Consider the following 72,089-nt stretch of genomic DNA (forward strand, 5'->3'; position numbering starts at 1 on the left):
GCTAGATCAGGAAGAGGGAGAAGGGAATAGTGGGTTATGCTGATAGAGTTAGATGAGAAGAATGGGAGGAGGCTCAATTGTAGCATTAACGCCAGCATGGACTGGTTGGGCCAAATGGCTGTTTCTGTGCTGTATATGCTATGTAATTCTATGTAATAACTTCAATGGACTGAATTAATGTGATAAACAGTGCAAATTACACTTGAGCAGTTTATTAATATCATCCCAACCTTGAGAAGCATTTACTATCTTGGAAAAGCTACTCCTTATGATATATACAACCATTTTTTGTCAACACGTTACTGAAGTCCTTGAACGTGTTATCGTCTCCCAACTCTGTGCCCATCTTTCCCACACCTCTGTGTTTGAATCTCTTCAAACAGGTTTCTGCCCTGCCACAGCACTGAGACAGCACTAACCAAATTTATAGATGGCATCCTCTGTGACTGTGACCGTGGGGCATTATCCCTCCACATCCTCCTCAATCTCTTGGCAGCCTTTGACACGATCGATCACACTATCCTCCTCCAACGTCTCTCCTCCTTTGTCCAGCTCACTGGGACTACACTCACTTGCTTCCAGTCTTAACTATCCGCTTGTAGCCAGAGTATCTCCAGCAATGTCTTCTCTTTCTGCCCCAATTCCCTCCGGGCTCTCCCAAGCATCCTTGGCTCCCTCCTCGTCATCATTTACATGCTGGCCCCTTGGTGACATCATCTGCAGATATGGGGTCACCTTCCACATGTATGCTGACGACATCCAGTTGTAAGTTTCCACCATCGCGCTTGACTCCTCCACTACCTCGGTATTGTCAGACTGCTTGTCCAACATCCAGTCTTGGATGAGGCACAATTTCCTCCAGCTAAATAGTCAACAGACTGAAGCATCATATTCAGCTTTGCCTTCCCTTCTCTAACCTCCCCCAGCCCAACAAACACACTTCCTGAACTTTGTTCCTCAGACTCTGGCTTCTTGTGAATCCCCTCCCACTTTGCTCCACCATTGGCAGTCTTGCCTTCAGCTGCCTAGGCTCCACACTCTGGAATTGGCTAATCCAAACCTCTCCACCTCCCCTTCCCCCTTTTAAGATCCTCCCTAAAACCCACCTCTTCGAGCAAACTTTTGGTCACCTCTACTAATATCTCTTTCTTTGGCTCGCTGTTCATTTTTTCTTTAAGCCTCTGGAAAGATCCTTGCGATGTTTTATTCTACATTAACGGCACTATATAAATGGAGAAGAAAACCCCTCTATCATCCTACAAGTAGAATTTGCAAAAGAAATTGGTTGTTTGATTGGAGATGTCAACCTACCCATGGGTTATAATATATATAAAGTGAACATTAGTTACCATTATTTACTTTCTGGGGGCCTTTTTTATCAGAATGAGTATTATGGTGAGCAGCAATGAGTAGCAGGCTGCTTGGATTAAAACGTGTGAACAGATGTGGAATTGTACCACATGATTTGAACAGTGGTGATATTCAGATTTATTTTATTGCTCGTTGCAGGGGAATATCATACCTAGGTATTAGATCACTGCTTTATTTATAGGTCCACTATATTACAGCAATTTTAAAGTATGAACTTTTTAAATCTTCCATTACCGTTAAATCTATTGATTATTTCTGTGGAAGAAATTGAACAGCATACAATCCATTTAAGTTTATTATTCTGAATTACTGCAGCAACTCGCCAAGGCTTCTTTAGCAGCACCTCTACCACCTAGAAGGACAAGGGCAGCAGGTGCATGGGAACACCACCACCTCCAAGTTCCCCTCCAAGTCACACACCATCCTGACTTGGAAATATATCGCCGATTCTTCATCGGCGCTGGGGCAAAATCCTGGAATTCCCTCCGTAACAGCACTGTGGGATTACCTTCACCTCACGGAATGCAGCGGTTCAAGAAGGCGGCTTGCCACCACCTTCTCGAGGACAATTAGGGATGGGCAATATGCGCACATCTCATGAACGAATTAAAAAAAATTACCAACAAATAATATTTCTGACCGCTGAATGTAATGGAAAATAAAAGATCAAGGAATGGCCTGTGGTGCATGGGGCATTGAAGAGGATGATAAATAATGAAAGGAGGAAAATATTAATAAATTAAATATAACAATGTATTTTTTTTGACAGTCTTTGATGCTGCCTGTTGAACTGAATATCGGCAATACAGTGGATTTAAGTTGGATTAAAGGCACCTCACCACTTTCAGAAATTAAAGATCTTTTACCATTGACAACGGAAGATGTAACGAGTATTGATTCACATAAAGCAATCGTAAACAATGGTAAGTTATATGGGGGCCAATTTTGGTCTTGTTAATGCTTGCAGTAGCGTGCCCAAAATCATTGTGCGGTACTTACTGCCCCAATCCCACCAATGTCGAGGCCTTCTCGCTTTTGAAGCAGGCCAGAAAGTAGTGGTCCAGCGCTTCAGCCCACAACAGATGGGAGCCTCGTTAATCTAAGCAAAGGGTCTATGACGCATATTGGATCCCAGTGCAATTTTAGTATTTCAGTGGGAGGTGCTGCACTGCACAAGCTCAGTCCAGTGGAACTCAACATTGGGTGGCCGAACCAGGGGTTCATAAAGGGACCCCTGGAGGCTGCTCAAACCCTCCAGGTAAATTCTTTTAACAGTTTTCTGCGGGGCCAGGAGAAGCATGAATGCTCAGCGTGGCCCCACAAAAATCATACCGCCTGCTGTCGGACCCTCTGCTCCCTCCCCTTAATTAAATACTGTCGATTCAGCTCCATAGCAATGAGGCTACCATAAATGATCTTAACGCACCTGGGTTATAAAGAGGTAAATTGTCCATGATTCCTGCTCCTGATCTGCAATCTGACCCTTGTTGGCGGTATGAGTGTGTGGATGTTGGCTGAGGACAGGATTAGGCTCAGTCATGATTTCCCTTGCAGTCGAATAGCCTGCTGGTGCTCTGTCAAGGCTCGGGCAAAAATAATGGTCACTTGAGCAAGGTACCGCAAGGCACCCTGAACCTTTGTAACACCATCCTAGAGGTCAACATGTTCTGGAGAAGAAGGGAGAACATTGGGAGAGAAAAACTGGCAAGAAAAGATTGATTTATCTGATCAAAGAAGTGTTACCTGTTTTTAGTTTGACATGGCAGAAATGAACACTGAAATATCAAGGAGGCAGCCAAGCCTGACACAGCTATTCCTGTTTCCACAAATCGCAAGTCATAGTGAACAATCAGAGCTGCTGTACTACTTTTTCTTGATGGCTTAAAGAGAAGTGTGTTGATGGGAAGTAATCATGTGGCACCTTTTTTTTAAGAAGCCAGACATTTAGATGGTTTAAAAAAAACTGTAGTGTAAAAATTGCATCTGGCAAAATATTGTACCCCCAGATTAACATATCACAAAAACAAGCTGCAGGTCCATCCTTTATCAATTAGGAAAAACAGACTGACTTATGATTAAGAAATGGTTTTAAATGTCATTCAAATTTCCTTTTTTTCCATAGATTTTAAAGCTAAGTTTATGCTGGAATTAGAAATATTTGAATTCTGTGGAACTTTGAATTATTTGTTGAACAAAAATAACGAAGATGCTAATGAATCCACAGTGGAAGTTAGTGAACCGGGTAATGTTGTCTTGCACTGCGTTTATGTAAAACTACATCATTTTATAAGTTGAGAGTATATGGTAGCTGACAACAAATATTTTAGGAGTTTCCACAGGTAGGCTGATTTGATGTCATTTATCACTTACTGAGTTAACAGAGAAGATTGATTGTACTTTCACAGTAGATTAAAGATTAAGGGCCTAGAAATTCAGTTGGCTGCGCCAGCCGTTAGCGCCTTAGGAGGAGCAGATCTCGAGCGCTAGGCGCTTAGCGCCCGGGCGCTGCGCGATCTGCGCCTCGCCCCAACTTCAGCAGACATTTAGCGCCGGCGCAAAGTCTTTGCGCGCGCTCAGCTGCGCGCGCAGATCATGACGTCATTTCGTCGTGCAACGCCCTTTGTGCGCCCGGAACCGGAACTTCACTCACGCCGCCCCATTGTGCGCCGGGCGGCCCTAACGACTGTGAAGTGGAACGGTACACAGCCGAGGCGGGCCGCGGGGAGTGCAAATTAAAGGGCACTTACCCTGCACTATAAAGGGCAGCCATTTTGCAGCATTCACTCTTGTGCAACGGATTTTTGGAGAGAGACCAAGGAAGAGAGCTTACTGCTTTGGCCCAACACTAGGACAGGTCTTTTTGGCTTCAGGCCAGAGCTTTGCAATTATCTTTGCCTTCATTGAGATCTCAGTGTTTGCCAGCATATTATGGGGGCTGCATTGGGTGCCAACGCTGAGTTTCAGCCTTATGTCGGAAGGGCTTACAGACGCCGTGAGAGAGTGGCAGCCCTGGCTAGGCGCAGAGGGGGCAACAGGCGTCGCCAAGTGAGGCCTTACCCACCCAGGGTATACCGCCAGCAGTTCTCCTATCTCAACATGTCTGCCGCGCAGTGTGTTAGGAGGCTGCGATTCAGAAGGGAGGTGGTTGCAGACATCTGCCAGCTGCTTCACAGAGATCTGCGTCCACAGCTGATGCGCAGGACGTCTCTGTCGGTGGCAGTGAAGGTGACGGTGGCTCTCAACTTCTATGCCACCGGCTCCTTCCAATCCGCTGCTGGGGACATCGCTAACATCTCCCAGTTCGCCGTGCATTGCTGCATCCGCCAGGTGACCAATGCCCTTTTCAGAAGGAGACGTCAATTCATCTCCTTCCCCATGACCCTGGACAAGCAGCAGCAGCGTGCAGTGGGATTTGCAAGAATAGCAGGCTTCCCCATGGTGCAGGGCACCATTGACTGCACGCATGTGGCTTTGCGGGCACCTCTGGAGCATGCCGAGGATTACCGCAACCGGAAGGGCTACCATTCCCTCAACGTACAGCTGGTGTGTGACCACAGGCAGCGCATCCTAGCTGTCAATGCCCGCTTTCCAGGCAGCAGCCACGATGCCTTTATCCTGCGACAGACAACTGTGGCTGACATGTTCCAGGCACAGCCTCACCCAAGAGGATGGCTTATCGGGGACAAAGGCTATCCTTTGTGTACCTGGCTCATGACCCTGCTCCGCGCGCCCACGACCCCTGCTGAAGAGGCATACAACGAGAGCCATCAAGCGACCAGGAACCTCATCGAACAAACAATCGGCATCCTGAAGCAACGGTTCCGCTGTCTGGATCGCTCCGGGGGAGCCCTCCAGTATTCGCAGGAGCGAGTCTCCCAATTCGTCGTCGTTTGCTGCATGCTGCACAACCTGGCTATCCGCAGGACTCAGGCACTGCCACCTCACGTTGGACCACCACCTCAGGAGGAGGAGCAGGAGGAGCATGAGGAGGAGGAGGACGAGGAGTACCAGCCCAGGAGGGAGGCAGAAGGTCCAAGGGCCGCCCGTCGGCGGCTTATTGAACGTCACTTCTAGGCCCCCTGTCAGGGAATGGCTTGTGCCAATGAAAGAACATGATTGCAGCCGCTGCGCAAGCCCTCAGCCGGTTAAGGCAACAAACACTTCAAAGATCAAACATGGACAATGTGAATAAATAAAATGGTTTATTGTACAAACTCAGGGCCCTTCCCACATGAAAACCAAGAACACACGAAACCCCCAAAAAACACTCACACACATGACTCACTCCCACAACCTGGGGAGGATTAACAAAAGATGTAAACAAAAATGGCCTCATCCTCGGCCTTCAAAAAACAACCATTCCAAAAAAAACAACATTTGGACACACCCTCTACTTTGTGTCCCGCAAGGGCGATGCCTTCTGCAAACTTTGCCGGCCCCTGGACACCCTGCTGCTCCTCCTCAAAGTGAGGCCAGTGGCTGCTGCAAGGCTGGGGGAAGGCTCCTGAGGGGCACATGTCGTGACGGCAGATGCCCTTGGGGGTCGGCCTAGACGAGGTCTGGCCCTCGAGGGGCCGGCTGGTGAATGCTGCAGCTGTGGCTGGCCAGCATCAGTCGCTGCAGCAGCTCGTGGCAGCTCCACTGGGGGAGTGGCAGTGGCGGCTGGAGGAATGGGGGCAAGCTGGCGGATGGCAGGCGGTCGCTGGTCGCCTGAGACACTGGCACTCGGCCGGGCCAGCACTGCAGCATGCGCAGCAATCTGCCGAGGGACAGACCGCTGTGCTGCTGCAGCGCGCCGGGTGCCCTGGCGATGCCGGGCTGACACAGCGAGTGTGGCAGCAGTGAGTGCCCGTGTTGCCCTGTTCTATGACCGCATCAGAGCAGCCAGTGACTGCACGGCACCACTGATCACCTGGCCAGTCGCTGCCAGAGAGGCCCTGAATTCGGTGACACTCCGAGACAGGGACTGGATGGCCTCAGGCATCCATCCCACTACCCTCATGAGCTCCGTGTGCCGGCGCTCCGAGTCCGCGGACATGTCCTCGAGGCGGCGCATCTCCTCGGCGTTGACCATCTCCGGACTGGAGGCTGGACTCTCCCTCTGGGGAGAAGGCCGCCGAACTGGCCGACCCTTCCTGCGTTGCTGGACGCCGCTGGGCCCAGCAATTGGACTCCCCTCCGATCCTTCCCCCCTCTGGGGAGAAGGCCGCTGAGCTTCCAACCCCTCCCGCGTTTCTGCAGGCCGCTGGTCCCAGGAGCTACACTCCCCTCCGACACTTCCCCCACGCTCCCCTCCAGGGAAGACATCTCCCCTACAGTGGCATGGCTTGCCGCGGCTGAGGGTTCCCCTGATGGGCCGCCTTCCTCTTGCTCCTCCTCCTCCTCCTCTTCTGAGGGGCTGTCACTGGCAACTTCAGGGACCTCCTCCTCACCATCTGAAAGCAGGAAGGCACAAGAGTAGCTTTAGAGTGAGGAGAGGGCATCAGCGAGGGATGCATGAGTGGTGGCATTCAGCGCATTGGTCAGACAGTGGCAAAGGATGTAGATCTGATGTGCTAGTGGGACGAGAGAGGTCCAAAAGGTGATGTCCTTACCATTGGTGCCCAGAACAGGGTCGGCATCTCCAGATGCAACGGGGCCAACTACCCGGGCACCCATGATGCGCTCCACGCGCTGTTGCAGCTCGGTGAGCGGTTGGATCTGGGGTCCGCCTCCCCCGGTCACAGTCCGGCTCCTCTTATTATTGGCCAGCTTGGCCTGCAAGAGAAAGGACGGCCTCTAAGTACAGTGTGTAGCCCTGATCTGGTGTGCACTGCCTCCCATGGTGGAATAGCCTGGCCAGTGTGTTAAGTGCACAATGTGCAATTGATGTTCATGACTGTCCCATAGCTGCTGCATGAGGGCTGGCCATTAGGGCTTTGAGGTCCCTTTGCCCATAATGTGAGGTGCACATGCAAGGATGAGGAGGACACTGGAAAGGGTACTCACCCTGACAATCCTGGCGAGGTCATTTAGCTTCTTGCGGCATTGTACCGCGCTCCTGGGGACCTCACTGTTGGATGTCACCCTGGTGGCGACATGCCTCCAGGCTCTCCGGTAGACGCGGGACGGCGGCTTCCTCCCATTGTCTGGGAACAAAATATGGCGTCTCTTCTCCACAGCGCTAACCAGCACCCTCAGATCATGCTCTGAGAAGCGCTGCGCTCGTTCACGGGCCTTCTCCATACTTTGAGGCGCTATTTGGGTCCAGCAGCAGTGTTCAGGCCTAGCTGGAGGGCTCCAGTGTCCAGGGCGTGGCAGCAGACCAAGTCGACCCTTCCCCCTTAAGAGCTGGCCGGCGCCAGGGTGTCTGCTGTCAATCAAGAAATGGCCGCACCTGCGCTGCGCCCGGCCTCGGCGGTATCGCTCAGCACCTCCGGCTTAGCGCCTAAAGAGAGCCGTGCATCGCCAGTTTTAGCGCTCGAGCAAACTCTTAAGGCGAAGCTAATGAATATCAGCGATGTGGCCTCGAGTTTGCGCCGGGCGCAAACTTTAGCGGCCGCCCGACTTTACCGCCCCAAAAGTGGCTATAATGAATTTCTAGGCCAAGATTTTTCATTTTTTTCCCCCCAAAAATTGCAGAGTCTTAGCTTTGATGTATTTTGCCTTTATAAATTAAACCATTTTGGAAGCATCACTTTCCAAATCTTTTTCTGTAACTTGTATTTTTAATTTCTACATCTGTTTTAATTTAAGAACCTGATTCAAGCTTAAAGAATCTGATTGATTGATAAATATATACATTAGACTGATTTCTGAATAGTCTGCAAATAATAATTATTATATACATTTGTGTGAGGCACGTGGTAAAACTTTTCCTCCAATTTTGCCTCTTCATGACTCATGCCAAGGTACATTTCCATGATGCAAAGGCCCCCATTATAGCACCATTTAATTCAGTCTTCAGCTTCTTCTAAACAAATTCCAGACACTCTTTTATATACAGAACAGAGATGCACTTAATAAAAATCAGTAACTGTGGTACAGGTTAATTTGCAAAAAGGAGGTATTTTGTCTAGAGTTGAGCTGGTAACTCTTCCTCTAATTCTAGTCTCAATGGTTTTAAAAAAAACACCTGCAGTTCAGATTTCAGAATCAAGCAGTGTTTTTGTTCAGTTACAGGCTGGAGGGAGAGATAATTCAAACTTTAACAATGCTGTGAGATTGGTTCAGTTTGTGCATGACATTTCCTTTTTAATTTTACCTAGTCAGATATTCAAAATCTAGAAAATCTAGTTAACACTTTTCTGGGATTCTTTCTGAATTAGGGAGTCAGTCTGGAAAAAAAGATCAGTTTGAAACTCCTAAAAGAGAACAAAAATCAGATTGCATTTCCAAGAAACTGTGTAGAATAAATCTGCTCCCACAGTGATCAGAAATTAATGAAAACAATGTACAGTATTATTTAAAAGTTATTTAAAGAGTTTTCGTTTAATCTTTAGAGTTATAGGCCCAGAAATTCATCTGGGTGGTGGTGCAAAACGGGCAGTGTCGGATCGGCTGCCCTTTATACGCAGCGCCTGAAATTTAATTCCATTGACTGAAATGGAGCTGAATATCAGGCACTGCGTGTAACGAGCAGCCGATCCGATACCGCCCGTTTTGTGCCACCGTCCGAGATGAATTTCTAGGCCATAATCTTTTATAATTTTGTCCACTCTAGGCGTTAGATGGAAAGATGTAGATATGTAACCATATTGCATGACTTTTACTTAATTGCTTGTTCATCTTTATTAAAATTAATTTGTTTGGCAAGGTTTTATGTGTTGCTCTACCTCTTTCAAAACCAGTATCTAAAAGCAATTGCCAAACAGGATGTGCTATTCGTTTTCCTGGGCATGTTACCAAAAGCTTGCCTCGATCTCAAGATAAGGATGGACACTCTCAAAGGTGTGGCGAATTAGGAGTGATTTGATTTATAAGAACTGAAATAATCTAGGATAAGAAAGTTGGAAAGACCCAAAAATGTAACACTGATAATAACAGATCTTGGTGTTCTGATTTAAGATTGATCCAAAAATGAGGTAGCATCACAAAGAACAGCTTTTCCAAACCTCCTGCCCTGCAGAATTCAAATAAGACAAAGCAGCATATATGAAATATTAGCACGAAAAGAAAGTTGCCTGAGCTTTGAGGACCAGATAACCAGTAGGTGGCAGATGTAGTTCAGTGTGGATTAATGTAAAATAAAAAGTATGGGAGCAAGGAGCCAAATTAGGCAGTGTTAAATGAAACGATCAAACAGCATGTTGATCAAAAAAGCGATACAGGTCAAGAATTTCCTTGGAGCCGCTCCCACTGAGCCACCAAGCTTTCTGCCGCCCTTCCACCGCTGAAGTGGGAGTAGCTCCAAGGAAATTCCTAGTTATGGAGATATTGTGGATAAATCCATAAAGTAGTCAGCACAGTGCTCGGCTGCTCTGAAAAACAGGGCAGGTAAGGTAACCTATTGCTTTAGCATTGAAATAGAGTAGAAATCGAAAGAAGTCGGGGTAGAAATTTGTCTTGGGCAGTTGCGCAAGACAGGTGAAAGAGAATCGGCTGCTCGCTTTTGCGCTCCACCCAATTTCAAAGTCAATTGAAAAAATCAGGCAGGGTTGTTTGTGTTAAAATCGGAATGTGTTGTTTGCATCATCGATTGTTTTGCGCAGTTGACTATTCTGTGCTACCGCCCAAGACAGATTTATATCCCGTTGTGTTGTCGCTGTAGAAATTGCTCAAATTGTGTTTCCAGTATTTTAGTCTTCTTCTTAGGCAGTCCCTCGGAACTGACGATGACTTGCTTCCACATTAAAAATGAATTCTCAGGTGACTGATGAGTCCAATGCAGGACCTACAGTCTCTGTCACAGGTGGGGCAGGCGATGGTTGGGTGCTTGGGTTGACGTGCGCTCCTTCCGCTGTTTGCGCTTCGCTTCCGCTTGCTTCCGGCGACGAGACTCGAGGTGTTCGGCGCTTTCCCGGATGCTTCTCCTCCACTTTGTGCGGTCTTGGGCCAGGAATTCCCAGGTGTCAGTGGGGATGTTGCACTTTTTCAAGGAGGCTTTGAGCATTTCCTCTGCCCACCTGGGGCTCTCTTGCCGTGCTGGAGCTCCGAGTAGAGTGCTTGTTTTGGGAGTCTCATATCGGGCATGCGGACGATGTGACCCATCCATCGGAGCTGATCGAGCGGGGTCAAAGCTTCGATGCTGGGGATGTTGGCCTGCGCGAGAACACTGACGTTGGTGCGCCTATCCTGCCAATGGATTTGCAGGATCTTGCGGAGGCAGCGTTGGAGATACCTCTCCAGTGCTTTGAGATGCCTGCTGTACATGATCCATGTAGAAATTGCTCAAATTGTGTTTCCAGTATTTTAGTAATGTAAGATTAATGAACAGTAAATCTGTTTAAAAAAATAAAAAAAAAATATAAGGAATATTAATCGGGGTATTCATTAATCTTTTCCCCTTCCGTACACTTTCACATCAGCGGATTGGGTTACAGATTTACCATTCATGTCTAAGGTTTTAAGATGCCTTGCAATAAAAAGGTTAATGATCAGCCTTGCAACAGTAGCTGAACCAAGAGCCCGTGAACTAGTTTACAATCCCTGTCCAAATTGTATTAACCATTAGACAAGCCCAAGCCAATCACAATAGGAATACAATATTTAAATATCATCTAATGCCATCGTAAGGTTAAAGATGGAGAATTGCAAGTACTTAGTTCTTAAATGTATCACAGTATTTCAACCTTAGCTGGAATTTTGCTCAGATAGCATTACAGAGCTGGATTAAATCTCCAGATTGCAATACAGTTTAACAAGATTAAGTTTGTATTCAATGTGCTCACTTATGGAACCAAACATTAGTAGCCGAATCAAAAGGATTAACTGTCACATGGCTCCCTTCCAAGGTGTCATTCAATTAGACAGGTGCTTGTCAGAAACTGATTGGCAGATGTCAATTGGCAGAGCCCTGGTGATACATTTGCTTTTGTGAATGCTTAGTTCATCACCAGGACGTTGTGACCCTAATTGCCTTCAAGACTGTTATGTTAATTAGTCTTTTTGTTGCAAGGTGAGGCACATCTTTGATTAGTTCACTATTGGGACAGTGATCTCAACTGTTGCAAGGCTTTCCTGATCATTAGCCTTTTTATTGCAAGACCCAAAGCAATCTTTGTTAGTGCCCAATTGCTTAGACCCTAACCTTGAGAGGCCTCATTCAGAGCTAGCCGAACAAGCTGTATTTCTATTGACCTTCTAAGACCAGAATGTATAGGTATTTTGAGTTTCAGTTTTGTGGAACTTGAGGGATTCATCTTTTGTTTTACACAATATCTGTAGTGTGTTTTAGAATAGCCAGCTATCTTACAGTAGTTTAGGTTTAATGGCCCAAAAATTCGGGTCTCCACGGGTGAGTACGCACGGGGTACTCACCCGTAAGCCCAATGGAAGTGCCGGTTTCGTGCATGCACTGCGCATGCGTGGGAAACCAGCACTTCCGTGCCCTGAAAGAAGGGGTTCAGAGGTGGAACGCGTGCACCGGAGAGGTAGCGTGTGCACATTGAACTTACGTTTTTTTTCCAGGTTTTTCCGGGAGGGTAAGTCTCCAGGAGTTACACATATAAAAAGCAGGCGCAAGGCCTGCTTTTAACAAGGTAAGTGGTGAATTGATTAAAATTAAAACATTTTTTCCACAGGTTTATTATTTTTAAATACTTTAAAGAAAGCTAAGTTTATTTTTAGCCCCGTTAGAAAATGTAATTTTTTTCAAAAATTTAAATTATTGTTTAAAATAGTTATTTTATATAATTTATAGTTATTTTAAAAATGTGATTTAAAAAAAAATTATTTGAAGTTTTAGTGATGTTTTGGGGCTTATAGTATTTATAGGTTTGACAGCTCTTCCTGTCAAACTTATGAATGAAGCATTCCCTGCTACCATTGGCTCTCCACGGCCCACGTGATCCCAGGGGACGCATCAAACTAACTGCGCCCCTGGGATACGCAAGCACTGCGCGCTGGCAGTTGGAGGAGGCCCAGGATCGGAATCCCACGGGGGCCCACAGCTCAACGGCCAGCGCGCTAGGTAAGTGCAGGTCGGAGGCTTGCACCCGCGGGAATTTCTGGGCCATTAATGTTACAATAATGAACTGACCCTGATATTTAAGCAACTTTAACTGTGTAAATGCTGTTTTGGATTGCACAAGCATGAGGGCTGGAGGTGGGCAAGAAGTAGTCAGGGTGGAAGTGTGTTTGCATGGGGATGTTTGGTAACGGCCGCTTCAAGCTTGGCAGTGATGGTCCCCACAGTTGATTGAGCTATCAGTGCTCATTGTGCAGACTCATACATGAAGAATTGCCAATTGGGTGAAGCAGCAAAATGCCCCTGTTGCTTCTAGGACCGTACCTCAGCATGAGCCATCACTTTTAGGAGAGGAAAGGGGAAGAAAAATGATCAACCCTATTGACAAAAAAATAATACTATTTAAATGAAATGACTGATTGACATGCTATCATTAATTATGTTTTCAGTTTGCTGTGACATTTTTAAAAACATGGAAGTAGAAACTCCACTGACTCCTCCATATTCCCCAGATTGTATGGAAATTACTTTATCAACCAAGGAACTGCATATGGAGGAACTTTGTCCACTGAAGTTTGAGTAGGCATAAACTATACTTTATCTGCTAATCCCACTTAAGTTTCTGAACCAGCATTTAAAGGCTTTCTGTAGTTAAAACACTTTTTTGTATAAACATTTTTATAGTTCGTACATAGAAATCGCAGTAAACAACCTGACACACCTGATGTTGATGCCAACATCTTCACTATGACTCACTGGCCATCAGACTCAAGGTGGCGCATGAGGTGTCTATACCAGAGGAGTTGGTAACAATCAACCAACCTGGACAGCAGTGGTTGATTAGTCAGGTTGCATACAGTCTCATTTAAGATTTTGTCCTAAGGTTAAATAGTAGTGTGTGAAGTGATCTAGAATCGTATCCATTTATTTGCCTATTCGTTACAAACATACAAATTAGGAGCAGGAGTAGGCCCCTCGAGCCTGCTCCGCCATTCAATAAGATCATGGCTGATCTGATTACTCCACATTCCCGCCTACCCCCGATAACCTTTCACCCCCTTGCTTATCAAGAATCTTTGGTTACTTTGGTGCGTGCCCACATTTCTGAGCTGTATTTAAATATGGATATTGCTAATGTTCTGTTGAGCAGTACTTTGAAATTGCGACTTGTGTTCAACCTCCATATATGGATAGAGAGTTCATTGCAGCGCTCAAGAGTGCAACGCACCTACGGCAGTCAGGAAAACCGACCTCTTAAAAACATAAGAAATAGGAGCAGGGGTAGGCCAATCGGCCCTTCGAGCCTGCTCCGCCATTCAATGAGATCTTGGCTGATCTTCTGCCTCAACTCCATTTATCAGCCCTATCACCATATCCCTTGATGCCCTTACTAGTCAGAAATCTATCGACTTCTGTTTTGAATATACCCAATGACTAAGCCTCCATAGCCCTCTGGGGTAGAGAATTCCAAAGATCACCACCCTCTGTGAAGAAATTTCTTCTCATCTCAGTCCTGAATGGCCTACCCTTTATCCTGAGGCTGTGGCCCCTGGTTCTAGACTCCCCAGCCAAGGGAAACATTCTCCCAGCATCCACCCTATCAAGCCCTGTAATAATTTTGTATGCTTCAATGAGATCCCCTCTCATTCTTATGAATTCAAGAGAATACAGGCCTAGTTTACTCAATCTCTTCTCATATGACAGTCCCGCCATCCCGGGAATCAATCTCGTGAACCTTCGTTGCACTCCCTCTATGGCAAGTATATCCTTCCTTAGGTAAGGAGACCAAAATTTTACACAGTACTCTAGGTGTGGTCTCACCACGGCCCTATATAATTGGAGTAAGACTTCTTTACTCCTGTACTCAAATCCTCTTGTAATGAAGGCCAGCATACCATTTGCCTTCCTAATGGCTTGCTGCACCTGCACATTCACTTTCAGTGACTCGTGTACAAGGACACCCAGTTCCCTTTGAGCATCTGCATTCCCCAATCTTTCACCATTTAGGAAATACTCTGCCTTTCTGTTTTTTCTACCAAAGTGCATAACTTCACATTTATCCACATTATATTCCATCTGCCATGTTCTCGCCCACTCACTGAGCCTGTCGAGATCCTCTTGAAGCCTCTTCACAACTGACACTGCCACCTAGCTTTGTATCATCAGCAAATTTGGAAATGTTACATTTCGTCCCCTCATCCAAATCATTGATATAGATTGTGAATAGCTGGGGCCCAAGCACCGATCCTTGCGGTACCCCACTAGTCACAGCCTGCCATCCTGAAAAGGACCCGTTTATCCCTACTCTTTGTTTTCTGTCTGTTAACCAATTCTCAATCCATGCTAGTATATTACCCCCAATTCCATGTGCCCTAATTTTGTTCACCAACCTCTTGTGTGGGACCTTATTGAAGGCCTTCTGAAAATCCAAATACACCACATCTACCGGTTCCCCTTTGTCTACTCCACTAGTTACATCCTCAAAGAACTCCAATAGGTTTGTTAAACAGGATTTCCCTTTCATAAATCCATGCTGACTCTGCCCAATCTTACTACTAGTTTCTAAGTGCCCAGTTATTGCACCCTTTATAATAGATTCCAGCATTTTCCCAACTACTGATGTGAGGCTAACAGGTCTGTGGTTCCCCGTTTTCTCTCTCCCTCCTTTCTTAAATAGCAGGGTTACATTTGCTATCCTTCAATCTGCAGGAACCGGTCCAGAATCTATAGAATTTTGGAGGATGACAACCAATGCGTCCATTATCCCAATGGCCACCTCTTTCAAAATCCTAGGATGTAGGTCATCTGGTCTTTGTGATTTATCGACTTTTAGTCCTATTAATTTTGCTAGTACTGTTTTTTTACTAATAATTTCTTTAAGTTCCTCATTCTTGCCACACCCATGGTTTTCTTGTATTTCTGGGAGGTTTTTTGTGTCTTCCTCCGTGAAGACAGAAACAAAGTATTTATTTAATTTCTCCGCCATTTCCTCATTCTCCATTATAAATTCTCCCGTCTCTGACTGTAAAGGACCTACATTTACCTTCGCCAGTCTTTTCCTTTTCACATACCTATAGAAGCTTTTACAATCCGTTTTTATATTTTTCACTAGTTTGTGCTCATATTCCATTTTCCCTTTCTTTATCAATTTCTTGGTCCCCCTTTGCTGATTTCTAAAAAGATCCCAATCCTCAGGCTGACCACTTTTTCTGGCAACTTTATAAGCTTCCTCCTTTGACGTAATATTAGCTTTAATTTCTTTTGTTAGCCATGGTTGCATCACTTTTCCTTTTGGATTTTTATGCCCTAGAGGAATATATGTTTGTTGCAAATTATGCATTATTTCCTTGAATGTTAGCCATTGTATGTCCACCTTCACGCCTTTTAGTGTAGTCTCCCAATCTACCATGGCCAGTTTGTCCCTCATACCCTTGTAGTTTCCTCTGTTTAGATTGAAGACCTTAGTTTCAGATTGGACTACATCACTCTCAAACTTAATGTAAAATTCAATCATATTATGGTCACTTGTCCCTAAAGGCCCCTTTACCACAAGATTATTGATTAGCCCTTTCTCATTACACAGTACCAGATCTAGAATAGCCTGTTCCCTGGTTGATTCCTTCACATACTGATCCAGGAAACCATCTCACATGCATTCCAAGAATTCGTCCTCCACACCATTAGTGGTAATTTGATTTGCCCACTCAATATGTAGATTAAAGTCCCCCATAATTACCGTATTATTCACCACACTCTGTGCGTTTACGTACATGCATTCTAAACCCATTTTTGAATTTTTCGTAGTCTTTTGTGTAGGTGAATTGTGTTACTGATTCCACTATCATGGATGGATTCTCATCTATTAAGAAGATAGCTGGAGTGATATCGTGTCCTAGTGATTGCACCTACATCATGTTGCAGCTGTGTTGATGACCAAGGCTAGTTGCCTGTTGGTCAAAGATTCGTGGGGCTTTGGTGAGGGTTTCCACAGTTTCTGCCACATTTACTTTTTTTTGTTGTTGGGGCAATAGCACAGCTCTGACTGGAAACTCATAAGGCTCAATTCAATTAAATAAAAATCCGGCAGGTTCTATGAAGGGCAGACGATCCACTCTGCCAGATTATCGCCCAGGTGGTAAAGGTGAAAATCTACCCCCATATGTTTTGACACCCTTGTGTTGTTGAGGGTCTCAGTACAGTCTCCTCTAGTGAAAGACTGAAGGTTACGCTCAGTACGAAGCTGGATATATGCAATGAAGGGGGATTGAAGTTGATGTAACCACTTAAGAGATAATTGCTTATGCTCCCAGGTGATTTTTCTCCCCTAGCTGCCTCAATGAAATGATGGGAATAGCCTATTTTTGTGTGGAGGTTGAACTTCTGTCAGGGAGTGTGGATGACCATTATTCTCTCCTGTTTAACTATAGTTAATTAATGCTACATTGACTAATTTTCTATCAACAAAAGATTTGCTGTTATACTTTGACAAATCTTTTGAATAATGAAGTCTGCAGTTTTCTGACATCTGGTGCATTCACATATAATCATGTACCATGTTATTCAGTATAGTTCATGACTTTCTGCATTGAATATTTTCAGTTTTTGAATGTATAAAGTTCAAGAACTATCAACGTAATTCATAGAACAAAGCTTGCTTGTTTTCTTTTCACTTTTTCAGTACAATTTTATCTGGGGCAACAAAGGATTTTCTGGAATTTCAGATATGGCAGTCAGAAAATTACTACAGATCTTTTTCATCTCTGAGGTTGGGAGGTAAAGTTTTAAAATAAATGTATACATAATTTTATTATCTTCTCTTAGGCAGTCCCTCGGAACCGAGGATGACTTGCTTCTACATTAAAAATGAGTTCGCAGGTGACTGATGTGTCCAATGCGGGACTTACAGTCTCTGTCACAGGTGGGGCAGATGGTGGTTGAAGGGGCGGGTGGGTGGGTGGGGTGCTTGGGTTGACGTGCGCTCCTTGCGCTGCCTGTGCTTGGCTTCTGCTTGCTCCCGGCAAAGAGACTCGAGGTGTTCGGAGCCTTCCCAGATGCTTCTTCTCCACTTTGTGCGGTCTTGGGCCAGGGATTCCCAGGTGTCGGTGGGGATGTTACACTTTTTCAAGGAGGCTTTGAGGGTGTCCTTGAAGCGTTTCCTCTGCCCACCTGGGGCTCTCTTGCCGTGCCGGAGCTCCGAGTAGAGCGCTTGTTTTGGGAGTCTCGTATCGAGCATGCGGACAATGTGACCCGTCCATCAGAGCTGATTGAGCGTGGTCAAAGCTTCGATGCTGGGGATGTTAGCCTGAGCAAGAACACTGACCTTGGTGCGCCTATCCTGCCAATGGATTTCCAGGATCTTGCGGAGGCAGCGTTGGTGGTACTTCTCCAGTGCTTTGAGGTGCCTGCTGTACATGGTCCATGTCTCTGAGGCATACAGCAGGGCAGGTATCACTGCTGCTCTGTAGACCATGAGCTTAGTGCCGGGTTTGAGGTCCTGGTCTTCAAACACTCTCTTCCTCAGGCGACCGAAGGCTGCACTGGCACACTGAAGGCGGTGTTTGACTTCGTCGTTGACGTCTGCCCTTATTGACAGTAGGCTCCCGAGGTATAGAAAGTGGTCCACGTTGTCCAAGGCCTTGTCATGGATTTTGATAATCGGGGGGCAGTACTGTGTAGCGGGGGCAGTTTGGTAGAGGACCTTTGTCTTATGGATGTTTAGTGTAAGGCCCATGCTCTCGTACGTTTCGGTGAAGGTGTTGACGATGGTTTGGAGTTCGACCTCCGAGTGAGCTCAGACGCAAGCGTCGTCTGCATACTGTAATTCAATGACAGAGGATGACCAAGGCTAGTTGCCTCTGGATCTGCACTGGAGGCGATTGAGGTTGAACAGTTTCCCGTTTGTTCTGTAAATTAGCTCCACTCCAATGGGGAGCTTACTGAGGGTGAGATGGAGTATTGCAGCAAGGAAGATCGAGAATAGCGTTGGTGCGATGACGCAGCTTTGGTTGACTCCGGTTCGTACGCGAATTGGGTTTGTGGTGGAACCGTTGGTCAGGATCATGGCTTGCATGTCGTCGTGAAGCAGGCGGAGGATGGTGACAAACTTTTGAGGGCAGACGAATTTGAGGAGGACACTCCATAATCCCTCACGGTTGACAGTGTCGAAGGCCTTTGTGAGATCAAAGAAGGCCATGTACAGCGGTTGGTGCTGTTCCCTGCATTTCTCTTGTAATTGACGTGCGGTGAAGATCATGTCCATTGTGCGCCTTAGTGGACGGAATCCGTATTGCAACTCTGGGAGGAGCTCTTCGGCCACTGGGAGAAGGCGATTGAGGAGGATTCTTGCGATGACTTTCCCTGTGGCAGACAGCAGGGAAACTCCTCAGCAGTGGCAACAGAAACAATGCCGCAGGAAAATTAACACTGGAGCACTCAAAGACCCCGCTAAGAAAGCCCTATTCAGCCTTCGCCTCGCAAACAACCTGGCGACTCCCAGTGATGCAGAGACATAGAGTGCCCACAGTGCCCGGTCTGCATTCAAGGCCTCCATAATCAGCACCTGTGAAGAGACGCTTGGTCACTCGACAAGTAAACACCAAGACTGGTTCAATGAGAATGACCAGGAGATCCAGGAGCTAATAAGCCACAAGCGCAAGGCATTCCTGATCTGGAAACAGCAACAGAACTCAAGAGCAAGAAAGCAGCTCTACAGAAGCCTGAAGGCCGAGGTCCAACAAAAAATTCGCGACCTAAAGAACAGATGGTGGGTGGAGAAAGCGCAGGAGATCCAGCAGCTAGCCGACAACCACGACATGCGTGGATTCTTTAGCGCAGTCAAGACCATCTACGACCCAAGGCCCTACCCCACTGCGGGCCAAGAACGGAGAGGTACTCATCAAGGACAGAGAGGCAGTCTGTGCCCGCTGGAAGGAGCACTTTGAAGATCTCCTTAACCACGACTCTGTCTTCGACACGAGTGTCCTCAACTCCATCCCACAGCATGCTACCCGCCACCATCTCAGCACAACCTCAGCCCGGCATGAGGTTGAAAAGGCCATCCGACAACTAAAGAACAACAAGGCCTCGGGAGCAGATGGAATCCCTGCCGAGGCACTAAAGCATGGCGGAGAAGCACTGCTGGCGCGAATTCATGAACTAATTTCTCTTATCTGGAAAGAAGAGAGCATGCCAGGGGATCTCCGAGACGCCGTAATTGTGACCATCTTCAAGAAAGGTTACAAGTTCGATTGCGGTAATTACAGAGGAGTTTCCCTGCTGTCTGCCACAGGGATAATTTTATTATAGTTGACTGTCAACCACACTTCTGAACCTGTAAATACAAGTTGTTGTTGTTGTCATACTGGGGAAGATGGGCACTCCATGCAGAATAGCAAAAAGTTTCATACAAACAACATTGTATCTGAGGCAGTTAAGCATAGAATTGCCATAACATAATTGGGATGTGGTGTAAACTTGCACATAGCAGTGATCTGTTTGCATCAGAGGAGAAGGAAACTTCAAGTGAACCTCTAAGTGATATTGGAGACCGTGAAGTCTGTGTTGATTACCTCTTTGAAAATTGTGCTGGATGAATATATTTGAGATGAAAAAAAACTGAATGCTGGAAATAAATATTAAAAATAATTACTGAACATAAAAACTGTCTCTAGGAAACAATACTAAAAAAAATAATTGCCCACTTTTTGAGCAAGGGAGTGATTGTGTCCTCTGGCTCTTTCAGTTTCAGTAAGTAGTGTACAATTTCCAAATGTGCTCGTTGTGGTGATTATTCCTTGATTAGTAAAAGTATTGTGATTCGTTGTTTGTTAACTGCCTTGGGATATGTGTTGTAATCTCATTGGTAGTTGATGATCACATGATGTGTTGTGGCTACCTTAAATTCAGTCCTTTTCTAGCTTTAGTTGGGACTGGGTGTGGAAAGATATGCTGCTGATTTTAAAGTTAATAAAGCCTAGCTTTGGAAGGCCAATCTATTCTTTATTTCAATTTATTAACTTTTTGTTAGAATGGAGCGATATCTTCAACCAGAACGATTCAAGGCTGACCCCAATTCTGCTGGAGTGGATGATAAATGGAAACATTGGTATTGTATATTTAAAAACTTTTTGGGCATGTTGGATCAAGAGGCTCTAAATAAGCTGAATATGCTGATCAACTACATTGACCCGGATGTATATAAATATATTTTGCACTGTAAAACTTATGAAGAGGCTATTTCTACATTGGAAAAGATTTTTGTTAAACCAAAGAATGAGGTATTTGCATGTCATCTTCTATCTGCCTGTAGGCAGCAGGTGGGAGAATCTTTGGATACTTATTTACAAGCACTTCGGTGCCTTAGTGTTGACTGTAATTATAAGGCTGTGACGGCTGAAGAATATAAGGACGAATCGGTACGGGATGCTTTTATTAATGGATTACTGTCTAGATCAATTCGTCAGCGGTTGTTAGAAAATAAGACTCTGGATCTTAAAAGTGCTTTTGAGCAAGCTTCTACATTGGATGTGGCTCAGAGAAGTTCGGATTCTTATGCTCTTTTTAATCGGCCTGCGACTATGGTTTCGGCAGTTTCGGATGAAAAGGAATTATGTGGACTTAATGGGAGTGGTTTACTAGATTTTGAAACAGTTTCTACTTCGGCGGCCGTTGCCTCTAGGATTCAGAAGTGTTATTTTTGTGGGAATATCCGGCACCCTCGTCTGAAGTGTCCTGCTCGGGAGGCTGTGTGTAGTAAATGCGGCAAGAGAGGTCATTATGCACGTGTGTGCAAATCATCAGGTTCAATTACCTTCCCTTCTCCTGGTGTGGGAGGGTCTTCCTCCACTACCTCTTCTGTGACTATTCAGCCTTTAGATAGGGCGTTTATTGCATCAATTTCTGCTGCATTTGCTCATGGCCTAAACAAAGCTATAGTTACGGCCCAAGTTAATGGGTTGGAAGTAAAGGCCCTTATAGATACGGGCAGTACTGAGAGTTTTATAAGTCTTCAGTTTGCGAAGGAGAAGCATTTGAAAATTTCACCTGTTACGTATCAGGTGTGTATGGCTCAGACGACCCTTACTTCACAAATAGCTGGTTGTTGCTTTGTGAAAATGGTTCTTCTAGGTAATACGTATACTGATATACGCCTATCTGTTTTGCCTAATCTCTGTGCGGATATTTTGATTGGACATGATGTGCTTCAGTTACACGAGCCTCTTAGTCTTTCATTTGGAGGGACTAAGCCACCTTTATCTATTTGTGGATTAACCTCTTTATCTATTCCTCCATTATCACTTTTTTCCAATTTGATGTCGGATTGTAAGCCAATTGCTACCAAGTCAAGAAGATATAGTAGTCAGGATAGAGAATTTATTAATTCTGAAGTTCAACGTCTCTTACTGGAAGGAATCATTGAACCTAGTTGTTCGCCTTGGCGAGCACAGGTAGTTGTCACGACTAATGAGAGACACAAGAAACGAATGGTGATAGACTATTCCCAAACTATTAATAGGTATACTCAATTAGATGCGTACCCTTTGCCTAAGATTGATGAGCTTATCAATAAAGTATCTCAGTATAAAGTTTTTAGCACTATTGATTTAAAGAGTGCTTATCATCAGATTCCTATTGTTAAGAAGGATCAACCATATACGGCCTTTGAGGCTGGTGGAAAGCTGTATCAGTTTTGCCGAATACCATTTGGTGTTACTAATGGTGTTGCTTGTTTTCAACGGGCAATGGATGCTTTTATAAGTGATAACTCCCTCTCTGACACCTTTTCATACTTAGATGACATCACAGTGTGTGGCAAATCAAGGGTGGAGCATGATTCTAATTTAAAAAGATTCCTTCAAGCTGCGGAAAAAGTTGGTTTAACTTTTAACAAAGAGAAATGTATCTTTTTGACTACTGAGGTAAATCTATTGGGGTATATTATTTCGGGAAATAAGATTAAACTAGATCCAGAACGTCTGCGACCATTGATCGATTTACCTTGTCCTACTAATTCTAAGGCTTTGCAACGAGTTGTTGGACTGTTTTCTTATTATTCTAATTGGATTGCAAATTTTTCACGGAAGATCCGGCCTCTTATTCGGGTTACGACATATCCTCTATCATGGGAGGCCAGGACATGTTTTGAGAATTTTAAAAAGGATATTTTAGGAGCAGTTGTGCATTCCATTGATGAGCAGGTTCCCTTTGTGATTGAGACGGATGCTTCGGATTTTGCAATTGGGGCTACTTTGAACCAAAATGGAAGACCTGTGGCCTTTTTCTCACGTACTTTGAATAATAGTGAAAAAAGACATTCCTCAATAGAAAAAGAGGCATACGCAATAGTAGAAGCATTGCATAAATGGAGACATTATTTATCGGGGCGACATTTCACGTTGGTAACTGATCAAAAATCTGTGACCTTTATGTTTGATGTTAAACATTTTGGAAAGATTAAAAATGATAAAATAATGAGATGGAGGATTGAGTTGGCATGTTACCATTTTGACATAGTTTATCGTCCGGGGAAGGATAATGTTGCTGCTGATGCACTGTCGAGGGCTTATTGTTCTGTGATTCACGGAGATACGCTTATTAATCTTCACAATGCCTTATGTCATCCTGGGGTTACGAGGATGATACACTTTGTACGCAGTAAGAACTTGCCTTTTTCAGTTGAAGACGTCAAGCGGATGACTTCATCATGTTCTATCTGTGCTCGGTGTAAACCGAATTTCTTTAAGCCTCAACGAGCTCATCTTATAAAGGCTACTTCTCCTTTTGAACGTTTGAGTGTCGATTTTAAGGGACCTCTTCCTTCAACTACTCAAAACCGATATATATTTACTGTTGTGGACGAGTTTTCAAGGTTCCCTTTTGCTTTTCCTTGTGCAGATGTATCAGCTGCTACAGTTATTAAATGTTTGACTCAACTTTTTGTCATCTTTGGGATGCCTGCGTATATCCATTCGGATCAGGGAAGTTCTTTTATGTCTTCCCAGTTGAAGGAATACCTTCAGAGTCGGGGAATTTCTACTAGTAGAACTACCCCGTATAATCCCCAGGGTAATGGACAGTGTGAACGATACAATGGGGTGATCTGGAAGGCAGTTATGTTGGCGTTGACATCCCGGAACCTTAAGAATACACAGTGGGAAATGGTGCTGCCTGATGCCCTGCATTCCATTAGATCATTGCTTTCAACGGCTACTAATGTGACCCCCCATGAAAGGCTCTTTCTTTAACTATCCGCAGAGATCTACTACGGGATATTCGGTACCTTCATGGCTTACTATGCAGGGACCTGTGTTGCTTCGACGCCATGTTAGATTGTCAAAATATGACCCCTTTAGTGGAGGAGGTGGAGCTGTTGGAGGCAAATTCCCAATATGCTCATATTCGATTCCAAGATGGGAAAGAAAGTACTGTTTCAATTAAAGACTTGGCTCCTTGTGGGGGCCAGCCCTCTTCTGAGGATATTAATAATGGTCATGATTCGGATAATGTGGATGCTGTTACAGATACTACGAATATTTCCAATCCGATTGCAGATAATCATACTTCTATTAGTCAGCCTTTGATAGATGTTTATGACCGTCCCAGTTCATCTTCTGATGGGATTTCTAATCCGGAGACCGTTGAGAATCGGGATATGGATAGCCTTCCTGTTGAAGATACTTCTGTGCCTTCTGGCGTGGGAGGGCAAGGAATTTCACCAAGGTTAAGAAGGTCGACACGAACAAGATATCCGGTCGACCGATTGAAAATGGACTTTTAAATTGATAGTAATGTTTTAAAAATTGTTGAAATATTATAGTATATTGTTTTAGTTGAGAGATACTTAATACTTATGCGTAATGTTATTATTTGTTGTTCATTTAGTATTGTGTTATGTAAATAGTTTTATTCTCGTGCATAGTTTAGTTGTAAATAATTAATTGTAAATTGTAAAAGTTATTAGGTTGGAGTATATTTTAAAAGGAGGGGTGAATGTGGTGATTATTCCTTGATTAGTAAAAGTATTGTGATTCGTTGTTTGTTAACTGCCTTGGGATATGTGTTGTAATCTCATTGGTAGTTGATGATCACATGATGTGTTGTGGCTACCTTAAATTCAGTCCTTTTCTAGCTTTAGTTGGGACTGGGTGTGGAAAGATATGCTGCTGATTTTAAAGTTAATAAAGCCTAGCTTTGGAAGGCCAATCTATTCTTTATTTCACTCGTTAAATGAAAATTGCTATTTTTTAAAAAATCATGTAGAATGGACTTGCCAATAATACCTAAATGGGAGGTCTTGTCCAGAATTGTTTACTGTGCTTAACATAAATTGTTAGGTTTTTTACCGGTTTTATTGCAAGTTACGGTCTTCTACAGAATATTTTATTATTGCTTTTCTTTTCTTAATGTGATACTAATAGTTCATTTTTGTTTTTGTAGAACCTCCGATACAAGAACATGCTTTCCACCATAAACCAGTCTCTGAGTTGACTGAGCTGCTAAATGCCTCTTCAGAGGAGCTGACGAGCACCCCAGTAAAAAGTTTATGGGGAGAATATATGAAAGTAACTGCAATTCAGACAGACATAGTGGAGGAACTGCACTCAGGCTATGATGAAACCAAAGAGTTGCTGACTGCAAAATTGGAAGAATTTTCACCAGTTGCCATGGTTCAGTTAGAGAGTATGTCCATCGATTATATTCCTTCATATCACTAGAAATATACATATTGACTCTGTGGTGAAAAAGAAAGAACTTGCATTTATATAACATTTTATTATCACATCTTCTCGATGTCCCCAAGTGCTTTTTGTTGGATTTCTCAAGAGCTGGATTTAGTGAATGCAACAACTTTTCACATTATAATACACTGCTATGACTGCTATAGCTATGGTGGTATATTTTAATGTGTATTGTAGTTGCAGTATAAATGGGCCCTTAAACATAATTAGTGTCTCAGCTGCTGGATGAGCAAGACCCGCACTTCAGAAGTCAGTGACACAAATAACCCCACTAACAACAATATTAAAGCAGTTACAATGGTATATTTTAATATGTGGAAAATAGATTTAGTACCAGAAGGGGTCGTGAGCTTTTAATTCCTTTGAAGTATGTATATTGATCAGGTGAGGTGCTTGAACGGTATTTTCATCATTCTAAATCTTGAATAAATCTGATGTAATCATGCTTAAAATGTTAATGATGCATTTATACTACTGGAGCATCAGCATAAAGTGGACACTTCAGTAATTGTGTAAATGTAACCTGAATCTTGGAGTTAGGGACTGACCCTGATTGAGGGAGTCTTACTCTACTTCGTCTAGGGTCAGGTTGGGTCTTAACATCAGATTTACACTCCACTAGTTCAGCATTGGTGAGAAACCAAAGCCACATTGCACTGATGCTAAACTTGTAGTCTGAATGTACCTAAAGTGACACTAACGTATTTCATGGCCTTGTGCACTGCTGCGTGACATTGATGCATTTTGAAAAAGGTTCTGGCCACTTATGGTAAAGGTAAACCACAAATTTAGATGCCATACCTATTAAGTTGAACAAGTTAAATTTAAAGGCTGCAGTAATATCTCCTACTTTGTTTTACAGAATGTTCTGATAATGCAGCGTTAATTAATGGGAATAATAACATTACCATTAAAACATACCCTGAAGATAAAGAGGCAACATATTCCTATGCACACCAAGACATAATTACTGGATGTAAAGCATTGCCTTTACAGTTGCAAAATATATCAACCATTTTCCATAAGAGCTCCATCGATTCTGAAGATAGCTGCGGCAACATGATAAAAACATACCAGGAAGACTGTGATCCTCTCAGCAACTTCATAATGCTACGGTCCAAACAGGTCTCCACTCCTTGTCAGACAAAAAGTGACAATGAAAATCAGATCATCACCAGTAAGTTTGTACATAGTTTTTCTCCCATTTTAATTTAACAAATAATTAGATAATTGTGCAATTTGAACCCTGAAGTTAAAATATAGTGAATAGAATTGTCCTTTATATTGTATTGCAATTGCATGATAACATTGCATAGCTGATTGATTACTTTGAATTTAATCTTTCTTTTGGGACAATCGCTACAGACTTGTATTTTCCAGTTAGTCACAGTCATGATGCATTATAGTAACAACTTACATCAACTATTTAAAGTCTAGTCCCAAGTAAAGAAGCTAATCTATAGTTTGTAGAAAGAACGTTGAACATTATTTGAGGTAAAACTTTTGGAGGAATGCTCCAATTGGTCTTAATGTTGTATCACATTAGGGAAAGTGGCACTCAAGCCTGCTCCAAGACTTTCATTTGAGGTGGTTGTCAGAATAGGATTCTCTCTGGTGACAGTTGTGAGCTGTGTGGTGGAGGGTTGCAGAAAGCAGATTAGTACAGTCAGCAGGGTCTGTGGGGCATCTAGCCTGCTGAGCTGATGAAACACAGCAACTTACATAGTATGATATAATCCTACATTGTAACTGTGCTGTTGTGGGGAAGTTCCAAGGGAAAGCTAGGTACCTCTGCATGGATGTAGGGAAGTCATTCACAGACCAGCATTTATAAACCTCCATAATCATTGAATGACACAGAGAGATCAAACAAGACTGGAAGGAAAGTACTACAATTTCATAGTTCAACCATTTGTTCTGTAGGTCTTGGCTTCCTGGTTCTCTCAAATAAAGTTTTTGCAATCTTCCAAGAGACCTTAAGAAACTATAAAGACGATTTTCCTTGTGAACCCCTCTGCCTGTATGTGAGTCAGGTGAAATGCACCTAAAGTGTGCTAGACCAGGCTAGACCTGCATGTGCTAGGGTTTGCAGGTGCAGATCATTTGAATGACCTAGATCATGCAGCGAGGTAGATTGCAATTACAGCAGAACTTTATATTTTAAAAACTGTTACACGCTACAAATACTTTATTTGGAAATACCCTATTGGTACATCAAAACCATTACATATAAATCCAGTGGCAAGCATAGCACATGAAACATTGAAATGCATAAGGGCCAGCAGCTCGTAAATATCTGCTGGGCAGACTCAAAATTCCAAAGATGTTAGAAATAAGACACAAAGACAGTTGGAGTCCACCTTGCTGGGTGGGAATGAGAAGCCATCAGTGGAGATTCCCAGGCTACATTGGGATAGATGCAAGTGAAACCAAACAATGGCAATCGTCCAAAGATGGAATGTGGTGAAGAAAGATGGAATGGTTGATTTCATTGAATAGCACGGAGGAATGAGGAGACAAACAACTTGATTTGTATAGCACTTTTAACATAGAAAAATGTCCCATGGTGCTTAAAAAGAGGAAGAAAGAAATGATAACCAAGCCTTAGTGGGAAAGTTAGGGGTGATTGAAAGTTTGTTGGAAATGGGTTTTGAGAAGGCTTTTAAAGATGGGGAGAGGGATGTAGAGAGACGGCGGTGTTTAGAAAGGAAGTCCTAGCGAATAGGGATGAGACGATTGAAGGCTGTGCCACCAATAGTAGCGTGAATAGAGGGGGAAGCGATGCATGAGAACCAGAGGGCGCAGGAGGGGAAGCAAGGCTGAAGCGGATTGCAGACGTGGGATAGAGTGGAGCCTTGGAAATTGTTTGTAGATGATTTTAGATTCATTGCTCTGGGGGCTGGGGAGCAAGTGAGGCTGATGGGCAAGCAGGACTTTGTGTGGGGCAGGATATGGGTGGTGGAATTTTAGACAAGTTGATGGGAGATGGAGGTTAAGAGGCTGGCGAGAAGGCTATTGTAAATATTGAGTCTATGTGATGAAGGCCTGGGTAAGATTTCAGCAAGGAGGGTGATGTTGCAAAAGTGGAAGTCTTGATTATTGATAAGATATGGTAATCAAAGCTCAGCTCTGGGTCAAATAGAGCGTTGAGGTTGTGAAGAGTCTGGTGCAATCTGAGCACTCAGCCAGCGAGGGAGCTAAAGTCACTGGCAAGAAAGTGCAGTTTTTGGCAAGGGCTTTGAGCTTCCTGATATTCGATTAGAGGAAATTCTGGCTCCTCCACAACGTAATGGCCCAGAAATTCGGGTCTCCACGGGTGAGTACGCATGGGGTACTTGCCCGTAAGCCCTACCCGTAAGCCCAATGGAAGTGCCGGTTTCATGCATGCACGGGAAACCGGCACTTCTGTTCCCCTGAAAGAAGGGGTTGACAGGTGGAACGCGTGCGCCAGAGAGGCAGCGCGTGTGCATCGAACTTACGTTTTTTTTGCAGGTTTCTCCGGGAGGGTAAGTCTCCAGCAGTTACACTTTTAAAAAGCAGGCGTAAGGCCTGCTTTTAACAAGGTAAGTGGTGAATTAATTAAAATTAAAACATTTTTTCCACAGGTTTATTATTTTTAAATACTTTAAAGAAAGGTAAGTTTATTTTTAGCCCCGTTAGAAAATGTAATTTTTTTCAAAAATTTAAATTATTGTTTAAAATAGTTATTTCATGTAATTTATAGTTATTTTTAAAATGTGATTTTTAAAAAATGTATTTGAAGTTTCAGTGATGTTTTGGGGCTTATAGTATTTATAGGTTTGACAGCTCTTCCTGTCAAACTTATGAATGAAGCATTCCCTGCTACCATTGGCTCTCCATGGCCCACGTGATCCCAGGGGATGCATCGAACTAACTGCGCCCCTGGAATACACAAGCACTGCAGGAGGCCCAGGATCGGAATCCCACGCGGGCCCACAACACAACGGCCGGCGCGGTAGGTAAGTGCAGGTCGGGGGCTTGCACCCGCGGGAAGCCCCCGACCCGAATTTCTGGGCCAATATTAGACCGCCAGGCTCATAGCACAGAGATGGCCATGAGGCCGGGGGAAGTGGTGTAGATACAGAGCTGGTGTCGTGAGCATAGGTATTGAAGCTGACCTGGTGCCTATGGATGGTATCACCAGTTGGCAGTGCATAGATGAGAGAAAGGAGGGGACCAAAGGTACATCCTTGGGGAACTGCAGAGGTGACTAGTTTGAGAGTAGAAACCATTGTTGGATATGCACTGACTTTGTTGGGACAAGAAGGAGTGGGACCAACCAAGGTTAGTTCCAGAGAGCAAAACCACGAAAGAGGATGATGTGGTCCTTGGTCAAATGTCATGTGAAGATTAAGGAGGATAAAAAGGGTCACACGCCATGGTCCTTTGATGTACTTAAATAGCAAGAGCCATTATTCCATCAACAGGCAAACCCAACCAGAACATACTGCACGTTGCCTGCAGAATATCCATGAGTCTGAGGCATCAAACATTACACAGCTCTTTGAAGGAGAAATAAGGGTGGAGACTGAAATACTCAGTTTATGGCAGCAGTGTGCCAGGTGGGCCATAAAAGTTTGAGCTCAAATTTTCCAAGTAGTAGTCCAATTGACTGGCAGCAACATTTCTAATTAAACTATGTGTTACCTCTTAAATGACAAGATCAGCAGGATATTTTCTTCTGTTTGTTTATTTTAATGGGAAAGTAGATGTAAGCAGGTGAGTGAAACTACTAGAAAAGTGCTGTGATATTTTTGCCTGTTTGTACCACTGCTTGGAATTTTGCTTCAATCCTAAAAAAGAGATAGTGAAAATTAGTGGGAGAAAAAATTCCTTCCTGAGGACTATTAAGACCTTATTAAAGACCATTCAAAAGAAACAAAAACTAAGTTCTGAACTCTAGGTCGAAATGTTGCTGTTCACAAAGGACAAGGTTTTGAGAGATTGCAACAGAAAGAACAGAAATGAATAGTAGAGAGGAGTTTTCAGCCCCCCTGCGCCCCCCCCCGCCCCCCCCACCGTGAGTTCATTGTCAGTTGTTAGCTATCTGTTAGTTCAGGTGGAGCAGGAAGGTTAGGATAAGCTGGGAGCACAGGGGCATGGAGATGCTCAACTCCCAGAGCAAACTATTCCATACAGTCCATCCAACACCTTGGAGTCAGCTGCATCAACATCACAGAGGAGCAGTCATGATGAAGCAGAGAGGCTGTGACTGAGGTGTGCCACCTCCTTCATGAAGACCTGCATTGCTACTCAGCCATCCACACAGCATTACCAGTGGCATATTCGGTCACCACAGCCTCGACTTTTATGCCATGGTACCTATAGGTATCCTACAGAAAACATTACAGGAGTCAGCCTCTTTGCAATCCACTGTTGCATTAAGGAGATAGTTGAAATTGTTTCACCACACACCCAGCAACATACATTTCAGCCCCAACAATAGCAGCAGTGATAACCTATTGATGATTTCCCCATTGTGTAGGGCATCACTGACCATATCCAGGTTACCATTTTGTGCACCAATAATCCTATGATGTACCTAAAATAGCAAGAATTATTATTCCATTAACGTGATCCCTGCCAGAACCTATTGCATGTACCTGAAGAGTATGCATGAATCTGAGGCATCAAACGTCATATAGCTCTTTGAAGGAGAAAGAAGGGTGGACTTCTGTCTTGCTCCTACTCACCCTTCATTAATTGTGCCCTCTGCTAGTTCTGCTACCACTGATCTTCACTGTTTACTTCCTCATTCATATCACTATATATTTGACAGGGGTTTCTGCTTATAAGGTGATCTTCCCACCATTTTGTGCATCACAACCTCACTCAGTCTCCAACTTCAACAATTGCAGACACCAACTCCAAAGCAGTGTTAATACAAATCAATTCTGATCCTTAGCCAGTGGATCTACTGGTATTGATCCAGTGCCACCAATATGCTTCCACAAAAATAAGGCATCAAGCAAGTAGCCTCCATAAGGAGTTTCAGTAAAGGCTCATCAGTTATCAAGAGACTAATCTTATGTTATTTAGATAATTTATACTGCTGCAACTGAAACTAGTTTTGTTTGTGTCACCTCTCCCTCTCTACAACCTCCTCCAGTCCTACCACGCTCCTCCAATTCTGACCTCTTGCACATCCACAATTTTCTTCGCTTCACCATTGCCTAGGCCCTAAGCTCTAGAATTCCCTCCCAAAACCTCTCTACCTCTGCCCCCTCCTTTATAACGCTCCTTTGATCAAGCTTTTGGTCACCTGTCCTAATATCTCCTTAAGTGGCTCGGTGTCAAATTTTGTTTGATAACTCTCCTGTGAAAAGCCTTGGGATGTTTTACTATGTTTAAGGTGCTATATAACTGCAAGTTGTTGCTATTGTGGGATTGTGACTTTGAAAGAGATTGGGGTAGATTCCTCCGCCCCCCCCCCCCCCCCCCCGAGTGTTGTTAAAGTGGCCAGCTGGCACCCAACAGGTGAGATTTGCAAAATTTCTGCATTTCCCCGAAGGCTGTCATTAATAAACGGGACCCTGCGTGGACTTTTTAAATCAAGGAGGGTACCCAAAATGGCGTCCGTGCCTCGTGGCAGAAAGCCTGTGAGATTTTAAAATGGACTCTGCAACGCAGACAGCTTGGAGAAATCAAAACCAAGCTGCAAGCTTCTGTGAAGAGAGACTTTGGCCTAGAAATTGGGTTGGGGCGCCAGAGTGGCGCAAAAGTCGCCTGAGCGCAGGATTTAGCGCAGCGATCGGAGTGATACCGATCGCCAGAAATTCAGTTTCATTGCCACTTAAGGGACACGGGGCGAGGCTCGAGGCGCTCCGTGTCCCTCTTAGGGCGCTGAAACTGATTATCGCAGTGCAACGTGCCACAGCGCCACATGCTGCGGCACGGCACGCTGCGGTACTGCAGACCTTCCTCCCACTGTTAAGGGGGAGGTGCCTGCAACAGCGCGATCCCCACTCGCGAGTGCCGGCAAATGAGCCCGGCACCAAGGAGAAGTGCCGGGCTCTCGGGAAACAGCCGGCAATGCCGCGGGGGGATGGGTTAGGAGGCCGGGGACAGAGGTGCTGGCAGGCGGCCGCCGAAAAAGCGGCCGCCCCGCACCTCCACCTTAACTTGCGCCGCTGCCGGCACAGTAAGGCCCCGTGAACCGGGCGCGGGTAGCGAGCGGCGCAACTGCGGTGTTCACTACCAAATATCGCGAACGGGGCATGAATGGGGCGCTGCGCACACCGATGACGTCATCGGTGGCGGCGCAGCACAAATGCCTAACGCCACCATTAGCGCCCCTACTGAATATCGCCGGAGACGCAGCCAGTGGCGCTACAGCCACTGACTGCCTCTTTAGGCGCTAACAGGTGGCGCTACTCACCCAATTTCTCCCCCTTTGTATTTTGGAACCAGACAGGACTCTGAATTATGCATTAGACCAAATTGGAGGCAAATCTAAATTCAGTTTAGGCCTATAGTTAAGGCCATCAAGCAGTCTACATATATTATCGGAAACCGATTAACAGAGCCATCGAGGCCGGACAGGCCCATCAAGGAACTTTCAGGACAATACAAGCCAATTATCAGGCCGGTAGATGTGATTACCGGCCATCTAAAACCAGTTAGTATGGATTGCTACCATTATTTAAAATAGCCCGCCAAGATTAAAACAAAGAACTAACCTGATTTGGCGCGCAGATAACGGTTTTTGACGAAGGTATAATTGAAGGCCCCCTCAGGTAGCAAGGTGTCTTCTGTGTGTTCGTGTTCGGTGTTCTTGTTGGTTGGTGTGCTGGTGCTGCTCTTCGGCCCCTCGCCCTCGTGGCTCCCGCTCTTTCCCTGTCCCGCGCTTACCCCCTGGCCTTTGCCCGTGCCCTTTTCCCACTCCATCTGGAACTAGCCCCGACACCGGGTCGGGCGGACACGGACAATTCAGGCCAGGCCAGGCGGGACGCGACGAGGGGAGGAGGGAAGACCAGCAGAGGGAAGGCCACCTGAGGAAGACCGGCTGAAGAAGACCAACTGAGGAGACGAACTGAGGGGAGGCTTCGAATTATCGAGCCTTCAGCCTCAGCCGACCTTCGAATAACTGCCCACCAACTCAATCTGGCGGCTGTCGACGAAGAATCATCCCTGCAAGGTAAAGTACCCAAACAGAGACTTTAACTTTGGGGTACTCGAACCTGGACAACGCCCTTGCAGGGCCTGGAGGCCACGTGACGACGGCAGGCTCCAGAGAGCACCAAGAGCGATCCCCGAACCCAACCGCTGTTTTGAGTCTAACAAACCTTTTGATTGGTGAGCATAAAGTTCTGACCCCTCATAGCTTAAACTAGTTAGGTATAGGGGGTGGGATAAGGATAAGGGGATCGTTAAGATAGTTGTTTTCCCTCGATGTGCTGTGTGTTTCCCATTCCCTGCATAAGTATAGTTATTATTATTCTTTTACATTTGTATTTTTGCCTGTAGAAGTGTACGCTAGTAATTTTTCCCATAAGATTGTATCAAGTTTTTCCTCTTCAATAAAATCTTTTTTTTTTTTACATCCAACCACCTGTCTACTCAAGTCTTCTCTGTACCGCCGCCTTGTACCTAAGTCCGGTGTCTAGAACCCAGGGGCGTGGGAGCGATTCAAACCGCTCACAAAACAATCAGAGGCATAACTGACTGGGCGTACGCGCCAAACACCACCACACACCACCCCCTACAAGTTCCCACGGGAGACCCGATCCATTTTGAGTAAAGAGCTGAGGACTGAAAATGTGCAACAATATTGGGCGGCCCGGCCAGCCTCCGAGCCAGACGAAAGTACAGGAAACTTCGCGATATCCGGCACCGACGGGACCGAGCTGCTGCCGATCTATCAAAACTTCCGGATAGACCAGCGCTAATGTTGAAGGATACGGAGGTTTTCATCTCCGTATCTGACAACAAACACTGTTGCTTAGCAACAGCTTGTAAACACTCGGCCCGTACCTTGGAAGCGTCTCTGAAGCTGTTGCTAAGCTACAGAGACGCTTTCCAGAGCCTGACTGTAAAAAAAAAAAAAAAAAAAATGCTAGGAGAAGAAAAAAAAACTAACCAAAACGGCCCTGCTGATTTCTGCTGTTAGATCGAGGTTTCCGGACATACAACCTCCGGATAAACCAAAGTTTGCTGTAGTTTCTAGAGGGGTCCGTTCTCCGGAGTGGTAGGGTCCCGGTGAGGCGTGAGCCCAGGTTGTCGTTTGGAGCCCGGAGGAGCACGCCTGATCCTTCCAGCACCACAAAAAATAATTAAAACTTACCTACTGAGCTCCTCACAATTAATAGGGAGCTACCACTTTGTTTCTGTCGTAGAGGAGGCCTCAAAATCATCCCCATTTTGTTTTTTCTTGGCTGATCTAAAGTATGAGCTGTGTATTTATTCATGGCATTGAAACCTAGACTCTCTTTACATTTAGTTTAAAAGTTGTATATACAGATGTGTGTGGATTTCACCATATGCTTTACTTGTATTTTTTTGCAATTTGTCTTTCCCTTTATTTATTGAAAAGGGCTCTGTGATTAATTTCCTGAATTGTCAGGAGTTAAGTGTCTTGGTTTTCTATTTCAGTTGATGAAAATGTTTACAACATTGCAGTGAGCAGTGAATCAGTGACACCAAAGGTAGCTTCTGTGCAGGAAACTAAGCTGGAAGAGCTAAACATTAATTTGTTAGAAGTTCAAGCATCAGGTATTCAAAATTTCTTTGACATTTTAATGTAGAAATCGTCACCAAGTTAGGAAAAAGTGGGTGCTTCTGCATGCTGTCTCTTAACATTAAAAATAGCTACATGAGTTCTGCACATTTCTTTTTGTGCTGAGCTCTTTTATTACTGAGCTCAGTATGAAGTGCAGTTGGCAGTATAACTTGGGACTGCAGCCTAAATGTAAGGTTTTGCTGGCAATGTGACAAAACGTATAGTCAGAAGCTGCTTGCCAAGAAACCTGGATGCATCAGTGTGCTCCTTTTCGCAAGCACCGTGCAATTAAAATGTACAATGGCTTCATAAAACATGTACTTGAATGTAAAGAATTCAATTAAAAAAAAGAACATGGCAAGAACAAACAATAAAAAAAAGTTTTCGAACTGATGAATTCAATAAAACTGCATTAATCAATGTGATTTTAGAATTTTGTAGACTAGAAATACCTTTCTTTTCTGCTTGTAGACAGCCAGTGTCAAGCATACTATCTTTTGGAGGCCACAGCAACCCCTGTGCTCCAGCACTTGAAGGGCTGTGCTGTTCATAAGGCTGCAACAGGGAAGTTTACCACACTTGCTTTTGACCACACTAGGTTTTTCCTAAAGCATCAGGAGAAGGTAGTGAGTGATGGTGTTAAACAAGGTTAGTCTTAAACTTTTTCCCCACATAAGAAAAATTTACTAGGAGACACCAACTAAGATTTATCGAAGACAAAAAATGCAACAAATGTAGAAAATTAATAACTAAGAAAAATGCATTGCATATTCCAATTGTTTATCTATATATATAAATCGGTACTTCTGTCATTCTGTCTTTCTATCTGTCTATCTGTCTATCTGTCTGTCATCGCGTGTGCGTTGCGGGTATGCACTCGAAAGTTACAGGGCGTACCTATACGCGCGTTACCTCCAAAGAAAGCTTACACTTCCGAGACGGTTTTAAGCGTATTTACGTTTCGGCCGGGCTAAAATTGCGCCCGCGGTATCCCAAAAACCTTCAACATTCCGCTCATTAGCATCTCATTATCCGCTCATTAGCGACAGAGTGACCTCGAGCTCGACCAATCGTACGCCGGGTTGCTGGCGTGTGCCGCCGGGCCAATCGGTGCGCGTGTGGCCGGGCTTTATCGTTCTGAACCGAGGTGAGTCGCCGCCATCTTGATTCCAAACTTTTCCTTTCTTTTTCCCGCTTTCTGCGTCTTAAAAAAAAACGTTGCTTTTAAAACACATATTGTTTTTTAAAAAAATGATTTAGAAAGTAATTAACTTATCTAATCTCATTAATTTTCCTACCTTTCCCCGTTTTTCCAGGTAGGCCTAGAAGCCTCGGCGTCTCCTCCGCACCCACGCCCGAGCTAGGCACCTCCCGGCCCCACTCGAAGGCTGGAGGGCCGAGCCTCAGCCCAGCGCCGCTAGGGTGCGCGCGCAGCAGGAGCTGAGACGTCTCTCTCTGCCGGGGTTTGCTGAGCGTCCAGCGTTACCCTGGCAACGGGCGCAATCGGCGGTCTTCACCTCGGGGGGAGGGGGGGCGGCCGCGACCCTCGGGGGGGCCGCGACCCTCGGGGGGGGGGGTCGCGTGCGCAGCAGGAGCAGCTGAGACGCGGCGTCTCTCTCTCTGGCTTGGTCAGCGTCACGGTTGCCCTGGCAACCGGGCCCGCCGGCCGAGAGAGACGCCGCGTCTCAGCTCCTGCTGCGCGCGCAATCGGCGGTCTTCACCTCCGGGGGGGGGGGGCGCGACCCTCGGGGGGGTCGCGACCCTCGGGGGCCGCGACCCTCGGGGAGGGGGGGTGCCTGCCGCCCTCCCTCCCCTCCGCCCTCCATCCCCCCCTCCCCTCCCCCTCCCTCCCTCCCGCCCTCCCTTCCCCTCCCCCGCCCTCCCTTGCCCTCCCTTCCCCCCCTCCCTCCCTTCCCCTCCCCTGCCCTCCCTTCCCCCCTCCCTCCCTTCCTTCCCCCCTCCCCTCCCTTCCCCTCCCCCTCCCCCCTCCCCCGCCCTCCCTTCCCCTCCCCCTCCCCTCCCTCCCCCCTCCCCTCCCTCCCCTCCCCTCCCTCTCTTCCCCCCAGTCGCACTCTCTCTCTTCCCCCCAGTCGCTCTCTCTCTTCCCCCCCAGTCACTCTCTCTCTCTCTTCCAACAACAACATGCCCTCGAAAAAGCCTCGGCACCGCCGGGCACTTCAGCTAGTTCTTCATAAACCATTGCTCTCAGTTATGCATCCTGAATGATGTAGCATGTCGTCTAGTTTGAAATAAATACAGGCCTTCTATTTGGATTCAACAAAAAATGCACTTTTCTTATAAACAGCACTAACTTATTACCAAGAAGAAATAAGTAATCTCGGTTGAAAGTATGTAACCTTCCCATTTTAGTAAGTGCAAATGAGTTTAGTTTCAATTGAAGTGGCAAGATGTTGAGCATGGGCTTCAAAATCTTGTTAAATCATAAAAAGGAACGTATACAATGTTGTTTGTCAACCATAATGGAAGTAATGGTCTTGAAATGCCTTGTTTTCAAATACTTATAAAACAAGTAGCATCTAAAAGAAAATTAAGAGGTCATAAAGATTCCTACTTCAGGATGAAAACCTCCAATGGACATACGAAAACATCGGACAGGAAAAGACCAGCTGATCCATCTAAGAAGAAAAAGAAAAACTTGCATTTACACAATGCTTTTCACGACCTCAGGAGATCCCAAAGCGCTTTACAGTCAATGAAGTACTTTTGAAGTGTAGTCGCTGTTGTAATGTAGGACTCCAGCCTCTCCCATACAATTGTGATGCCTTATGCATCACGTCAAGTGACTCCTTACCCTCTAGGTGCCATGTAGTCTCATGGGAGAGGCACAAAAAAAGGATCAAAAACCCAATGCCAATTAGGGGAAAACATCTGGAAAATGTATTTCCGATCCCTCTAAGCGATCAAAAGTAGTCCAGGAGACCACATTGACTTTAACTTATTATTTGGTACCTACCTCTTGTATAATGTGATCTACACCCCAGCCTGGAATCAATCTAGCTCCCTCTAACTGTGTGGCAAGGTTAGAAGTGGTCCACACCAAAACAAATTGTCACCAAGGTGAAGGGTATCAATAAAACAGGAAAAAAATAACTTAGCTGGGCAGAAAATAATGGTGTAAATGTTCCACCTATTGGGCATGGGACACAATCTTCAGATTCTTGTAAGTCATTTCTTTTTAATATTTAATGTTTTTTGCCAGTAGTAAGAAATTAAAAAACACATTAATGTATGCTACTTTGATGATGTGTGGTGTCTAACAACTTAGACATAATGGCCCGGATTTTGCGGTTGTAATAACGGCGAAACTGTCAGCGTTCGCCATCATTACTCTGTGAAACTGACAGCAACTTCTGCCGTCCGCACATGCACATTTAAATGTGGAAATCCAGAAGTTGCTGTCAGTGATTCCCCACTCCTCCACAGAGTGCGCTGTTGCAATCCTCGCAGATGGAAATCACTTGAATTGACGTGAACTTCCACTTTTTCCGCACTATTCTTGCTGTTAAAACCCCCCAAAAAGTTAAGTCTTGTTGAATGAAGTGTAACTGGATTTTTAACAATGCACTAACTCATAATTACTGCTGAACAACCTCTCTGGCCCTGAAAAGCTAACTTTTTATATTTGTGGAATGTCAAATTTCTCCATTATGATAAAAATTCCATAGATTTTTTTAAATGTTTTTAAAAAGTTACGGTTTGTTTGATGTTTTAGCATCTACCTTAATCACAATTGTATGTCCCAATCTTTATTTCGCTCTCTGTAAAATGATTAAAAAGCGAAGGATAATCAGTGATTTTTATTTCTTGGTTTGCTGTCTGTGAGAATTCTTCAATGTGATTGGCTGTTTAGCCTGCTTGACGACATCACTGTTGCTGGATGCTAGAGATCCCCATAGATGGCACCAGAATGAAATTAACGTCGGTAAAGGTGAAATCCACGCCACAGAGATCGCTAGATCTTTGTGGCAGCTTTCTTCGAGGTTAGCAGCAAGAGCTGTAACTTCACCACTGACCGCAAAATCTGAGCCAATGTTTAGTATCCAGTTTCATCAGCATCACAGACGTTATTTCTAAAGACTAATTAGCTCAATGAGTTATGTTGCCGTCTTCCTACAAATTATTTCCTCAATAAATTCCTATTCTAAAAACACATTCGTAAAGAAGTGTCCTATATCTTCATGGACAGTTGCTCCATATTCAGTTCATTAGCATAAAACAGCACTGTATTGCTAGAAGAGGATGATGTTGATAAAGAGGATTAGGATGGGATTGATGGCCGTAGCCCTTATAGCCCCTATCCCAGCCAGAACACTTGAGTGGCCAAAGGATATTACACCACTTGTATTCTTGTAGACCACCCTGGAAAGGATTGATAAGTCTGGAACCCATGAAGAGATATATCAGCTAAGGAGTGGGCCACACAAGTTGTTACCTCAGCACTTTGAGCTAACATCTGGAGCTTACAGGAGGCATGGTTTGCCCTGAGACCTCAGGGCATTGATCATTTCTTGAAGCTTTGCAGTTTGGTTTCCACAAGATGAACAACTGCACCACTGCTTTGCATCATATGTTGCTTGTACGTTGGGCGCTATCGGATAAGCAAGTTGCCTTTCTGGTCAGTTTGCTCACTACACTACGAGATCTCTGTACTCCTCCAATTCTGGCCTCATGCGCATCCCGGGTTTTAATCAATCCACCATTGGTGGCCATGCTTTCAGCTACCTTGGCCCTAGCTCTGGAATTCCCTTCCTAAACCTGTCCGCCTCTCTACCTCTCCTCCTTTTAAGATGTCCCTTTAAAACCTACCTCTTTGACCAAGCTTTTGGTCATCTGCCCTGATAGCATCTTCTGTAGCTCGGTGTCAAAAATGTTTTTATCGCTCTTGTCAAGCGCCTTGGAATGTTTTGCTATGTTAAATGCGCTCTATAAATGTAAGTTGCTGTTGTTGTACACTGGTGTGCAGTCAGCAGCCCTATACCACACAGCTCAGTGAAATCTCCACTCAGTAATCTACCAAAACATCTGAACACCAGCCAGGTAGGATTGTTTGGACATTCCTGAGTACCACAGTAGCCAGTTCAGAGGATGATCTTGTGAAAGAGCCTACCAATGAATCATCCTTCCCAAGTTTTCAGACAGTTCATTTTAATTTATTTTTGTAAATATATTTTAAGTAGTAATAGTAGCTGCATATTTATTTTACTTGAAAAAGATGGTCATTTACCCTTTAACTTTCAACAATTTATTTTATAAAAAATGACCATCTCTTCTCGGTCAGTGACTTTTTTTCCTTGATGAATTTTAAGTAGTAATTTTGATCTCTCAAAATGAATATGGTGAGAGTAGGTTAACCGATCAATAACAGTTACATTTAATAAATATGTAAGTGGTGAAAGAGTAAAATTAAGATTATAGAACATCCCTTTAGTAGAGCTGTGATTGAACTTAAAATAAGATACACATTTGGTGAAGCAACTACACAGGGTTAACGAAATCTGGCCAATTAACACCATATCGGCCTCCTCCGTAAAGTGATGGAAAGAGTCAACAATAGTGCTATCAAGCAACACATATTCACCAATAACCTGCTCGTTGATGCTCAGTTCTGATTCTGCCAGAGCAAGTCAGCTCCAAACCTCATCACGGCCTTGATCCTGATGTGGATACAGGAACTGATGGCCAGTGGAGAGGTGAGAGTGGCTGCCATCGACATCAAGGTCATGTTCGACCAAGTGTGTCATCAAGGCGCCCTAGCATAACTGAAGTCAATGGAGGTCAAAGGGCATTCCCTTCAGTGGCTGTGGTCTCATCTTACCCAAAGGAAGATGGGTGTAGTTGTTGGAGGCCAGTTGCTGAAGCCCCAGGACATCACTGTAAAAGTTCCTCAAGGAAGTGTCTTCAGACTAACCATCTTTAACTGTGTCATCACTGACCTTCCCTCCATTATAAAGTCAGGAGTGGGGCTGTTCGCTGATTCTACAGAGTTCAACTCCATTCACAACTTCTGTATTTGGACTGACAAGTAACAGATAACATTTGTGTCATATAAGTGTCAGGTAATGACCATCGCAAACAAGAGAAAACCCAGCCGTCTCCCTTTGACCTTTCATGGCACGACCATCACCGATTTCCCCCACCATTGATGAGAAGCTAAACTGGACAAGCCAACATCAACACCGTAGCTACAAGAGCAGTACAGAGACTGGGTAGCCTAGTGGCTCAACGCCGTACCCCTCAAAGGCTCACCACCATCTACAAGGCTCAAGTCAGGAGGATGTAGCTGCAGCAGCACTGAAGAAGCTCCAGAACTGAGCAGTTCACTTGACCAGCACACTGTGGTTGCAGTACATACGATCTACAGGATGTGGCAACACACCAAGCTTGCTCCCACATCACCTCCCACCTCTGTGGCCGCTATTACGGAGAAGGACGAATAGCAGTGTCATGGGAACACTATTACTTCCAAGTTCTGCCCCAAGTCACACACCATCATGACTTAGACATATATCACTGTTTCTTTTTACTGGGTCAATATCCTGAAGTTCTCTAAATGACTTAATTGTGGGAGCACTACACCAGAGGGACTGCACCGGTTCAAGGAGATAGCCTACTAGGAGTAACTAGGGGTGGGCAATAAATGGGGTTTCACAAGCATCGCCCATAGCCAGAGAACAACATTTTCTAAAAAGCTGAAATTCAAAATTTATAAAGAGTGATCTGTGAACCTGAAATTGTAACCAATTCAATTTATTTTTGTAATTTTAGATGTTATTGGCTATGTGTATAATTCTTAAAATAATTCTCTGATTTCAGTTGGACTACAATTTATAACATCACACATTTTTATATTATGTGCTTTTTATAGAAATAAAATATGGCACACCAAACAGGCCCAATATGATTGTCACATCAGCTTTGTTAACATGAATTTTTAACCACCATTAGATGCTGGGGAGTTGAGCTCTGTGCACCTGTTTAGAGAGCTCTGATTTCCTTAGGGCCAGCTCAAACATCATTCTAGCACTCGAGTTTGCTAGCTCTGCAGGTACTAGTCTCAAACCAGCACCAGTAGCACAATGACACTCTAAGACAATACAAAGAGTTTTGAAGTTGGACCACTCAACCTCAGTCAAACCATATCACAGCAGGATACATGGGACTCGGTAACACATTTAGTTGGAAACATCTAAAATATAAAGAATGGCACTGGTGTCCTGTTTACACCAAAATCACAGTACTAGATATTCTAATGCATAAAATTGTCTCTTGTTTCTGTTCTAGATAAGCATGATGAAAATGAAGTTCACTTGTACAAGCATGCAGCACTTCTTCATCTATTGGTGACCGTTCGTGATCTTCTGTTGATGTGTGACCTGGACACTGCTATAGGTATGAGGTACAGTTGCAAATGGGTTTCTGTAACTAAGTCAAGATCAAAATTAAGACAAGACCAAATAATTAAATTCTGCAAAATAATTTTTCTGAAGGAGACAAGCACACTTGTGTATAAATATTTTTTTCTGGATGAGTTTTTATTTTGGTTTTATCATTATCAAACTAGATTCATACCTGATTAAGTTGTAAATAAGTAATATATTTAAATTAATAAAACAGTATAAAGCACTGGCTGTTGTTTTAAAAGATGGCAGCTGCTAAGCCTTTCACCAGCATCTGGCATAATGTGAAATGGTACAATAAGTACACTTGAAGAGGGGGAGGATGGTTTCAAAATGTTCCGAGTAGCCATCCAGTCAACAACTGGCAAAACACATTGCAAATAGAGTTTTCCTAAATGCTTAATATTCCTTGCAGATTTTAAAATTTTCATGTTTTCTATCAGAATGTTTTGATCCTGTGTATTAAGAAATAGAATCTAAACAAAGTAGGCATCCGCAAATTCAGTGTATACAAAACTTGCATCGAATGATAAATTTGGAATTTTGTCATATAAATGACACTAATTTTCAATGGCTTTATAATTATCATTTGTGTTCTACTTGAAAATCTCCCATCAAAATGCATTATTATTCATGTTATTACTGTGCAAACTGACTTGCATAACAGAAGACATAAAATATTAATATTATTTCCTAAACCTCAGTACAACCATTAATATTTTAAACAAAAGTGGGAGAGACATGTTTTTTGTTGCTGTCTTACTTGCCTTTGAAACTTGGATGCAATATAAAAGACTAGTGCTGTCCATTTTATAGGGTCTTCTTTCTAATCACTTTTATTTAATTTTTCACTTTCAGGGTATTTGTTCAGAGCCAAAGAAATGTATATGAGCACTTTGGGTTCATGTTTAGATGATATTTGGAAGAAACTCAGAATTGTTCAGTATGTCAGTCAGAGTAAGCAAGAAAGCAACCCCAAAGTAGCTGAACTTCAGAATCAGATTTTAAGGTGGATACAAACCACTCACACAAAAGAACACAAGGTATGAACCATTTTAGAGGCTGTCCTTTATTTTAAAATATGGGGACTCAGAAGAGCTCTGCAGTACTTTTTGTCATTCATGTCACATTCTGAATATAAGTAATGCAATGATGGCTTTCAATGTAATGAGTAGTGGGTCATTTTTTTACATAAACATGGCTCAAATATTAAATTAGAATGTAAGAAGCATATCAGACGTCACTCAGTTGTGTCACAGGCATTTTCATTTCCATCCGTGTATACTCTAATCTTTATATAATTTGCACTACACGGAAACACCAACATCAGAAATCAGAATGTTTTGAGCTGGAGAGCCATCTGCTTTTAGATGAAATGTAAAACTGAGGTCCATTCATGTGGTGTATTTGGATTTTCAGAAGGCCTTTGATAAAGTCCCATATAAGAGGTTAGTGTGCAAAATTAAAGTACATGGGATTGGGGGTAATATACTGGCATGGGTTGAAAATTGGTTAACAGACAGGAAACAAAGAGTAGGAATAAATGGGTCTTTTTCAGGGTGGCAGGCGGTGACTAGTGGGGTACCGCAGGGATCAGTGCTTGGGCCCCCAGCTATTCACAATATAAATCAATGATTTGGATGAGGTAACCAAATGTAATATTTCCAAGTTTGCTGACGACACAAAACTAGGTGGGATTGTGAGTTGTGAGGAGGATGCAAAGAGGCTTCAAGGCGACTTAGACAAGTTGAGTGAGTGGGCAAATACATGGCAGATGCAGTATAACGTGGATAAATGTGAAGTTATCTACTTCGGTAGGAAAAACAGAAAGGCAGAGTATTATTTAAATGGTGATAGATTGGGAAATGTTGATGTACAAAGGGACCTGGGTGTCCTTGTACACCAGTCACTGAAAGCAAACATGCAGGTGCAGCAAGCAGTTAGGAAGGCAAATGGTATGTTGGCATTCATTGCAAGAGGATTTGAGTACAGGAGCAAGGATGCCTTACTACAGTTATACAGGGCTTTGGTGAGACCACACCTGGAGTAGTGTGTGCAATTTTGGTCTCCTTACCTAAGAAAGGATATACTTGCCATAGAGGGAGTGCAACGAAGATTCACCAGACTGATTCCTGGGATGGCAGGACTGTCATATGAGGAGAGATTGGGTCGACTAGGCCTGTATTCACTAGAGTTTAGAAGAATGAGAGGGGATCTCATTGAAACGTATAAAATTCTGACAGGGCTAGACAGACTGGATGCAGGAAGGATGTTTCCCCTGGCTGGGGGGGTCTAGAACGAGGGGTCACAGTCTCAGGATACAGGGTGGGACATTTAGGACTGAGATGAGGAGAAATTTCTTCAGAGGGTGGCGAACCTGTGGAATTCTCTACCACAGAAGGCTGTGGAGGCCAAGTCACTGAATATATTTAAGAAGGAGATAGATAGATTTCTAGACACAAAAGGCATCAAGGTGTATGGGGAGAGAGCAGGAATATGGTATTGAGATAGAGGATCAGCCATGATCATATTGAATGGCGGAGCAGGCTCGAAGGGCCAAATGGCCTACTCCTGCTCCTATGTTTCGATGTTTCAGTCTTTGTGGTTGATAAAGATTGTGGAGTTTTGATTTTAATGATAACTTTCTGTTGAGAATGTTGACAAGATGAAGATCGCATGGATGAACTACAGAATTTGTTTATCCCTGTTTGGCATAAAAATAAAACAAAAAAGGTGACTCAACCGTGGCTAACAAGGGAAATTAGGGATAGCATAAGATCCAAGGAGAGGACATATAAATTGGCCAGAAAAAGCAGTAAACCTGAGGATTGGGAGCAGTTTAGGATTCAGCATAGGAGGACAAAGGGATTAATTAAGAGGGGGAAAATAGAGTATGCGATTAAGCTTGCAGGGAACATAAAAACTGACTGTAAAATCTTTTATAGATATGTGAAGAGAAAAAGATTGGTGAAGTCAAGCGTAGGTCCCTTGCAGTCTGAATCAGGGGAATTTATAATGGGGAACAAAGAAATGGCAGACCAATTAAATACATACTTTGGTTCTGTCTTCACAAAGGAGGACACAAATAACCTGCCTGAGATGTCGGTGAAAATCGGGTCTAATGAGAGGGAGGAACTGAATGAAATCAGTATTTGTAGGGAAATGGTGTTAGGGAAATTGACGGGATTGAAGGCCGATAAATCCCCAGGGCCTGATAATCTACATCCTAGGGTACTTAAGGAAGTGGCCCTAGAAATAGTAGATGCATTGCTGGTCATCTTCCAAAATTTGATAGACTCTGGAACAGTTCCCATGGATTGGAAGGTAGCTAATGTTACCCCACTATTCAAAAAAGGTGGTAGAGAGAAAACGGGGAATTACAGACCGGTAAGCCTGACATCGGTAGTGGGGAAAATGCTAGGGTCCATTATAAAAGATGTAATAGCAGAGCACTTGGAAAACAGTGACAGGATCGGACAAAGTCAACATGGATTCAAGAAAGCTAAATCGTGCTTGACTAATCTACTGGAATTTTTTGAGGATGTAACTGGTAGAATAGATAAGGGAGAACCAGTGGATGTGGTGTATTTGGACTTTCAGAAGGCTTTCGATAAGGTCCCGCATAAAAGATTCGCATGTAAAGTTAAGGCACATGGGATTGGGGGCAAGGTACTGACTTGGATAGAGAACTGATTGGCAGACAGGAAGCAAAGAGTTGGAATAAACTGGTCTTTTTCCGAGTGGCAGGCAGTGACTAGTTGGGTACCGCAGGGATCGGTCCTTGCACCCCAACTATTCACAATATATATTAATGAGCTAGACGAGGGAACTAGGTGTAATATCTCCAAGTTTGCAGACGATACAATGCTGGGTGGGCGTGTGTGTTGTGAGGAGGATGCCGAGAAACTCCAGTATGATTTGGACAGGTTGGGTGATTGGGCAGATGCATGGCAGATGCAGTATAATGTGGATAAATGTGAGGTTATCCACTTTGGTGGCAAAAACAGGAAGGCAGATTATTATCTGAACAGCAATAGATTGGGAGAAGGGGAAGTTAAACGAGACCTGGGTGTCCTTGTGCACCAATCGCTGAAGGTAAGCATGCAGGTGCAGCAGGCGGTTAAGAAGGCAAATGGCATGTTGGCCTTCGTAGCGAGAGGGTTTGAGTACAGGAACAAGGATGTCTTGCTGCAGTTGTACAGGGCCTTGGTGAGACCACATCTTGAGTATTGTGTGCAGTTTTGGTCGCCTTATCTGAGGAAGGATGTTCTTGCCATGGAGGGAGTGCAGCGAAGATTCACCAGACTGATACCTGGGATGGCAGGAATGACGTATGAGGAGAGATTGGGTCGATTGGGCTTATACTCGCTGGAGAGGGGTTCTCATTGAAACTTATAAAATTTTAGCAGGACTAGACAGACTAGATGCAGGAAGGATGTTCCCGATGGCGGGGGAGTCCAGAACCAGGGGTCACAGTCTAAAGATAAGGGGTAAGCCATTTAGGACAGAGATGAGTAGGAATTTCTTCACCCAGAGAGTGATGAACCTGTGGAATTCTCTACCACAGAAGGCAGTTGAGGCCAATTCATTAAATATATTCAAGAAGGAGTTAGATATATTTCTTAAGGCTAAAAGGATCAAGGGATATGGGGAGAAGGCAGGGATAGGGTACTGAGTTTGGATGATCAGCCATGATCTCATTGAATGGCGGAGCAGGCTCGAGGGGCCGAATGGCCTACTCCTGCTCCTATCTTCGATGTTAAATGGAGGTGTTCAACCACATTTCCATCTGTTGCATGAAATACAAAAGCATTTGCTGGCCCTGCTTTCAGATTAGTAAGAGTTTTCATTCATGGCAACAATTAGTGCACTTTATTTACTAGAAATATTTCTGTGAATTTATTTGAAGTGCAGAACCATTTTAAATGTAATTTTTCTTGAACAGGTATTGATCATCATCAGGATGGATTCAGACTGTGTCAGAGCGACACTTACGAACAGCCTCACCAAAGTAAAAGGTGAGACATAAGGTTTGGTTTGTCAGATTATTTCTTAATTCTCGTTCATATACTAGTTGGTTTCGTCCTGTTGCACTGTAATACATGCATAGCTCGCACAAAATACACTTTTGTTCACCAAAACTTAGTCTCCTGTTCATGTGTACAGGTACAATCTGAGCAGTGATTGCTGCAAAAAATAACAGTATGTTAATGGGGCTTTCCTGTTCCATTCAGTTATGTGCATCTTATAATTTTTGTGATCGGTGACAGTCAATATGGTGCATTGAATTAGTCATTATCTTCAGAAAAGTATAATATCTCAATGCTTCTACGCTTGCTCATCTCTAAATGTGTCACACTTACATTTTGTAGACTTAAAACCAGCTGCAGTTTTTCCTGAAGAAAATGCCACTTTGAGTCGCCAGAAAGTTTTAAGCTGGTTGGTAAAATTGTACTTTGAATTGTTGTTTCTCAAATTATGCAGGGGTCCTTCAGAAAACAGGCAGAGATTGTTGTAGGTAATATGTAGTCACTTGATTGCTTAGATCATGACTTACATATTTTAAAGAATATAAGGTGTTTAATTTCTGTTGTTAGCATACTGTTTAATGTGTTTATGTAAAAATCCTTTGTGTCTCTCAAGTGACAGAGGTCAGACCGGCCACTGATTCTTTTTAACATGTGTAATAGCTAGTGGCACTTCGTAATTTAATTTTTTACTTTTGTTTTTATTCATGTACGAAAGCAACATAAAATCAGGAGAGGAATAAAAATAAGGGTGATGGAAGCAAGAGACACACTAATTGACGAGCTTACCTAGTTCATTATTTACACATTCCTCACTCACAGGCTGCTCTTTTTCCATCATTCTACTAGAAGAGCAGGGAGTGTCAGACTTCTCCAGGACTCTGATGCCAAATCTGTCCTGTGCTCCGCTGGCAGGAGGCATTTTGTGTTGTTGGATGAAATGATTTATGTAAATTTTTCCTGTCCCCAAGGGGAGGTGTCATGTGGGGATCTGGCCGACAACTAATCAAAATTCATTGGCTAATGGGTTACAACATCATCAACTTGCACTTGTATAGCACCTTTAACATTGTAAAACGTCCCAAGGTGCTTCGCAGGAGCATTATCAGACCAAATTTGACACCAAGCCACATGAGGAGATATTAGGGCAGATGACCAAAAGCTTGGTCAAAGAGGTTGGTTTTTTTAAGGAGCATCTTATAGGAAGAGAGAGAGGTAGAGAGTTGGCGAGGTTTAGGGAGGGAATTCAAGAGCTTAGGGCCTAGGCAGCTGAAGGCACGGCTGCCAATGGAGGGGCGATGAAAATTGGGGAACGCAAGAGGCCAGAATTGGAGGAACGTAGAGATAGCGCAGGGTTGCAGGGCTGGAGGAGGTTACAGAGATAGGGAATGTGTTCTGGATCCTGTGGAATGCAAGCCCACAATAACAAGATTGTGAAATGAACTTCTTAATCTGCTGCACAATTAGCAGAAATTATTGCTTATGATACTAAGTAGGTTATAGCTATTAGTAGCTCATATTAGTGTGAATAGCCGTAACACAGTCTCCAATCCAATTCCGTTATTAGGTGTTCTGTGATAATGGTAATTAATTTGTAACACTATACTCCTCATTCGTTCTTTTTTGTCATGCCGTGATTACCTGCATCGTCCATTTCCAGCCTGGAAAGACATTCCTGTTTGGTAGCATACAGTCATCACATCGGAGCAGATTTTCCTTGGGTTCAGTTCTCTTTGGTGGTAGAATACGATCACATGGAGAATTCGTGCTGGGCTGAGCTCTGCAAGCAGCAGAATATAAATCATATGATCTTTAAAACCATACTTCCTAAAGGTCCAGAAGCAGGTAACAATATCTGAAAAGAAAGTCTATTACAATTCCACATGTAAAACTGAATCAATTTATACATTTACATGAGCTCTTCATTTATTAAATCAATATTGAATTGATTTGAACTGTTTTAAAGTCGACCCCATTTCTATCATAAATTTTTATGCAGCATGTACATATTTTTATAATTGAAGAAAACTTAATGATATGAGTGGTAATAGGATTTTCACTCTTACTGCTGGGAGTAAACAGACTACTGCTCCCCTGGGGGAAATCATGCTATTGGGTTTTCAGTTCAGTGACCTAAATCCTGCCCAGAGAGATGCTGCTAAGTTGAATCTGAGGGAAAGAATACAACTTAAAAAAAGATTAAATCAGGCAGATCACTTGGCAATAGTTCACTGTCCCTCCCACTGCCAAGGCAGAGAAAGTGGTGTAAAGCTGTGATAACCACATAGATAATTTACATGCACCTTCTGCACTGATACAAGAACAATAACTATAGAAGGGTCTGTACAGTTCTTTGTCCTATTGCCCCAAACATGGGCCTCAATCCAGCCTCTGAAGAGCACCCCTTAGTACATTTCAGATCAACAATCTTCGACTTCTCTGACTGAGACTATAGTTTAGTGCCAATTTTTGCCAAGTTCAGTATAAAAATACATTGGCTGCACAGTGTTTGCATGTATAAAAGATCCTCATTTAGAAAAAAAATGTTACTACAATGAGTAACAGTTCCTTTTTGTTCTTTCGGAGATATGTTAACCATTAAGTCTGAGTTCCTGTTGATGGAGCTGCAGATTCCGTACATGTTCCTGATGTCTGAAGGCTTGTTGAACACTCCAACCATGCTCCAAATTCTAGAATCAAGGTAGCTTTTACAATTGTTTTGACTAGCTATTGATTTATAAAATGCTTAGATGGGAACAATAAAATAGTTTTAATAAATTCAGTTATTTTCTCCCTCTTGTGCATTGTAACATAGAAACATAGAAGATAGGAGCAGGAGTAGGCCATTCGGCCCCTCGAGCCTGCTCCGCCATTCAATTCGATCATGGCTGATCATCCAAATTCAGTACCCGGTCCCTGCTTTCTCCCCATACCCCTTGATCCCTCTAGCCTTAAGAAATATATCCAACTCCTTCTTGAATATATTTAATGAACTGGCCTCCACCGCCTTCTGTGGTAGAGAGTTCCACAGGTTCACCACTCTCTGGGTAAAGAAATTCCTCCTCATTTCTGTCCTAAATGGCCTACCCTTTATCCTTAGACTGTGTCCCCTGGTTCTGGACTCCCCGACCATCGGGAACATCCTTCCTGCATCTAGTCTGTCCAGTCCTGTCAGAATTTTATAAGTTTCAATGAGATCACCTCTCATTCTTCTAAACTCCAGCGAATACAAGCCCAATCGACCCAATCTCTCCTCATACGTCATTCCTGCCATCGCAGGTATCAGCCTGGTGAATCTTCGCTGAACTCCCTCCATGGCAAGAACATCCTTCCTCAGATAAGGCGACCAAAACTGCACACAATACTCAAGATGTGGTCTCACCAAGGCCCTGTACAACTGCAGCAAGACATCCTTGTTCCTGTACTCAAACCCTCTCGCTACGAAGGCCAACATACCATTTGCCTTCTTAACCGCCTGCTGCACCTGCATGCTTACCTTCAGCGACTGGTGCACAAGGACACCCAGGTCTCGTTGCACTTCCCCTTCTCACAATCTATTGCCATTTAGATAATAATCTGCCTTCCTGTTTTTGCCACCAAAGTGGACAACCTCACATTTATCCACGTTATATTGCATCTGCCATGTTTCTGCCCAATCACCCAACCTGTCCAAATCATCCTGGAGTTTCTCGACATCCTCCTCACAGCACACACGCCCACCCAGCTTTGTGTCATCTGCAAATTTGGAGATATTACATCTAGTTCCCTTGTCTAGATCACTAATATATATTGTGAATAGCTGGGGTCCAAGGACCGATCCCTGCGGTACCCCACTAGTCACTGCCTGCCACTCGGAAAAAGACCCGTTTATTCCAACTCTTTGCTTTCTGTCTGCCAACCAGTTCTCTATCCAAGTCAATACCTTGCCCCCAATCCCATGTGCCTTAACTTTACACGCTAATCTCTTATGTGGGACCTTATCGAAGGCCTTCTGAAAGTCCAGATAAACCACATCCACTGGTTCTCCCTTATCTATTTTACCAGTTACATCCTCAAAAAATTCCAGTAGATTAGTCGAGCACGATTTAGCTTTTGTGAATCCAGTTGACTTTGTCCGATCCTGTCACTGTTTTCCAAGTGCTCTGCTATTACATCTTTTATAATGGACTCTAGCATTTTCCCCACTACCGATGTCAGGCTTACCGTTTTCTCTCTACCACCTTTTTTGAATAATGGGGTAACATTAGTTACCTTCCAATCCATGGGAACTGTTCCAGATTCCATCGAATGTTGGAAGATGACCAGCAATGCATCTACTATTTCTAGGGCCACTTCCTTAAGTACCCTAGGATGTAGATTATCAGGCCCTGGGGATTTATCGGCCTTCAATCCCATCAATTTCCCTAACACCATTTCCCTACAAATACTGATTTCTTTCAGTTCCTCCTTTTCATCAGACCCTATGTTCCCCCACATCTCTGGGAGGTTATTTGTGTCCTCTTTTGTGAAGACAGAACCAAAATATGTATTTAGTTGGTCTGCCATTTCTTTATTCCCCATTATAAATTCCCCTGATTCTGACTGCAAGGGACCTATGCTTGACTTCACCAATCTTTTTCTCTTCACATATCTATAAAAGCTTTTACAGTCAGTTTTTATGTTCCCTGAAAGCTTACTCTCATATTCTATTTTCCCCTTCTTAATTAATCCCTTTGCCCTCCTTTGTTGAATCCTAAATTGCTCCCAATCCTCAGGATTATTGCTTTTTCTGGCCAATTTATATGTCCTCTCCTTGGATCTTATGCTATCCCTAATTTCCCTTGTTAGCCACGGTTGAGTCACCTTTTTTGTTTTATTTTTATGCCAAACTGGGATGAACAAATTCTGTAGTTCATCCATGCGGTCTTTGAATGTTTGCCATTGCCTCTGCACCGTCAACCCTTTGAGTGACATTCCCCAATCAATCCTACCCAACTCGCGCCTCAGACCATCGTAGTTTCCTTTATTTAAATTTAGGACCCTAGTCTCTGAGTCAACTACTTCATTCTCAGAAATACCCAGTCTAAGATGGCCTGATCTCTGGTTGGTTCCTCGACATATTGGTCCAGGAAACCATCCCGTAAACACTCCAGGAATTCCTCCTCCACAGTATTGTTACTAATTTGGTTAGCCCAATCTATATGTAGATTAAAGTCATGTAGATGTAGTGCTCCACCCCCCTTTTAGCATCCATAACACCCATGCAAGCAGCTTACTCCCTGGTCTCTGCAGTAGTTTGATCTTTCAAAATTCCCTAGATTCTAAAATGGTCCCCGTGGATTGGAAGGTAGCAAATGTAACTCTGTTGTTCAAGAAAGGAGGGAGAGAGAAAACCGAGAACCATAGGCCAGTTAGCTTGACATCAGTAGTAGGAAAAGTGCTGGAATCATTATTAGGGTCGTGGTAACAGGGCACTTAGAAAATCACAATATGATTAGGCAGAGTCAACATGGTTTTATGAAAGGGAATTCGTGTTTGACAAATCTGTTAAAAAATTTTGAGGGTGTAACTAGCAGGGTAGATAAAGGGGAACCTGTGGATGTGGTGTATTTGGTTTTTCAGAAGGCATTCGATAAGGTACCATACAGGAGGTTGTTACACAAGATTAGGGCTCATGGGATTGGGGTAATATATTAGTCTGGATTGAGGACTTGTTAAAGGATAGAAAACAGAGAATAGGAATAAACGGGTCATTTTCCGGATGGCAGGGTGTAACTAGTAGAGCGCCGCCAGGATCAGTGCTTGGGCATCAGCTATTTACAATCTATATCAATGACTTAGATGAGGGGACTGTGTATAATGTATCCAAGTTTGCTGATGATCCAAAGCTAGGTGGGAAAGTAAGCGATGAGGAGGCTGCAAAGGGATATAGACAGGTTAAGTGATTGGGCAGGAAGGTGGCCACCTTAAACAGTCACTCCCTCCACCACCGGCGCACCGTGGCTGCAGTGTGTACCATCTACAAGATGCACTGCAGCAACGTGCCAAGGCTTCTTTGAAAGCATCTCCCAAACCTGCGACCTCTACCACCTAGAAAGGACATGGGCAACAGGCGCATGGGAATACCACCACCTCCAAATTCCCCTCCAAGTCACACACCATCATGACTTGGAAATATATCGCTGTTCTTTTATCGTCGCTGGGTCAAAATCCTGGAACTCCCTACCTAACAGCACTGTAGGAGTACCTTCACCACATGGACTGCAGTGGTTCAAGAAGGCGGCTCACCACCACCTTCTCAAGGATAATTAGGGATGAGCAATAAATGCTGGCCTTGCCAGCGATGTCCAGATCCCTTGAATGATTTTTAAAAAAGAGATGGAATATTATGTGGGGAAGTGTGAAATTATCCACTTTGGTAGGAAGAATGGAAAATTAGAATGTTTTTTAAAAGGTGAGAGATTAGTAAATGTTGGTATTCAGAGGGATTTGGGTGCTCTTGTACACAAATCACAGAAAGTTAACATGCAGGTACAGCAAGCAATTAGGAAGGCAAATAGTATGTTCGCCTTTATTGCAATGGGGTTGGAGTATAAGAGTAAGAAAATCTTGCTGCAATTATATTGGGATTTGGCGAGACCACACCTGGAATACTGTGTACAGATTTAGTCTCCTTACCTAAGGAAGGATATACTGGGCTTAGAGGAGGTGCTACAAAGGTTTACTAGATTGATTCCTGGGATGAGAGTGCTGTTCTATGAGGAGAGATTGAGTAGAATGGGCCTATATTCGCTGGAGTTTAGACGAATGAGAGGTGATCTCATTGAAACTTATAAATTTCTTAGAGGGTTTGACAGGGTAGATGCTGAAAGGCTGTTTCCCCTGGCTGGAGAGTCTAGAACTAGGGGGCACAGTCTCAGGATAAGGAGTCGACCATTGAGGAGAAATTTCTTCACTCAGAGGGTGGTGAATCTTTGGAATTCTCGACCCCAGAGGGCTGTGGATGCTCAGTCATTGAGTATATTCAAGACCGGGATCTATACACACTAAGGGAATCAATGGATATGGGGACAGGTCGGGAAAGTGTAATTGAGGTAGAAGTTCAGCCATGATCAAGGGGCTGAATGGCCTACTCCTACTCCTGCTCCTGCTCCTAATTCTTTTGTTGTTATGCTCAAGGAGGTGAGCAAGAGCTGTGACAGAAACACTGAGGGGTAAATTTTACATATTAACACTCCTTGTCTAATTTTATTCACTTTCAGTAGATGAAAAATTGTGCGGATCAAGCATGGGACATGAATGACATATGTCATTTAAGTTCCCAATATACACTCCTGTGACTCAAAGCGCTGCACCAGGATAGCTAAATCGTAAAATTTAATGCCAATCTTTTTTTGTATCTATCAATGATCGCGCAGATAATAGGTGTTGAATAATTGATTTAAAGGCAGTAAAACATTTCATATTTCAGTTAACATAATAAAGTGTGAGCAATTTATTTACATCACCAGAACTCCAGTTATGTATTACCTCGAAACACACCTGTACATATTTGTCATTCTCTTTTAATGCATAAAATATTAAAAAGTCTTGCCAGATCTGATTTGAGAAAGATAGTGAAGGTGTGCTTTTGGGTGTCATCTGTTGGAACCTTTAGAACAGCTTATGCTTTATGACAAATGCTTTGTTGTATTGTGCAAGTGTTATGCACTACCTTTTCCATGGCTGCATGGCTCCTGTTTGACCTGATATCAGAAAAACTGTTGAATAACATTTTTGTCTTGGCATAGGAGATTCCCTTAACTGCAGTGGATGATGATCACAATTTTGCTAACCTGTTATCCTGTTCCTCTGTTAAAAGGATGACAGCAACTGCAATAGGATAATGTTGTTGGCCTCTTGTTGTTTGCTGCATTATTCAGGCCATTTATCCAAGATCTGGGCTCAACCTATTGCTACCATATGTGTAGGCCACTTTAATAATTCAAAAACTACAGTTTATTTGCTAATAGTTGGACCTGCCCACTCAATATGGCTTTACTTGCAGTTTTCGTGCAATGTTCAGAAAACATTTGCAGCTGTTTTGAACACTTGCTGTCCACACTGAACACAACTTTCTGTTTCTGTGAACTGTTCACAACGAAACAGTTGTGTATGCCATCACATTTGGCAAATATCAGTAAGCTATTGGCAACATTACTAATACCCAAAAACTGGCTCTCAGTGGAGCTCTGTTTCTAATACCCAAAAACTGGCTCCCAGTGGAGCTCTGTTACTAATACCCAAAAACTGGCTCCCAGTGGAGCTCTGTTACTAATACCCAAAAACTGGCTCTCAGTGGAGCTCTGTTACTAATACCCAAAAACTGGCTCCCAGTGGAGCTCTGTTAGTAATACCCAAAAACTGGCTCTCAGCGGAGCTCTGTTACTAATACCCAAAAATTGGCTCTCAGTGGAGCTCTGTTACTAATACCCAAAAACTGGCTCTCAGTGGAGCTCTGTTACTCATACCCAAAAACTGGCTCCCAGTGGAGCTCTGTTACTAATACCCAAAAACTGGCTCTCAGTGGAGCTCTGTTACTAATACCCAAAAACTGGCTCCCAGTAGAGCTCTGTTACTAATACCCAAAAACTGGCTCTCAGTGGAGCTCTGTTACTCATACCCAAAAACTGGCTCTCAGTGGAGCTCTGTTACTAATACCCAAAAACTGGCTCCCAGTGGAGCTCTGTTACTAATACCCAAAAACTGGCTCTCAGTGGAGCTCTGTTAATAATACCCAAAAACTGGCTCTCAGTGGAGCTCTGTTACTAATACCCAAAAACTGGCTCTCAGTGGAGCTCTGTTACTAATACCCAAAAACTGGCTCTCAGTGGAGCTCTGTTACTAATACCCAAAAACTGGCTCCCAGTGGAGCTCTGTTACTAATACCCAAAACTGGCTCCCAGTGGAGTTCTGTTACTAAAAAAAACTGGCTCCCAGTGGAGCTCTGTGACTAATACCCAAAAACTGGCTCCCAGTGGAGCTCTGTTACTAAAAAAAACTGGCTCCCAGTGCAGCTCTGTTACTAATACCCAAAAACTGGCTCTCACTGGAGCTCTGTTACTAAAAAAAACTGGCTCCCACTGGAACTCTGTTACTAATACCCCAAAACTGGCTCCCAGTGGAGCTCTGTTACTATTACCAAAAACTTGCTCTCAGTGGAGCTCTGTTACTAATACCCAAAAACTGGCTCCCAGTGGAGCTCTGTTACTAACACCCAAAAATTGGCTCCCAGTGGAGCTCTGTTACTAATACCCAAAACTGGCTCCCAGTGGAGTTCTGTTACTAAAAAAAACTGGCTCCCAGTGGAGCTCTGTTACTAATACCCAAAAACTGGCTCTCAGTGGAGTTCTGTTACTAATACCCAAAAATTGGCTCTCAGTGGAGCTCTGTTACTAATACCCAAAAACTGGCTCCCAGTGGAGCTCTGTTACTAATACCCAAAAACTGGCTCCCAGTGGAGCTCTATTACTAATACCCAAAAACTGGCTCCCAGTGGAGCTCTGTTACTAATACCCAAAAACAGGCTCCCAGTGGAGTTCTGTTACTAAAAAAAACTGGCTCCCAGTGGAGCTCTGTTACTAATACCCAAAAACTGGCTCTCAGTGGAGCTCTGTTACTAAAAAAAACTGGCTCCCAGTGGAGCTCTGTTACTAATACCCAAAAACTGGCTCTCAGTGGAGTTCTGTTACTAATACCCAAAAATTGGCTCTCAGTGGAGCTCTGTTACTAATACCCAAAAACTGGCTCCCAGTGGAGCTCTGTTACTAATACCCAAAAACTGGCTCCCAGTGGAGCTCTATTACTAATACCCAAAAACTGGCTCCCAGTGGAGCTCTGTTACTAATACCCAAAAACAGGCTCCCAGTGGAGTTCTGTTACTAAAAAAAACTGGCTCCCAGTGGAGCTCTGTTACTAATACCCAAAAACTGGCTCTCAGTGGAGCTCTGTTACTAATACCCCAAAACTGGCTCCCAGTGGAGCTCTGTTACTAATACCAAAAAACTGGCTCTCAGTGGAGCTCTGTTACTAATACCCAAAAACTGGCTCTCAGTGGAGCTATGTTACCAATACCCCAAAACTGGCTCCCAGTGGAGCTCTGTTACTAACACCCAAAAACTGGCTCCCAGTGGAGCTCTGTTACTAATACCCAAAACTGGCTCCCAGTGGAGTTCTGTTACTAAAAAAAACTGGCTCCCAGTGGAGCTCTGTTACTAATACCCAAAAATTGGCTCTCAGTGGAGTTCTGTTACTAATACCCAAAAACTGGCTCTCAGTGGAGCTATGTTACTAATACCCAAAAACTAGCTCCCAGTGGAGCTCTGTTACAAATACCCAAAAACTGGCTCTCAGTGGAGCTCTGTTACAAATACCCAAAAACTGGCTCCCAGTGGAGCTCTGTTACTAATACCAAAAAACTGGCTCCCAGTGGAGCTCTGTTACTAATACCCAAAAATTGGCTCTCAGTGGAGCTCTGTTACTAATACCCAAAAACTGGCTGCCAGTGGAGCTCTGTTACTAATACCCAAAAACTGGCTCTCAGTGGAGCTCTGTTACTAATACCCCAAAACTGGCTCCCAGTGGAGCTCTGTTACAAATACCCAAAAACTGGCTCTCAGTGGAGCTCTGTTACTAATACCCAAAAACTGGCTCCCAGTGGAGCTCTGTTACTAATACCCAAAAACTGGCTCTCAGTGGCGCTCTGTTACTAAAAAAAACTGGCTCCCAGTGGAGCTCTGTTACTAATACCCAAAAACTGGCTCTCAGTGGAGTTCTGTTACTAATACCTAAAAACTGGCTCTCAGTGGAGCTCTGTTACTAATACCCAAAAACTGGCTCCCAGTGGAGCTCTGTTACTAATACCCAAAACTGGCTCCCAGTGCAGTTCTGTTACGAAAAAAAACTGGCTCCCAGTGGAGCTCTGTTACTAATACCCAAAAACTGGCTCTCAGTGGAGTTCTGTTACTAATACCCAAAAACTGGCTCCCAGTGGAGCTCTGTTACTAATACCCAAAAACTGGCTCTCAGTGGAGTTCTGTTACTAATACCAAAAAACTGGCTCCCAGTGGAGCTCTGTTACTAATACCCAGAAACTGGCTCTCAGTGGAGCTCTGTTACTAATACCCAAAAACTGGCTCCCAGTGGAGCTCTGTTACTAATACCGAAAAACTGGCTCTCAGTGGAGCTCTGTTACTAATACCGAAAAACTGGCTCTCAGTGGAGCTCTGTTACTAATACCCAAAAACTGGCTCCCAGTGGAGCTCTGTTACTAATACCCAAAAACTGGCTCCCAGTGGAGCTCTGTTACTAATACCCAAAAACTGGCTCTCAGTGGAGCTCTGTTACTAATACCCAAAAACTGGCTCTCAGCGGAGCTCTGTTACTGATACCCAAAAACTGGCTCTCAGTGGAGCTCTGTTACTAACACCCAAAAACTGGCTCTCAGTGGAGCTCTGTTACTAATACCCCAAAAATGGCTCCCAGTGGAGCTCTGTTACTAATACCCAAAAACTGGCTCTCAGTGGAGCTCTGTTACTAATACCCAAAAACTGGCTCTCAGTGGAGTTCTGTTACTAATACCCAAAAACTGGCTCTCAGTGGAGCTCTGTTACTAATACCCAAAAACTGGCTCCCAGTGGAGCTCTGTTACAAAAAAAAATGGCTCCCAGTGGAGCTCTGTTACTAATACCCCAAAACTGGCTCCCAGTGGAGCTCTGTTACTAAAAAAAACTGTCTCCCAGTGGAGCTCTGTTACTAATACCCAAAAACTGGCTCTCAGTGGAGCTCTGTTACTAATACCCCAAAACTGGCTCCCAGTGGAGCTCTGTTACTAATACCCAAAAACTTGCTCTCAGTGGAGCTCTGTTACTAATACCCAAAAACTGGCTCCCAGTGTAGCTCTGTTACTAATACCCAAAACTGGCTCCCAGTGGAGTTCTGTTACTAAAAAAAACTGGCTCCCAGTGGAGTTCTGTTACTAATACCCAAAACTGGCTCTCAGTGGAGTTCTGTTACTAATACCCAAAAATTGGCTCTCAGTGGAGCTCTGTTACTAAGACCCAAAAACTGGCTCCCAGTGGAGCTCTGTTACTAAAAAAAACTGGCTCCCAGTGGAGCTCACGTTACTAATACCCAAAAACTGGCTCTCAGTGGAGCTCTGTTACTAATACCCAAAAACTGGCTCCAAGTGGAGCTCTGTCACTAATACCAAAAAACTGGCTCCCAGTGGAGCTCTGTTACTAATACCCAAAAACTGGCTCTCAGTGGAGCTCTGTTACTAATACCCAAAAACTGGCTCTCAGTGGAGCTCTGTTACTAATACCCAAAAACTGGCTCCCAGTGGAGCTCTGTTACTAATACCAAAAAACTGGCTCCCAGTGGAGCTCTGTTACTAATACCCAAAAACTGGCTCTCAGTGGAGCTCTGTTACTAATACCCCAAAACTGGCTCCCAGTGGAGCTCTGTTACTAACACCCAAAAACTGGCTCCCAGTGGAGCTCTGTTACTAATACCCAAAACTGGCTCCCAGTGGAGTTCTGTTCCTAAAAAAAACTGGCTCCCAGTGGAGCTCTGTCACTAATACCCAAAAACTGGCTCTCAGTGGAGTTCTGTTACTAATACCCAAAAACTGGCTCTCAGTGGAGCTCTGTTGCTACTACCCAAAAACTGGCTCCCAGTGGAGCACTGTTACTAAAAAAAAGTGGCTCCCAGTGGAGCTCTGTTACTAATACCCAAAAACTGGCTCTCAGTGGAGCTCTGTTACTAATACCCCAAAACTGGCTCGCAGTGGAGCTCTGTTACTAATACCCAAAAACTGGCTCTCAGTGGCGCTCTGTTACTAAAAAAAACTGGCTCCCAGTGGAGCTCTGTTACTAATACCCAAAAACTGGCTCTCACTGGAGCTCTGTTACTAAAAAAAACTGGCTCCCACTGGAACTCTGTTACTAATACCCCAAAACTGGCTCCCAGTGGAGCTCTGTTACTATTACCAAAAACTTGCTCTCAGTGGAGCTCTGTTACTAATACCCAAAAACTGGCTCCCAGTGGAGCTCTGTTACTAACACCCAAAAATTGGCTCCCAGTGGAGCTCTGTTACTAATACCCAAAACTGGCTCCCAGTGGAGTTCTGTTACTAAAAAAAACTGGCTCCCAGTGGAGCTCTGTTACTAATACCCAAAAACTGGCTCTCAGTGGAGTTCTGTTACTAATACCCAAAAATTGGCTCTCAGTGGAGCTCTGTTACTAATACCCAAAAACTGGCTCCCAGTGGAGCTCTGTTACTAATACCCAAAAACTGGCTCCCAGTGGAGCTCTATTACTAATACCCAAAAACTGGCTCCCAGTGGAGCTCTGTTACTAATACCCAAAAACAGGCTCCCAGTGGAGTTCTGTTACTAAAAAAAACTGGCTCCCAGTGGAGCTCTGTTACTAATACCCAAAAACTGGCTCTCAGTGGAGCTCTGTTACTAATACCCAAAAATTGGCTCTCAGTGGAGTTCTGTTACTAATACCCAAAAACTGGCTCTCAGTGGAGCTATGTTACTAATACCCAAAAACTAGCTCCCAGTGGAGCTCTGTTACAAATACCCAAAAACTGGCTCTCAGTGGAGCTCTGTTACAAATACCCAAAAACTGGCTCCCAGTGGAGCTCTGTTACTAATACCAAAAAACTGGCTCCCAGTGGAGCTCTGTTACTAATACCCAAAAATTGGCTCTCAGTGGAGCTCTGTTACTAATACCCAAAAACTGGCTGCCAGTGGAGCTCTGTTACTAATACCCAAAAACTGGCTCTCAGTGGAGCTCTGTTACTAATACCCCAAAACTGGCTCCCAGTGGAGCTCTGTTACAAATACCCAAAAACTGGCTCTCAGTGGAGCTCTGTTACTAATACCCAAAAACTGGCTCCCAGTGGAGCTCTGTTACTAATACCCAAAAACTGGCTCTCAGTGGCGCTCTGTTACTAAAAAAAACTGGCTCCCAGTGGAGCTCTGTTACTAATACCCAAAAACTGGCTCTCAGTGGAGTTCTGTTACTAATACCTAAAAACTGGCTCTCAGTGGAGTTCTGTTACTAATACCAAAAAACTGGCTCTCAGTGGAGTTCTGTTACTAATACCTAAAAACTGGCTCCCAGTGGAGCTCTGTTACTAATACCCAAAAACTGGCTCCCAGTGGAGCTCTGTTACTAATACCCAAAAACTGGCTCTCAGTGGAGTTCTGTTACTAATACCAAAAAACTGGCTCCCAGTGGAGCTCTGTTACTAATACCCAGAAACTGGCTCTCAGTGGAGCTCTGTTACTAATACCCAAAAACTGGCTCCCAGTGGAGCTCTGTTACTAATACCCAAAAACTGGCTCCCAGTGGAGCTCTGTTACTAATACCCAAAAACTGGCTCTCAGTGGAGCTCTGTTACTAATACCCATAAACTGGCTCTCAGTGGAGCTCTGTTACTGATACCCAAAAACTGGCTCTCAGTGGAGCTCTGTTACTAACACCCAAAAACTGGCTCTCAGTGGAGCTCTGTTACTAATACCCAAAAAATGGCTCCCAGTGGAGCTCTGTTACTAATACCCAAAAACTGGCTCTCAGTGGAGCTCTGTTACTAATACCCAAAAACTGGCTCTCAGTGGAGCTCTGTTACTAATACCCAAAAACCGACTCTCAGTGGAGCTCTGTTACTAATACCCAAAAACTGGCTCCCAGTGGAGCTCTGTTACAAAAAAAAACTGGCTCCCAGTGGAGCTCTGTTACTAATACCCCAAAACTGGCTCCCAGTGGAGCTCTGTTACTAAAAAAAACTGTCTCCCAGTGGAGCTCTGTTACTAATACCCAAAAACTGGCTCTCAGTGGAGCTCTGTTACTAATACCCCAAAACTGGCTCCCAGTGGAGCTCTGTTACTAATACCCAAAAACTTGCTCTCAGTGGAGCTCTGTTACTAATACCCAAAAACTGGCTCCCAGTGGAGCTCTGTTACTAGTACCCAAAACTGGCTCCCAGTGGAGTTCTGTTACTAAAAAAAACTGGCTCCCAGTGGAGTTCTGTTACTAATACCCAAAAACTGGCTCTCAGTGGAGTTCTGTTACTAATACCCAAAAATTGGCTCTCAGTGGAGCTCTGTTACTAAGACCCAAAAACTGGCTCCCAGTGGAGCTCTGTTACTAAAAAAAACTGGCTCCCAGTGGAGCTCACGTTACTAATACCCAAAAACTGGCTCTCAGTGGAGCTCTGTTACTAATACCCAAAAACTGGCTCCAAGTGGAGCTCTGTTACTAATACCAAAAAACTGGCTCCCAGTGGAGCTCTGTTACTAATACCCAAAAACTGGCTCTCAGTGGAGCTCTGTTACTAATACCCAAAAACTGGCTCCCAGTGGAGCTCTGTTACTAATACCAAAAAACTGGCTCCCAGTGGAGCTCTGTTACTAATACCCCAAAACTGGCTCCCAGTGGAGCTCTGTTACTAAAAAAAACTAGCTCCCAGTGGAGCTCTGTTACTAATACCCAAAAACTGGCTCTCAGTGGAGCTCTGTTATTAATACCCCAAAACTGGCTCCCAGTGGAGCTCTGTTACTAACACCCAAAAACTGGCTCCCAGTGGAGCTCTGTTACTAATACCCAAAACTGGCTCCCAGTGGAGTTCTGTTCCTAAAAAAAACTGGCTCCCAGTGGAGCTCTGTCACTAATACCCAAAAACTGGCTCTCAGTGGAGTTCTGTTACTAATACCCAAAAACTGGCTCTCAGTGGAGCTCTGTTGCTAGTACCCAAAAACTGGCTCCCAGTGGAGCACTGTTACTAAAAAAAAAGTGGCTCCCAGTGGAGCTCTGTTACTAATACCCAAAAACTGGCTCTCAGTGGAGCTCTGTTACTAATACCCCAAAACTGGCTCGCAGTGGAGCTCTGTTACTAATACCCAAAAACTGGCTCTCAGTGGCGCTCTGTTACTAAAAAAAACTGGCTCCCAGTGGAGCTCTGTTACTAATACCCAAAAACTGGCTCTCAGTGGAGTTCTGTTACTAATACCTAAAAACTGGCTCTCAGTGGAGCTCTGTTACTAATACCCAAAACTGGCTCCCAGTGCAGTTCTGTTACGAAAAAAAACTGGCTCCCAGTGGAGCTCTGTTACTAATACCCAAAAACTGGCTCTCAGTGGAGTTCTGTTACTAATACCTAAAAACTGGCTCTCAGTGGAGCTCTGTTACTAATACCCAAAAACTGGCTCCCAGTGGAGCTCTGTTACTAATACCCAAAAACTGGCTCTCAGTGGAGTTCTGTTACTCATACCAAAAAACTGGCTCCCAGTGGAGCTCTGTTACTAATACCCCAAAACTGGCTCGCAGTGGAGCTCTGTTACTAATACCCAAAAACTGGCTCTCAGTGGAGCTCTGTTACTAATACCCAAAAACTGGCTCCCAGTGGAGCTCTGTTACTAATACCAAAAAACTGGCTCCCAGTGGAGCTCTGTTACTAATACCCCAAAACTGGCTCCCAGTGGAGCTCTGTTACTAAAAAAAACTAGCTCCCAGTGGAGCTCTGTTATTAATACCCCAAAACTGGCTCCCAGTGGAGCTCTGTTACTAACACCCAAAAACTGGCTCCCAGTGGAGCTCTGTTACTAATACCCAAAACTGGCTCCCAGTGGAGTTCTGTTCCTAAAAAAAACTGGCTCCCAGTGGAGCTCTGTCACTAATACCCAAAAACTGGCTCTCAGTGGAGTTCTGTTACTAATACCCAAAAACTGGCTCTCAGTGGAGCTCTGTTGCTAGTACCCAAAAACTGGCTCCCAGTGGAGCACTGTTACTAAAAAAAAAGTGGCTCCCAGTGGAGCTCTGTTACTAATACCCAAAAACTGGCTCTCAGTGGAGCTCTGTTACTAATACCCCAAAACTGGCTCGCAGTGGAGCTCTGTTACTAATACCCAAAAACTGGCTCTCAGTGGCGCTCTGTTACTAAAAAAAACTGGCTCCCAGTGGAGCTCTGTTACTAATACCCAAAAACTGGCTCTCAGTGGAGTTCTGTTACTAATACCTAAAAACTGGCTCTCAGTGGAGCTCTGTTACTAATACCCAAAACTGGCTCCCAGTGCAGTTCTGTTACGAAAAAAAACTGGCTCCCAGTGGAGCTCTGTTACTAATACCCAAAAACTGGCTCTCAGTGGAGTTCTGTTACTAATACCTAAAAACTGGCTCTCAGTGGAGCTCTGTTACTAATACCCAAAAACTGGCTCCCAGTGGAGCTCTGTTACTAATACCCAAAAACTGGCTCTCAGTGGAGTTCTGTTACTCATACCAAAAAACTGGCTCCCAGTGGAGCTCTGTTACTAATACCCCAAAACTGGCTCGCAGTGGAGCTCTGTTACTAATACCCAAAAACTGGCTCTCAGTGGCGCTCTGTTACTAAAAAAAACTGGCTCCCAGTGGAGCTCTGTTACTAATACCCAAAAACTGGCTCTCACTGGAGCTCTGTTACTAAAAAAAACTGGCTCCCACTGGAACTCTGTTACTAATACCCCAAAACTGGCTCCCAGTGGAGCTCTGTTACTATTACCAAAAACTTGCTCTCAGTGGAGCTCTGTTACTAATACCCAAAAACTGGCTCCCAGTGGAGCTCTGTTACTAACACCCAAAAATTGGCTCCCAGTGGAGCTCTGTTACTAATACCCAAAACTGGCTCCCAGTGGAGTTCTGTTACTAAAAAAAACTGGCTCCCAGTGGAGCTCTGTTACTAATACCCAAAAACTGGCTCTCAGTGGAGTTCTGTTACTAATACCCAAAAATTGGCTCTCAGTGGAGCTCTGTTACTAATACCCAAAAACTGGCTCCCAGTGGAGCTCTGTTACTAATACCCAAAAACTGGCTCCCAGTGGAGCTCTATTACTAATACCCAAAAACTGGCTCCCAGTGGAGCTCTGTTACTAATACCCAAAAACAGGCTCCCAGTGGAGTTCTGTTACTAAAAAAAACTGGCTCCCAGTGGAGCTCTGTTACTAATACCCAAAAACTGGCTCTCAGTGGAGCTCTGTTACTAATACCCAAAAATTGGCTCTCAGTGGAGTTCTGTTACTAATACCCAAAAACTGGCTCTCAGTGGAGCTATGTTACTAATACCCAAAAACTAGCTCCCAGTGGAGCTCTGTTACAAATACCCAAAAACTGGCTCTCAGTGGAGCTCTGTTACAAATACCCAAAAACTGGCTCCCAGTGGAGCTCTGTTACTAATACCAAAAAACTGGCTCCCAGTGGAGCTCTGTTACTAATACCCAAAAATTGGCTCTTAGTGGAGCTCTGTTACTAATACCCAAAAACTGGCTGCCAGTGGAGCTCTGTTACTAATACCCAAAAACTGGCTCTCAGTGGAGCTCTGTTACTAATACCCCAAAACTGGCTCCCAGTGGAGCTCTGTTACTAATACCCAAAAACTGGCTCTCAGTGGAGTTCTGTTACTAATACCTAAAAACTGGCTCTCAGTGGAGTTCTGTTACTAATACCAAAAAACTGGCTCTCAGTGGAGTTCTGTTACTAATACCTAAAAACTGGCTCCCAGTGGAGCTCTGTTACTAATACCCAAAAACTGGCTCCCAGTGGAGCTCTGTTACTAATACCCAAAAACTGGCTCTCAGTGGAGTTCTGTTACTAATACCAAAAAACTGGCTCCCAGTGGAGCTCTGTTACTAATACCCAGAAACTGGCTCTCAGTGGAGCTCTGTTACTAATACCCAAAAACTGGCTCCCAGTGGAGCTCTGTTACTAATACCCAAAAACTGGCTCCCAGTGGAGCTCTGTTACTAATACCCAAAAACTGGCTCTCAGTGGAGCTCTGTTACTAATACCCATAAACTGGCTCTCAGTGGAGCTCTGTTACTGATACCCAAAAACTGGCTCTCAGTGGAGCTCTGTTACTAACACCCAAAAACTGGCTCTCAGTGGAGCTCTGTTACTAATACCCAAAAAATGGCTCCCAGTGGAGCTCTGTTACTAATACCCAAAAACTGGCTCTCAGTGGAGCTCTGTTACTAATACCCAAAAACTGGCTCTCAGTGGAGCTCTGTTACTAATACCCAAAAACCGACTCTCAGTGGAGCTCTGTTACTAATACCCAAAAACTGGCTCCCAGTGGAGCTCTGTTACAAAAAAAAACTGGCTCCCAGTGGAGCTCTGTTACTAATACCCCAAAACTGGCTCCCAGTGGAGCTCTGTTACTAAAAAAAACTGTCTCCCAGTGGAGCTCTGTTACTAATACCCAAAAACTGGCTCTCAGTGGAGCTCTGTTACTAATACCCCAAAACTGGCTCCCAGTGGAGCTCTGTTACTAATACCCAAAAACTTGCTCTCAGTGGAGCTCTGTTACTAATACCCAAAAACTGGCTCCCAGTGGAGCTCTGTTACTAGTACCCAAAACTGGCTCCCAGTGGAGTTCTGTTACTAAAAAAAACTGGCTCCCAGTGGAGTTCTGTTACTAATACCCAAAAACTGGCTCTCAGTGGAGTTCTGTTACTAATACTCAAAAATTGGCTCTCAGTGGAGCTCTGTTACTAAGACCCAAAAACTGGCTCCCAGTGGAGCTCTGTTACTAAAAAAAACTGGCTCCCAGTGGAGCTCACGTTACTAATACCCAAAAACTGGCTCTCAGTGGAGCTCTGTTACTAATACCCAAAAACTGGCTCCAAGTGGAGCTCTGTTACTAATACCAAAAAACTGGCTCCCAGTGGAGCTCTGTTACTAATACCCAAAAACTGGCTCTCAGTGGAGCTCTGTTACTAATACCCAAAAACTGGCTCCCAGTGGAGCTCTGTTACTAATACCAAAAAACTGGCTCCCAGTGGAGCTCTGTTACTAATACCCCAAAACTGGCTCCCAGTGGAGCTCTGTTACTAAAAAAAACTAGCTCCCAGTGGAGCTCTGTTACTAATACCCAAAAACTGGCTCTCAGTGGAGCTCTGTTATTAATACCCCAAAACTGGCTCCCAGTGGAGCTCTGTTACTAACACCCAAAAACTGGCTCCCAGTGGAGCTCTGTTACTAATACCCAAAACTGGCTCCCAGTGGAGTTCTGTTCCTAAAAAAAACTGGCTCCCAGTGGAGCTCTGTCACTAATACCCAAAAACTGGCTCTCAGTGGAGTTCTGTTACTAATACCCAAAAACTGGCTCTCAGTGGAGCTCTGTTGCTAGTACCCAAAAACTGGCTCCCAGTGGAGCACTGTTACTAAAAAAAAAGTGGCTCCCAGTGGAGCTCTGTTACTAATACCCAAAAACTGGCTCTCAGTGGAGCTCTGTTACTAATACCCCAAAACTGGCTCGCAGTGGAGCTCTGTTACTAATACCCAAAAACTGGCTCTCAGTGGCGCTCTGTTACTAAAAAAAACTGGCTCCCAGTGGAGCTCTGTTACTAATACCCAAAAACTGGCTCTCAGTGGAGTTCTGTTACTAATACCTAAAAACTGGCTCTCAGTGGAGCTCTGTTACTAATACCCAAAACTGGCTCCCAGTGCAGTTCTGTTACGAAAAAAAACTGGCTCCCAGTGGAGCTCTGTTACTAATACCCAAAAACTGGCTCTCAGTGGAGTTCTGTTACTAATACCTAAAAACTGGCTCTCAGTGGAGCTCTGTTACTAATACCCAAAAACTGGCTCCCAGTGGAGCTCTGTTACTAATACCCAAAAACTGGCTCTCAGTGGAGTTCTGTTACTCATACCAAAAAACTGGCTCCCAGTGGAGCTCTGTTACTAATACACAAAAACTGGCTCTCAGTGGAGCTCTGTTACTAATACCCAAAAACTGGCTCCCAGTGGAGCTCTGTTACTAATACCGAAAAAGTGGCTCTCAGTGGAGCTCTGTTACTAATACCCAAAAACTGGCTCTCAGTGGAGCTCTGTTACTAATACCCAAAAACTGGCTCCCAGTGGAGCTCTGTTACTAATACCCAAAAACTGGCTCTCAGTGGAGCTCTGTTACTGATACCGAAAAACTGGCTCTCAGTGGAGCTCTGTTACTAACACCCAAAAACTGGCTCTCAGTGGAGCTCTGTTACTAATACCCAAAAAATGGCTCCCAGTGGAGCTCTGTTACTAATACCCAAAAACTGGCTCTCAGTGGAGCTCTGTTACTAATACTCAAAAATTGGCTCTCAGTGGAGCTCTGTTACTAAGACCCAAAAACTGGCTCCCAGTGGAGCTCTGTTACTAAAAAAAACTGGCTCCCAGTGGAGCTCACGTTACTAATACCCAAAAACTGGCTCTCAGTGGAGCTCTGTTACTAATACCCAAAAACTGGCTCCAAGTGGAGCTCTGTTACTAATACCAAAAAACTGGCTCCCAGTGGAGCTCTGTTACTAATACCCAAAAACTGGCTCTCAGTGGAGCTCTGTTACTAATACCCAAAAACTGGCTCCCAGTGGAGCTCTGTTACTAATACCAAAAAACTGGCTCCCAGTGGAGCTCTGTTACTAATACCCCAAAACTGGCTCCCAGTGGAGCTCTGTTACTAAAAAAAACTAGCTCCCAGTGGAGCTCTGTTACTAATACCCAAAAACTGGCTCTCAGTGGAGCTCTGTTATTAATACCCCAAAACTGGCTCCCAGTGGAGCTCTGTTACTAACACCCAAAAACTGGCTCCCAGTGGAGCTCTGTTACTAATACCCAAAACTGGCTCCCAGTGGAGTTCTGTTCCTAAAAAAAACTGGCTCCCAGTGGAGCTCTGTCACTAATACCCAAAAACTGGCTCTCAGTGGAGTTCTGTTACTAATACCCAAAAACTGGCTCTCAGTGGAGCTCTGTTGCTAGTACCCAAAAACTGGCTCCCAGTGGAGCACTGTTACTAAAAAAAAAGTGGCTCCCAGTGGAGCTCTGTTACTAATACCCAAAAACTGGCTCTCAGTGGAGCTCTGTTACTAATACCCCAAAACTGGCTCGCAGTGGAGCTCTGTTACTAATACCCAAAAACTGGCTCTCAGTGGCGCTCTGTTACTAAAAAAAACTGGCTCCCAGTGGAGCTCTGTTACTAATACCCAAAAACTGGCTCTCAGTGGAGTTCTGTTACTAATACCTAAAAACTGGCTCTCAGTGGAGCTCTGTTACTAATACCCAAAACTGGCTCCCAGTGCAGTTCTGTTACGAAAAAAAACTGGCTCCCAGTGGAGCTCTGTTACTAATACCCAAAAACTGGCTCTCAGTGGAGTTCTGTTACTAATACCTAAAAACTGGCTCTCAGTGGAGCTCTGTTACTAATACCCAAAAACTGGCTCCCAGTGGAGCTCTGTTACTAATACCCAAAAACTGGCTCTCAGTGGAGTTCTGTTACTCATACCAAAAAACTGGCTCCCAGTGGAGCTCTGTTACTAATACACAAAAACTGGCTCTCAGTGGAGCTCTGTTACTAATACCCAAAAACTGGCTCCCAGTGGAGCTCTGTTACTAATACCGAAAAAGTGGCTCTCAGTGGAGCTCTGTTACTAATACCCAAAAACTGGCTCTCAGTGGAGCTCTGTTACTAATACCCAAAAACTGGCTCCCAGTGGAGCTCTGTTACTAATACCCAAAAACTGGCTCTCAGTGGAGCTCTGTTACTGATACCGAAAAACTGGCTCTCAGTGGAGCTCTGTTACTAACACCCAAAAACTGGCTCTCAGTGGAGCTCTGTTACTAATACCCAAAAAATGGCTCCCAGTGGAGCTCTGTTACTAATACCCAAAAACTGGCTCTCAGTGGAGCTCTGTTACTAATACCCAAAAACTGGCTCTCAGTGGAGCTCTGTTACTAATACCCAAAAACTGGCTCCCAGTGGAGCTCTGTTACTAATACCCAAAAACTGGCTCCCAGTGGAGCTCTATTACTAATACCCAAAAACTGGCTCCCAGTGGAGTTCTGTTACTTAAAAAAACTGGCTCCCAGTGGAGCTCTGTTACTAATACCCAAAAACTGGCTCTCAGTGGAGCTCTGTTACTAATACCCAAAAACTGGCTCCCAGTGGAGCTCTGTTACTAATACCCAAAAACTGGCTCCCAGTGGAGCTCTGTTACTAATACCCAAAACTGGCTCCCAGTGGAGTTCTGTTACTAAAAAAAACTGGCTCCCAGTGGAGCTCTGTTACTAATACCCAAAAATTGGCTCTCAGTGGAGTTCTGTTACTAATACCCAAAAACTGGCTCTCAGTGGAGCTATGTTACTAATACCCAAAAACTAGCTCCCAGTGGAGCTCTGTTACTAATACCCAAAAACTGGCTCTCAGTGGAGGTCTGTTACGAATACCCAAAATCTGGCTCCCAGTGGAGCTCTGTTACTAATACCAAAAAACTGGCTCCCAGTGGAGCTCTGTTACTAATACCCAAAAATTGGCTCTCAGTGGAGCTCTGTTACTAATACCCAAAAACTGGCTGCCAGTGGAGCTCTGTTACTAATACCCAAAAACTGGCTCTCAGTGGAGCTCTGTTACTAATACCCCAAAACTGGCTCCCAGTGGAGCTCTGTTTCAAATACCCAAAAACTGGCTCTCAGTGGAGCTCTGTTACTAATACCCAAAAACTGGCTCCCAGTGGAGCTCTGTTACTAATACCCAAAAACTGGCTCTCAGTGGCGCTCTGTTACTAAAAAAAACTGGCTCCCAGTGGAGCTCTGTTACTAATACCCAAAAACTGGCTCTCAGTGGAGTTCTGTTACTAACACCTAAAAACTGGCTCTCAGTGGAGCTCTGTTCCTAATACCCAAAAACTGGCTCCCAGTGGAGCTCTGTTACTAATACCCAAAACTGGCTCCCAGTGCAGTTCTGTTACGAAAAAAAACTGGCTCCCAGTGGAGCTCTGTTACTAATACCCAAAAACTGGCTCCCAGTGGAGCTCTGTTACTAATACCCAAAAACTGGCTCCCAGTGGAGCTCTGTTACTAATACCCAAAATCTGGCTCCCAGTGGAGCTCTGTTACTAATACCCAAAAACTGGCTCCCAGTGGAGCTCTGTTACTAATACCCAAAAACTGGCTCTCAGTGGAGCTCTGTTACTGATACCCAAAAACTGGCTCTCAGTGGAGCTCTGTTACTAACACCCAAAAACTGGCTCTCAGTGGAGCTCTGTTACTAATACCCAAAAAATGGCTCCCAGTGGAGCTCTGTTACTAATACCCAAAAACTGGCTCTCAGTGGAGCTCTGTTACTAATACCCAAAAACTGGCTCTCAGTGGAGCTCTGTTACTAATACCCAAAAACTGGCTCTCAGTGGAGCTCTGTTACTAATACCCAAAAACTGGCTCCCAGTGGAGCTCTGTTACTAATACCCAAAAACTGGCTCCCAGTGGAGCTCTATTACTAATACCCAAAAACTGGCTCCCAGTGGAGTTCTGTTACTAAAAAAAACTGGCACCCAGTGGAGCTCTGTTACTAATACCCAAAAACTGGCTCTCAGTGGAGCTCTGTTACTAATACCCAAAAACTGGCTCCCAGTGGAGCTCTGTTACTAATACCAAAAAACTGGCTCTCAGTGGAGCTCTGTTACTAATACCCAAAAACTGGCTCTCAGTGGAGCTCTGTTACTAATACCCCAAAACTGGTTCCCAGTGGAGCTCTGTTACTAATACCAAAAAACTGGCTCTCAGTGGAGCTCTGTTACTAATACCCAAAAACTGGCTCCCAGTGGAGCTCTGTTACTAAAGAAAACTGGCTCCCAGTGGAGCTCTGTTACTAATACCCCA

At 44.2% G+C, this 72,089-nt stretch overlaps 1 protein-coding gene across 1 annotated transcript; it reads left to right on the top strand.

Annotated features, from left to right (window-relative positions):
- The first annotated feature begins 2,485 nt into the window (after window positions 1-2,485).
- LOC147124778 (protein shortage in chiasmata 1 ortholog-like) lies at window positions 2,486-50,104 on the top strand. Its single transcript, XM_085984480.1, has 14 exons — window positions 2,486-2,531; window positions 3,494-3,613; window positions 12,928-13,057; window positions 17,157-17,251; window positions 24,914-25,156; window positions 26,078-26,392; window positions 34,828-34,947; window positions 35,426-35,602; window positions 42,257-42,364; window positions 43,231-43,415; window positions 47,318-47,390; window positions 47,745-47,811; window positions 49,060-49,244; window positions 49,986-50,104. Exons 1-14 carry the CDS (start codon window positions 2,486-2,488, stop codon window positions 50,102-50,104), a joined length of 1,983 nt encoding a protein of 660 aa, XP_085840606.1.
- The last annotated feature ends 21,985 nt before the right edge of the window (window positions 50,105-72,089 follow it).

Source organism: Somniosus microcephalus, chromosome 1, assembly GCF_052327205.1.
Source record: "Somniosus microcephalus isolate GS21.2 chromosome 1, FLI_Smic_1.0, whole genome shotgun sequence".
NCBI lineage: Eukaryota > Metazoa > Chordata > Chondrichthyes > Squaliformes > Somniosidae > Somniosus > Somniosus microcephalus.

What these genes read in the sequence shown, in the direction of transcription:
- LOC147124778 (XM_085984480.1), top strand. Translation starts at nt 2,486, where the DNA reads ATGACGCATATTGGATCCCAGTGCAATTTTAGTATTTCAGTGGGAG. An exon ending in AGTGGAAGTTAGTGAACCGG is followed by an intron (nt 3,614 to 12,927) that starts GTAATGTTGTCT and finishes TTATGTTTTCAG; the next exon opens with TTTGCTGTGACATTTTTAAA. An exon ending in TGCCATGGTTCAGTTAGAGA is followed by an intron (nt 25,157 to 26,077) that starts GTATGTCCATCG and finishes TTTGTTTTACAG; the next exon opens with AATGTTCTGATAATGCAGCG.